Consider the following 72,089-nt stretch of genomic DNA (forward strand, 5'->3'; position numbering starts at 1 on the left):
GAGAGAGAAATTAGCTCCCTAATGATTTTCTGGTTCAGGAGACACAGTTAGATACCCTGCAATGTGTTTCCACTATATTCTCCTATTAATAATTCCTTTTTCACCTGAACTGCTTTGAGTGAGTTTCTCTGCTTTGTAGCCAGATGTGGGCCCTTCCTAACTCATCACCCATGGAATATAGAGTACTCAACTGTGAAACAATATGACAATAGTCAACTGATCAACCAGTGTTTTGAACACCTACTCTGTAGATGTGATAGGCGGGGGGCTGCAGAGAGAACTGAGCCATAGTCCTTGATCTCAAGGAGTTGGTGGCTTAGTGCATCACTCACATAGCAGTTTAGTTTGGGAAGTAAGATTGACACAGACAAAACCAGGAACAAGTTTTGGTTGTTCAAAAAACCAAAACCTGAGTGTTTTTTTGAACCCAAAATCAAGGGTTCAGCAGGGTGAGCTAATTCTAAGGGCAATGTGAGTCCAGAAGAGGGAATATAAAAATTCTTAAAGAAAGTGGAGCACTTAAATTTCATCTTGAAAGGACCATCAGGATTTGAATGGATTGAAATGAGTGGGAAGGCTTAGGGAGGAGGTGGTTTCCATATGCAGAGGACTGACAGCTGCTGGGAACTGTGGAGGCCCAGAGAGGAGAGCCAGGGGTGTGCAGAGCATGAGGAGAGGATTACAGGACTGTGGCTTGCCCAGACATTGGAGGGAGCCTCATCCAGGTTTTTTAAATTGCTCTTTTCACCCCCTCTCATCTGCGATTCCTTCTTTATCCAACATTCCTTAGCCCTAAAGACATTTCCTAATCCTCTTCTTTCTCCTCCTTTCTTTATGATTGTTAAATTTAAACCATTCTTTGTGGCTCTCTTTTGGGAGTATCATTACAAGAACAATGATGGTGCTCTGGGGAAATGACCCACCTCTGTAAACTTAGTGGTTCTTCTATGAGCTAAATGATTTCCCGGATGAGCCCAGATGGTTCCTCCCGCACTTGAACTTCACCCCTTGGCAGAGAATTGCATGCAGCTCATGTCCCTCCCCTTCCTGCATGCACTTCTCCTAGGCTCCCTTGCCCAAAAATTTCATCACCTCCTAGAATAGCCAAAAGATTCTTGGTATATTTCTGTTAGTGTTTAACAGATCATCCGTGTCTAACCCTGAACTAACAGAAGAAAGATTGAAGCCTGAGACTTAAAAAGACAACTTTTGCAGGGTGACTCCCTGGGTTCTGGAGGAGAGTGAGGGAAGGCAAGTGGACAGGAGGGAGCCACAATGGAATCTAGCTTCACCTCCAAGGACACTTATCTGAGACATTTTAACCCTCGGGATTACCTAGAAAAATACTACAACTTTGGGACCAGACACTCTGCAGAAAATGAGATTCTCAGGCATCTTCTGAAGAATCTTTTCAAGATATTTTGCCTTGGTAAGTTTGCGTGTTATCTGTGTGTCTCCCTGCCAAAATGTGAGGCATCCCAATAGTGTCTTAGTGCATGGCTGGGGTTGTGTGTAGTCATTGCTATGGGACAGCCCTTCTGGCGTTACTCGTTTATTTAAAGAGGATGAAAAACCACTGTTTTTTGGTATGCACATTTTACAATTTACAGAGCGCTTTTATATGCATGATCTCATTTGGGTGTGCAAAGGGAAACCAGAAGGCAAGAGTTCAGTCCTTGAGTCTACATCAGTGTGCTGGGTGACCAGAGCCAGCCATTCAACCATGATAGGCCACGTAAGAGAAGGAGATTGTAATACTAATTCCATTTCTAATGCAAAGGAATGTTGTGAATGTGCATGAGATTACAAAACAACAACAACAACAACAAAAACCCTCCCAACATATGAAGGTTTGGATGCTTTTTGGAAAGAGACATAACAATTCAATTTTGAAAACAATTTTAACTTTCCCCAGGAGTATTCCTTAATAGTTTTTTACATTTTCTGTGCAGCAGTCTTTCTGGATCAGGGGTCTGTACACCAGATGTAGACCTCCTCTTCCTTCTTCTACACCTAAAGTTACCCCAGCAACATGCCTCCAGCCCAGACTGTGGAATACAAAATGCAGACACGTTTAAAAAAAAGATTTTGAGGGAAGAGGAGTGAGTAGAGAGATGGGCTGTCTCAGGGGCTCTCTCACACAGTTCCAGCAAGGACAGTGCATCTCAGCTGTGCATTGGTATGATACCTTGTTCCCCCTCTAAACCAGATGGCGTGAAGGGGGACCTCCTGATCGACATTGGCTCTGGCCCCACCATCTACCAGCTCCTCTCTGCTTGTGAATCCTTCAAGGAGATCATTGCCACCGACTACACCGATCAGAACCTGCAGGAGCTGCAAAAGTGGCTGAAGAAGGAGCCAGGGGCCTTTGACTGGTCCCCAGTGGTGACCTACGTGTGCGAGCTCGAAGGGAACAGGTAGAGAAACTGGGGTCTGCTTCCTGGCTTTCTGACAGTACCTGAGTGACAGTTCATTTTTCTGAATCAAGAATTATCCTTAGAGTCCAAGTTAAAAAGCAGAGGGAACAGAGAGAGACCAAAGAGAAATCCAGATGGGGAATAAGAGGTAGAGAGAGAGAATGAGACAGAGAGGAGTGGGAGTGTGCACTTGCACATGCGCACACCAGAACAGCAGAAGACACAGAAGAGAACTAAGAGATGGCCATGGAGCCAACGGGAGGCAGAACCTTCCCAGGCCAGTGTGGGGGTGCAGTGTGCAGGCAGGTACCCTGGGATGGCGATGTTTAGGACAAGTTTAGGAAAGAAGTAAAATCGGCTCCTCACCAGCAGTTTTTGGGGGTCAGGTCTTGCACCCAGCACGGTCCTCCATCCAAGTGGGGTGGGGGGGGAGGGCTCTGCTGTGAGGGTAGCTAATGCTGACACCACCAGAGGCAATAAAAAGCTGACTAGGCTTTTGGACCTGGGATTAGCAGCATAAAGGAATGATCTGAAAAGAATGTGTTACTCACCAGCCACAAAATCAGCTTGACATACTCACAGCTAATGATCAGCATCTTAGCCTACCCTCATCTACAAGTCAATTTATGCAAATGAGCCTTGTTTCAATTATTAATTTCTCTCCGCATGAGAACTTGTCAGTAGCCTACTAGACAGAGGTGGCCGGTTCTGCACTTCACTTTCTCTTTCTCTTGTCCCCATGTCCCTCCATCCTCTGGAGATTGCCCCGCGATGGCTCAGCCCAGTGCCGCTGTCCCACGCAACTGACGGTCACTCCAGCAGTAGAATGTCTTTGCTGTCATGCATGTTGCTGAGGCCCCACAGGCTCCTTTGCAAACTGTATTAAAGGACCACATCCATATTCCTCTTCGGAGCCTGCTGGCCCGTCTGCTACTTCTTATATGCTCAGTTATTTCTTCCTTTCTTTTTTTCCCCTGCTCTTATTGTTTTTTGGTACATTTTCCCTATCTTTCTCCACCTTCTTGCCCATGCTTTACTTTTTACATAATTCTCCCTTCCCCAGCCCACTTCTTCCTGTATTTGCACCCCCACCTTTGCTCCTATATTGTACTTCTCTGTGTGGCACAGCATCCTCTGTCTTGCCTTGTCTTTTTGTTCACGATGGGAAAGCATACCTATTTTTTTTTTTAAGATTTATTTATTTTAGGGAGAGAGAGAGAGAGAGAGCACACATGGGAGGAGGGGCAGAGGGAGAAGGAAAGAGAAACTTAAGCAGACTTGCAGTGAACCCAGAGCCTGGTGCTGGGCCCTATCTCAGGACCCTGACATCACAACTGAGCTGAAACCAAGAGTCAGAATAAACAGACTGCGCCACCCAGGCACCCCCAAAGCATACCTATTTTTATTGAACATATTCCTTGCTTTGGCCAGGAAAGAGCTCTGACTTCCCAGCAACACAACCCCCCTTCAAGAAACAAGTGCTGATACTTTTTGGATCTTGGTTAAAGGAACCAGCATTTGTTCATTTATTTAATGAACCAAGATATAGCATGTATGATGTGCCACATGGTCCTAACTGCTGGGGTAGATTGGTAGACAAGCCTCGAGTCTCCTAGACCTCATATCAGGGAAGGCGGGCACATGTCAGATCATTTAGAGCTTTGAGGCCAGGCTAACGATCCGGTATTTCAAGTGTGATGAGAAGGCATTAGAGGTGTAACCAGGAAAGTGATGTGGCCCCATTTACATTTATGAAGATCTCTTTGGCTGTTGTGTGGAGAATGGGGGAGAATGAGAGATGCAGAAAGGAGACACTTTAATCCAGGTAAGATAAGATGGTGGCTGGAGGGTTGGTTGGTGATGGAGAGAGGAAGGTGATTTTAAGATGAATTATTGAGATAGACTGGATAAGAGTTGGTAATGATTGGTCATGGGGAATGATGAGAGAGAAGTCTCAGGGATGACGCCCATGTTTCTCAACTTGAACAACAGGAGGAGTGAAGTAATATTCTGGAATCCAAGGGATAAATATAAAATCTTGTGATCTTAACATGTCCCTAAGGAGTATGTCTACCTCCATACTCCATACTCTTCTTCTCAGGTGATGGTCAATTTATTTTTCTATAAATGCACTTAAATTCGATTCTCATTACTTCACCAAATATGCTTATTCTTAAGTCAGATTCTCTTCTGAAACTAATTCTACAGGCTGCTTTTATTTCTTTAACCCCTTCATTTTCTTTTCATGGTCTGCTGAATTCTAGCTTAGTTAGAGTATTCTAAACTCCATATTTGTTTTCTTACATGTTGTTGCCACACTGTCTTATTGATAGTCAACATGGGTTGTCCGATGCAAGTTATCAAGGTGACTTGTTCTTTATACAATTCCTTATACTATAGAGGTATGAACAATAGTAATTTTATATTTTGTTTCTCAATTAATGTTTTTGCTACGTGCAGAGTCGCTAAACTTCCACTGGGTTTCTGCTTTTATCCCTTTTACCAGGGAAAGGAAGTCTTGAAATCACATAGTGTAAATCCTCCAACTTTGTTCTTTTTCAAGATTATTCTGGCAATTTTAGTGTATACACACACACACACGCACATAATATATTTAATTGAAGTATAATTAACATACAGCATTATATTAGTTTCAGGCATATAATATAATGATTCAACAATTCTATACATTACTGAGTGCTCATCATGATAAGTGTGCTCTCAATCCCCTTTACCTGTTTCCCTCATCCCCCCCTCCCACTTTCCCTCTGGCAACCACCAATCTGTTCTTTGTATTTAAGAGTCTGTTTCTTTTATTTGTCTCCTTTTTCTTTGTTTGTTTTGTTTCTTAAATTCTGCATATGAGTGAAATCATATGGTATTTGTTTTCTTTGTCTGACTTATTTCACTTAGCATTATAACTTCTAGTTCCACCTATGTTGTTGCAGATGGAAAGATCACATTTTTTATGGCTGAGTAATAGTCCTCATAGTCCACATAATATATATGTGTGTGTATATACATATATATATACATATATATGTATATACACATACACACACACATATACCACATCTTCATTGTCTGTTCATCCATGGATGGACACTTAGATTGCCTCTCTATTTTGCTATTATAAATAATGGTGCAATAAACATAGGGATGCATATATCTTTTCAAATTAATGCTTTGTTTTCCCTAGGTAAATATCCGGTAGTGAAATGACTGGATCATATGATAATTCAATTTCAATATTTTGAAGTACCTCCATACTGTTTTCCACAGTGGATGTACCAACAGTGCATGAGGGTTCTTTCTTCTCTATATCCTCACCAACACTTGTTATTTCTTGTCTTTTTTATTTCAGCCATTCTGACAGGTATGAAGTGATATTTTATTGTGGTTTTGATTTGCATTTCCCTAATGATTAGTGATGTGGAACATGTGTTCATACGTCTACTGGTCATTTGATATATTCTTTGGAAAAATATCTGTTTAGGTCCTCTACCCATTTTAATTAGATTATTTGTTTCTTTGGTGTTGGGTTGTATAAGCTATTTATACATTTTGGTTATTAATCCCTTATCAGATATGTCATTTGCAAATAACTTCTTCCATTCAGTTAGCTGCCTTATTGTCTTGTCGATGTTTCTTTCATTGTATAAAAGTTTTTTTTACTGACACTTATATTTTGATATAAATTTTAGAATAAACTGGGGTGCCTGAGTGGCTCAGTCACTTAAGTGGTTAAATGTCTGTCTTGGGCTCAGGTCATGATCCCAGGGTACTGGGGTCGAGTCCCCTGCTCAGTGGGCAGTCTGCTTCTCCCTCTCCATCTTCCCCTCACCCATTCATGTGCACAGGCCCGCACGTGCATGTGCTCTCTCTCTTACAAAATAAATAGAAGCTTTAAATTTTAGAATAAACTTGTCAATTTCTTTCAAAAAAGACTGCTGAGACTTTGTTAGTGATCTCTGAATTTACAAATTAGTATAAGAGAATGGACATATGGAATCTGCAGTCAGCATGATTTCTATTTATTTAGAAATTCTTCAGTTTCTCTCAGTAATGTTTTGTGGTTCTCATATTTTGTATTTATTTTGTTAAATTTTTCTTATGTTTCATTTTTAAATTATTGTTAATTGAATTTTTAATTTCAAATTTCAAAAATTTGTTAGTATATAGATATACAATTGATTTTTATATACTTACCTTGTGTCTTGTAACCTTGCTGACTTCACTAATTAAGTTTAGTAGCGCTTTTTGTAGGTCCCATAGGTTTTCCTATGTATACTCTTATCTGCAAATAAAAATAGTTTTACTTCTTCTATTCAAACTATATGCCTTTTATTTATTTTTCTGGCCTTATTACACTGGCTAGAACCTCCGAAACAATGTTGAATTGAAAAGATGAGAGTGGACATACGTGCCTTTTTCTATATCACAAGAAAAAATGTTCAATGATTCATTGTTAAGTATAATATTAGCTATAGATTTTTCACAGATATTCATACTAATTTTTTTATCATACTATTTTTTTATATTTGTAGTTTCTTGGGAGATTTATTTATTTATTTATTTTTTATTTATGATAGTCACATAGAATGAGAGAGAGAGAGGCAGAGACACAGGCAGAGGGAGAAGCAGGCTCCATGCACCGAGACCCCGACATGGGATTCGATCCCGGGTCTCCAGGATCGCGCCCTGGGCCAAAGGCAGGCGCTAAACCGCTGCACCACCCAGGGATCCCATTTTCTTGGGAGTTTTAAATCAAATGTTGAATTTTGTCGATTTTTTGGAAATTAATCAAGATGGTCATATGATTTTTCTCCTTTATTCTGAAAGTGTGAATTGTATTGGAAGATTTTTGAATGTTTAAATCTAATGGCACACACCCAATTTTCATGAAGCAGTATATTTTTTATGTATGAGTGGTTATGATTTGCTAATATTTTGTTAGGGATTTTTCATCTACGTATATGAGGGATAATGAGCTATAATTTTCTTTTCTTATCATATGCTTAGCATATTTTAGTATCAGCATGATGCTATAGTCATGTAACAAGTCAAGATATGTTTCTTCTTCCTTTATTTTTTGAAAGTGTTTGTGTGTTAATAGTATTATTCCTTCCTTAAATGATTAATAGAATTCACCAGTGAAGATACCTGTATCTGAAGGTTTTTTTTCATGGGTATGAAGTTTTAAAAATTCAGAATAATATCTTTTATTGGTCATGGAGATTTTCCATTTTTTCTTTGTTTTGATAAGCAGTATTTTTCAAGGAATTTATCCTATTCATCTTGGTTGTCAATTTTATTGTCATAGTTTTTTAAAACAATATATCTATTATTTGGCACACCTGGGTGGCTCAGTGGTTGAGTGCCTGCCTTCAGCCCAGGGCATGATCCTGGAGTCCCGGGATCGGGTCCCACATCAGGCTCCCTGTATGGAGCCTGCTTCTTTCTCTGCCTGTCTCTCTCTCTCTCTCTCTCTCTCTCTCTCCCTTTCTCTCTCCCTCTCTCTCTCCCTCTCTCCCTTTCTCCCTCTGTCTCTCATGAATAAATAAATAAAATCTTAACCCCCCCACCCAAAACCGACATATCTTTATTACTCTTTTAGTGATCTTCCTTCTTTGATTCTTGATACTGGTAATTTGCCTTTTAAAAAATAACTTGATCATCTTGCTAGAGATTTACCAATTTTATTAATCTTTTTGAAGAACTAACTTTTTGTTTTGTTGATTTTTTCTATTGTCATTTCCAATAGTGTTGATTTCTGCTCTTACTTTTCTTATTTTCTCTCTTCCATTTACTTTAGTTTTTATATGCTCTTCTTTTTCCTGCTTCTGAAGCTAGAAGCTTAGATAATTATTTCACACATTTCTTTCTTCTAACTTAGCCATTTAAGGCTATAAATTTCCTTCAGAAATGTTTTAGTTGCATCTCATGATTTTTGATATGTCATATTTTTACTATTATCCACTTCAGCATATTTTCTTATTTTAAAAAATTATTTATTGTTTGAGGGAGAGAGAGAGAAAGAGAGAGAGAGCGAGCAAGCTAGGGGCAAGGAGGTGCAGAGGGAAAGGGAGAGAGAGAATCTTAGGTAGACTCTTCGCTGAGTGTGGAGTCCAGTGTGGGACTTGATCCCACAACCCTGAGATCATGACCTCAGCTTAAATCAAGAGTCCAATGCTTAATTGACTGAGCTACTCAGGTGTCTTACTTCAGCATATTTTCTAATTTTCTTTGTGGTTTCTTCTTTGACCTGAATTATTTAGCATTGTGTTCCTTAATTTCCAAAAATTTCAGGATTTTCTAGATATTGTTATTGGTTTCTATTTAAATTTTATTGTAGTCAGAGACTGATTTTATGGTCAGCATATAGTTTATTTTGATTATGCTTTCTACACTGAAAAGAATGTATATCACCCTGTTGTAGGTATAGTTTCTATAAATATCAATTATGTCAGGTAGATTGATAGTATTTTTCAAATTTTCCACATGATTTTTTGCTTATCAATTACTGATAGAAGGTACGAAAATCTCAAACTATGATTATGGATTTATCTCTTGTTCTCCATCTTTCTGTCAACACTTGCTTCATACATTTTGAAAAGCTTTGTTATTACCTGCATATCTTTTTAGGATTATTTTGTCTTCTTGATTTATTGACCATTTCATCATTAAGAAGTGCTTCCCTTTACTGCCAGTAATACACTTTGTCTTGAAGTCTACTTTGATATTAATATGGCCACATCAGCCTTCTTTTTTTCTTTTTCTTTTTTTTTGCCTTCTTTTTTTCTGTATTTTTTCTTTACTTAAATTCAATTTGCCAACATACAATATAATGCTGCTCATCAGTGCTCATCACATCATGTGCCCTCCTTAATGCCTGTCAGCCTTCTTATGCTTGGTGTTTGCATGTATGCTTGGTAGATAGCTTCAAAGATGGCTCCCAATAATCTTCACTTCAAATATTCATCTAATGTTTAATAGCCTTTCCTTGGCTGGCCATTGGATTTAGCGACTAGATTCTTTTTTTTTTTAAAGATATTATTTATTTATTCATAAGAAATGCAGAGAAAGAGAGAGAAAGGCAGAGGGAGAAGCAGCCTCCATGCAGGGAGCCCGATGCGGGACTCGATCCCACCATCCAGGGATCCCTAGCGAGTAGATTCTAACAAGTACAATGCAGCAGAGTACTGAGCATCAATTCTGAGATTAGCTTACAAAAAGATTATGGCTTCCCTATTAGATATTCCCTCTTACTCGCTTGTCTGGAGTGAGCTTGGAAGCGAATTACCTCCAGGTGAGACTGAAGACATGGCCAACACTCTACCTCATGAAGGACCTTGCACCAGAGGTACTCAAATAATCTGTGCCCAGATATCCGACCCAAAGAAACTGTGAGATAAATGCTTGTCATTTTAAATTGCTAAGTTTAATTTATAACATAGCAATAGATAACTAGTAGACAAGGTATATCTTTTTCACCTCTTTTTTTCAACCTATGTATTTTTATACTTAAGATGTTTTTCTTGCAAGTAGTACATAGTAGCTGTTGATTTTCAATCCAATGTGATGATTTCTGCCTTTTAACTGGATTCTTTAGTTCACTTACATTTAATGTAATTACTGATAATGTATGATTAAGCCTACTCAATCATCTTGGTATCTATTTTCTACTTGTCCCATATATTTTGTTGTTCATTTGTGCCTTTGTTCCTGCTTCTCCTGGGTGTAATAATGTTTGGTATTCCATTTGTATAAAGATTTTTAGTATTCCTTTTATCTTCTCTGTTGACTCTTATCTTTTCTATGGGTCTCTTTTGTGTTTTGGGTGAGTATATATATATGTGCATGCATGTGTAATTTTTCTAGAAATCTGAGTATGTATTTTTTAAAAAAACTTTATTTATTCATTCATTAGAGACACACATAGAGAGAAAGGGAGAGACACAGGCAGAGGGAGAAGCAGGCTCCATGCAGGGAGCCTGATGTGGGACTCAATCCTGGGACTCCAGGATCACACCCTGGGCCAAAGGCAGGCACTAAACCACTGAGCCACCCAGGGATCCCTGAGTATGTATTTTTAACATATCTATTACCTCATGAACAATGTAGGATTTTACAATGGTATAATTCTTTTAAACCACTCTAGCCCCTTATGCATCTGTCATATATTATACTTTATATATACTATAACATAATACATTGTTATTATTTTTGCTTTAAAAAGTCGGTAGTGCTTTTATTTTTATTGCTTTATTTTTTATTGTGGTTAAAAAACACATACCATAAAATTTAGCATCAGAATTATTTTTAAGTATGTAGTTCAGTAGTTTTAAGTATATTCACATCAGTCAGTAGTATTTTATTTATTTATTTTTTTAAAGATTTATTTATTTATTCATGAGAGACTCAGAGAGAGGCAGAGACATAGGCAGAGAGAGAAGCAGGCTCCATGTAGGGAACCCAAGGTGGGACTCTATCCCTGGACTCCAGGATCACGCCCTGGGCTAAAGGGAGATGCTCAACCGCTGAGCCACCCAGGCATCCCAGTCAGTACTATTTTAAACAAAATATATAAAACCTTTTATATTTATCCATATATCTGTCCTATCTCGTATTCCTCATTCCTTTCTGCAGATCTAGACTTCTATCTGACATCACTTCCCTTCACCTGAAGAACTTCTTCTTCTTCTTCTTCTTTTTTTTTTTTTGAAGAACTTCTTTTAGTATTTCTTAAAATTCAGGTCTGCTGGAGATAAATTCTCTCGGTTTACCAATGCCAGGCAAGAATCAGTAATTTTTATCTTTCTCATAATATGAGGAACTTAACAATTTTTGACACCCAAAGTCCTTCTGGCATCTCTTGCCAGTGTTTCTTGTTAAAATTGGAGATTTTAATTCCAAATATTGTAACTTAAAGCATCATTCTCATATTTTCTTTCAAGATAAGTTTGGATATTTGCTTTCTGTTTGTAATCATATTTGCAATTATGTGAACATTTTAATTTTATGTTCATTTTAGATGATTTTTCAAGTTGCTAAGTTTTTAATTCTGATTAATTTTTGGTCCATTGAATAGGCCTTCAAATGTTTCAAGAAGGACACATAAGTGATATTTTCTAAGCCCATGTATATTGGGAATGTGTTTTTGTTGCCTTTACACGTGAACAACATCGTAAAATTGTTTAATATTGCCTAAATACTTCTCCATTTTTCCTCCCGGCATTTAGTAAGAAGTTGAGAGGCTACTTTCATATGCCATTGTAACCTATAAACCTTTACTTAGAATTTTATGCTTGCTATAACCTTCATACTGAAAATAATGTTCTTCAAAATAAATGTAATTTCAAACCTCTTTTTTTTCTATTGACTATGTGATTCTACAGAATGAAACTGGTATTAACTAGGGGGAAAAAACCCTGTAACTGTGAGGATTTGGGCAATAATATTTATTATTAAATAAATAAGGAGTTTCCCAGGATTAATAAAATTTCTGGGAAAGTTTATAAAAGAGTTTTCAGTCAGCCAGACAAAATACCTTTCTGAGGTCCAAATCATATGTCAAGAAGGCTTTTAGAACTTTCTTCTCAATTTCCCTAGCTATCACAAGCCTTTCCATCTCATTCAAAATGAGCCCTTAAAATCTAGCAGGATACTAAAAGCATTGCTTATCTCAAGCCAGAATCGTCAGCTTGTAACACTTGGCTCCTGAGAACCTGTCCCTTCCCAATAGCTGTTAGAGTAAGGAACTGTATTTTTGGCAGTAAAATTCTACATTTTCACTCTTATCCTTGTGCTAGATCCTGTGGCTTCAACTATTTTGAGAATGATAGCGATCCCATTCAACTTATGTCTTTCTTGCATCTTCAAGTACCTCTATCAGCCCATAACCTATTTCCTCTGAGATTATTTCTTCTTTATCTGAAGCTATTTCTTGTGCTGACTGCTGCCAAAGACAATTTGAGCCATCTCCTGTTTCTCTGCCTTTGGAGTGTGACTCATACATTTAGATACCACTCATTTTTAAAACTATCCAAGAAGTTGTAAGACATTGGTACCAAATTCTGGCTTGACATTATTTATTTATCAAGTGAGAGAGTCAAATGCTAAAATATAAATTACTATACCATGAGCCAAGGGAAATGAGCTTTTACCTTAAGAAATCCTAGGAACAGCACTGATTTACCTCTGGCAGCACATGGCCTGCCTTGCAGTCCTCAGACCAAGCAGCTTCCATATCACCTGGGAGTCTGTTAGAGAATGCAGGCTCTTGGGCCCCGCTCCCCACCTACACAACCAGAGAATCTGCATTTGAATGAGATTTGCAGGGGATTGTATGCATTTTACAGTTTGAGAAATACTGGTGTCTAGAACAGAGCTTCCCAACAGATACACCAAGACATGCTAGTGAGTGGGAATGAGTTACAGGGATGCTCTGCAAATTCTCCTCAGCCCCCAGAGCAGCCAGGAGGGGTTTGGAGATGCTGGAGCCCCTCCTGGATGCCTCTATGGAGAGCAGCTCCTCCACTTGCCGCCTCCTGTCTGACATAAGGAGGCTTAAGCACCTGTAGAGGTGAAGTAAATGTTCTCCATACAAAGATTCTCATGTCTATTTTGAAAAATATTATATATATATATATATATATATATATATATATATATATAACCTTTATATTGTTGCCCAATATAGACACACTTGTGCCACATTTGTCCCATGAAGCTATTGAACTTCCCCTAATCGGAAGCATCTCTGTATTTTCCTGTCTTGTAAAAGATTGATATTCCTTCTGACATCAGGATCTTGATGGTCTTGGTGATTGTTTCAATGATGCCTGGGAACGTTTCTGCCTTTTAAAAGCATGACTTTCTCGTAGATGTTCTCCTTGCACTATCCCTTGGGGAAAATGCATAGGGTGGGCTGAGGAAACTTCACCTGGCCATTTCCTTCAAATTGTAACCATTTCTACTAGTGTGTCTAAAAGTGCCCCAAATAGAGCTATGATCCTCCCCAATTTGCTCCATTTCTGGTATTCTCATCTCCCTGGGGGTTGCCATCATATAATTACTTGAACAAGCCAGAAGCCTAGAAGCCTACCTTCTTCCTCTCTGTCATAGTCCATGACCAGCACTAAGTTCTATCCATTTTACTTCTGAGTTTCTCTCAAACCAGTATGTCTTCAGTATTTTCTGATCAGGATATTTTCCTGGTCCAAGCCACTATCCTCTTCTTCCTAACTGGCTTTCCATCTCCATTCTTGTCCCAAAGTGATAGCTTCAAAATGTAGATCCAATTGCACCACTCCCTTCCTTAGCACCCCTTCATAACTTCCCATGGCTTTTAGGATAAAAAGCAAAATTCTCAACATGGTCCCCAAAGCCCTGTCTAATCTGGCACCTGCTGATCCCTATTGCCTCATTTTCTACCATGCTCTGCTTTTTCCTGAGATACAGCCTCATTTGGCCTTCTCTCCATCTTTCATCCTACCACATGGCCTTTACACCTGCTGTTTCCCCTTACTGGAATATCATTCTCCCCTTCCTACTCTCCGTGGGCTAGTGAACTTTTGTTTATTTTCTCTCTGCCTACCTGACTCCATTTTGGAGCTTTCCTTGATACTCTAGACCAAGTCAAGCTGCCAACATTCCTTTGTTGGTGCTATGTCCCTTTCCTTCCAAGAGTTTATCGCAATATTGATTTGTCATTTTTGTGGACGATCATTGGATTAATTCTTTCTCCCCTCCGCCCCAGCCTGTAATCACCATGGAGAGAGGATCTGTTTCTCATTTGTTCTATCTTGGGTCCTTATTGCTCAACACTCTTCCTGCCACATCACAGAGGTTCAAAAAAATTATAAAATAAATAACTGCATGCATTTTGCTTCCTAGCCTGTCCCTCCTGAAATGTCTGTCTTTTACCTGATTCGGCTGTGGCCAAAGGTTTACTAATTATTATTCCTGGCTTGTACAGTTCTTACATTGAAATCTAAGCTTATGTAGCTTTCTGTATCCTTTATACATTTTGCTAGTTCTCCCTCAGGAGGGCCTGCTGGAACCTCTGGGGATGGGGCTTTAGGGGGTGAGTGTCATTGAAAGATCTCATTCAGGGACTTCTGGTCCACTGCTGCCCTGCAGAAAGGGGGCGGGAGGAGCCTCTTCTGAACCTCGGGGTATTGTCTTGGGGTGTGGGAGTACGCTCTCACCAAGTGCTCTTCCCAGGAGCCCTACTCTATATCCCTTCTCCCCTTACCTCCTCACCTCCCTCAGGCTTTTGTGGATTGCATATTTACAGAGGAAATAGCTGCCCTTTTTTTACATACTGATGTGTTGGAAAGAGTAGATCTTCAGAACTAGAGAAACAGTCATATTGCTATTATCTTCCCGTAGAACCGCCTAACACTTTTCTGGTGTATGTTTATGCCCTACCCCTTGAGCTGACCGTGTAGCTGAGCAGTAATTGCCTGTGTCTCCAGGCCAGTCCATTTCCCTGCAGGCAGGGGGCATGGTGCAGGTGCTGAGAAGCTCTGATGTGGCATCTTTGCACAGCTACTTGGGCTACTGAGTTCCCCAGCATTTGCTGTGCACCCAAGGATCAGCAGGTCTCCATCGCAGTGGGTCTTTCCAGCCAATTTCCTTCTCAAATTGGCACATTCTTTGTGAGCTTTCTAGATTTCACAGTGTGTCTCCCTATTTGGGAACAATTTACAACATCAACTGACTGGCAAGGACTAGTTCTGTGGTAAGGCATGTCTTTCAAACAGTTTAACACACAATAGGGCACAGAGGTCCAACCTGCTTCTGACATCATCACTTAAATACACATGCCCACGGTGTTCCCAAAATAGAGGATCATCTTGAAATGTGTTCAAAAAAAAAAAAAATACCATGTTATCACTCCTTCAGCTTTTTGTCTACATTTCTCAGTTATCCATATGTGCAGATAGGTCATTTGAATTTTTCTATTCTATATTAATTTACTTACTCAAATCTGTGTTTCACAGACTTCCATAATGTTCCATTGTTATTTTTTTATTCTTAAAATATTCTGTCAAATCATCCTTGTTCCAGGAGGCTGAAAGGTAGCTTTGTAACTGACTTTCCTGTTTTTAGAATGACTAACCTTCCCTGTTTGCCCAGGACCAAGAGGGGTTTCCAGGACCTGAGATTTTCAGTGGGAAAACCGGGGAAGTCCAGACCAATCAGGACAAATTGGTCACCCTACTACCATTTTACCCTAGATAGAGAAAAATAGTAAACCCAACCAAAGGTAATTATCATTCCTTGTCTATACTGGTCTACTGGCTGGTAGGAATTCCCTGAAGCCAATACCTTGCTAAGCTACTTTTCTTTCTCTCCTTCGTACAATAGCTTCCCCAAAATAAAATTACCATCACATATGATTCGCCCATCTGAAGTGTGCAGTTTGATAGTTCCTAGTATACTCATGTAGTTGTGCAATCTTCACTCCAGTTTTGGAACATTTTCATCACTACCCAAACAAACCCTGTACCCATTGGTAGTCATTCCCATTTTCTAGATCCTGTCACTGCTGGCAACCACTGATCTGCTTCTGGTCTCCAAAGCTTCGCTTTTTCTGGACATTTCATGTAAGTGGAACCATATGATATGTGGCCTTTTGTTTCTGGTTCCTCTCACTTAGCATCATGTTTTCAAGGTTCTTCCATGTTGTAGCGTGAATCAGCACTTCATTCCCTTTTATGACTGAGTATGATTCCATTGCCCAGGTATACCATCCTTTATTTATCTCTTCATAGGTTGATGGACATTTGGGTAATCACCATCTTTTGGCAATTCTGAATAATTACTCATGTACAAGTTTTTTTAAAAACAGATTTTATTTATTTATTTGGCAGAAAGAGAACATAAGCAGGATGAGCTGCAGGCAGAGGGAGAGGGAAAAGCAGACTCCTCACTGAGCAAGGAGCCTGACTCGGGTCTTGATCCCAGGACCCCAAGATCATTACCTGAGCTGAAGGCAGATGCTTAACCCACTGAGCCACAGCTCATATATAAGTATTTGTGTGGATATATGCTTTCATTTCTCTTGGAATTCCTGAGTCGTCTGGTAACTCTATGTTTAACCTTTTGAGGAACTTCCAGACTGTTTTCCAAAGTAGCTGGACCATTTTACATTCTCACCAGCAGTGTGTGGAGGTTCCCATTTCTCCGCATCCTTGCCAACACTTGTGACTGTCTGTCTTTTTTATTATAGCCATCCAAGTGGATGTGAAGTGGTTATCTCATGGTTTGATTTGCATTTCTCTGATGGCCAAAAATTTTGAGTTTTTTTTATGTGCTTATTGCTAAACTTCTTTTTTTTTCTTTTTAAAGATTTTATTTATTTATTCATGAGAGACCCAGAGAAAGAGAGAGGCAGAGATACAGGCAGAGGGAGAAGCAGGCTCCATGCAGGGAGCCTGACGTGGGACTTGATCCCTGGACTCCAGGATCGTGCCCTGGACCAAAGGCAGGCACTAAACCGCTGAGCCACCCAGGGATCCCCCTTAAGTGGAAAATTATACCGTAAAGGATATTTATAAATAGCTGATTATGTGCGCTGGGCTCAAGATTTTAACTAAATATTTAAATAGGATGTTCACAACTAATTGCTGTCATCTCAAATCATTCTATGTGGAGGTAAATCTCCAAGTTTTATGTAAACCATTGACTTTTCCTCATGACCAGAAGTGGTCCCAGGGCAAGTCCCTCTCTCATCTGCTTTGATATTGGGCCAGCCTCTGCTTTCTCCATCAAGCCTTGCTGCCCAAGAGGCTGCCTTCTTCTGGAGCCAATGGACAGTGTAAGCCTGGATTTGCACCGCTGGTGCTCTGTTGGTCGACTTCCTCAAAGCATTGGATATCCAGTCATCACTCCTATCATTGGGCTCTGTGGCCTTCTGGGCACTTTACATACTCAGCCTTGCTTTTCTCTTACCTCTCTGGTTTTCGGCTATTGTTGCTCCTTTTTTCTTTCTCCAGTTTCTCCTGTGCACTCTATCTGCTTATTTAAGTTCGCTCACCTGTCAGCTTGTTCCTTCATGCCTCCCTACCACATTCTAAGGCACTCTATTCCACCTCCGGCCCTCGCCTTCTGTGCCTCTTCCATGCACTGGTTTTCTTCCAGGGAACCCCACTGATTTTGCAGAAAAGGTTAGTCTTCTGAGCAAGACTACCAGGAACATGATCTCCTTGAGAAAACACACTCTCCATCTGGAATGTGTTTCTGGATTCAAGAATGGCAACTAGTGGTTCCCTTCTTTCTAGAGGGGCCCTGGCCACGGTTCTGTTGTGGTTTATCCACTGCTTCTGTAAAATGTCTACAGATGACCCCACTCCCATCCCTGATCAGCAGCTATACAAGAATACTATTTCCACATTTTAAAGTCATCATTGCCTAATATGTATCAGTCAAATGGCTGCTAATGTTACAGTTCGGAAGAGGAGACAAGTATCATAATTAATAAACAAGTAGCAGCAGCAGTAGTAATAATAGTAATAATAATAAATGAGCCAGGCACTATTCCAAACAGTGGAGGAAGAACCATTTCGGTCCATGGGAGAAGCGGGCAGTTTGGTACTCTCATTATCATTTTCACGTTGTCACTCACTTCGTGAAGGGATTTAGCCCCACACACGGTAACATGGTCACATCCATATGCCAAAGTGGTCCTTCATTTCTTCTTTCTCCGTGTTTACCATAGGGGTGTCCCCAAGGACATAACATTTGGGACAGCACTGCCATTTTCAGCCCTGACCAGAGAGATCCTGGTTTTCACGAGTGTAGGGTGGCAAGTGGTATTTGTCGGTTTGTGTCTTTCAGAGGCAAGGGGCTGGAGAAGGAGGAGAAGTTGAGGCGCATGGTCAAGCAGGTCCTGAAGTGCGACGTGACTCAGAGCCGGCCTCTGGGTGCCGTGTCCCTGCCCCCGGCCGACTGTCTGCTCAGCACCCTGTGCCTGGACGCTGCCTGCCCAGACCTCCCTGCCTACTGCGCGGCCCTCAGGAACCTCGGCAGCCTGCTAAAGCCGGGGGGCTTCCTGGTGGTGGTGGACGCCCTGAAGAGCAGCTACTATATGATCGGGGAGCAGAGGTTCTCCAGCCTCTGCCTGGGCCGGGAGGCAGTAGAGGCTGCGGTGAGAGAGGCCGGCTACTCAGTGGAGCGGTTTGAGGTGATCTGCCAGGGTTATTCTTCCACCATGTCCGACAACGAAGGGCTTTTCTCCCTGGTGGGGAGGAAGCTAAGCAAATCTGTATGATGCTTTATGGTTGCCATTAAAGCAATTCCTCTGCCTGGCTAACTTCAGCCCTTGGTTCTATCTGCCACAGTCATTGTGCTGAGTCCACTGGCCGGGCCCAACGGCTCATCGAGGTCAGGGTGGGCGCAGTCAGGCGGAGGAGGACACTTGGGTGACCCCTCCTCGGGGCTTCCTATGGGTGCCGGTGCTGGGAGGACACAAATTGGGCAAATGGCACATCCAGTCTTCACTGCCCATGATTGGAAAAGAAGACCTCGCTCTCCTTAAGCTTCCCGGTGATGGCGGCTCACACATGCCCACAGAGCAGTGTCTGCAGTGATTAGCTCTCTTTCCTGGGGGGCCCACTGCCTCCTTCTCTCTTGGGAACCACATTTCTCCTGTTCCTCAACAATTGCCTTCTCTGTGGGCCCCATCCTCTCCTGGGATCCACAGGTGCCACCACCACGTCTGGGGTCAGGGAAGGGCCATCCCCTTGGCTCCTGGATCCCAAGTAAGGGGCAGGCCCTCTTGTACTTCCTTTCACACACCAGGCCAAGACTGTGACTTCTCCCTGTGAGAAGTTTAGCAGTTAGAAAGAGAGGTAATAGGCACTGTCTTACAGCTGCTATTAGAAACAGGTATCTGCAGAGCTCACGAGGGTTCTGGAAGGTGGCCTTTTGGTCTAGGTCTTGGGGAAGCATCTACTTGGAGTTAGGTTTACTTGCCCATGGCACGTCTGCCTTCCCTGGTTCCTAGGCCCCATTGCTCTGATGTTCCAAAACAGAGGTAGACAAACTATGGCCCGTGAGCCAAACCCAGCTGCTCAAGTCTGTCTCATGAGGTTTTACTGGAACACAGCCATGGCCTTTCATTTATGTATTGTCTATGGTGGTTTTTGTGCTCTGATGGCAGAGTTGACTAATTGTGACAGTAACCGTAGGTATGGCCTGCAAAACCTAAAACATCTGTTATTTGGATATTTACAGAAGAAGCTTGCCTAGCTCTTCCCCAGAGAGAGGAGTGTCCTCATTCCTCAGGTCTGAGGCCTATCTCTCTGGTCTCTCATCCCAAGATCTCCCACTCCCCAGAGTTATAGACAGTGGACATCCCTACTTCCTGCAGTGAGATTCCTTCCTTCCCATTGCCCTCCCACATGCCAATCTGACAATCACATCAGAGCCTGAGAGTCTATTATCACACACGTTTGTTCATCTGGTTGTGTAGGACCATCATGTCACAATACAGTTTCTGTCCATTTTCAGGATATTTTCAGGTGTTCAACCTCATAGGATGTTCACATTACAATTTCTAGAGATTCCATCCTGAAGGAACCTGACAGGCCAGTCCAGGCTGGATGGAGAAAGCCAAGCCCAACTCCATTCCTATAAGCAGGTGGGGATGACCAGGCCTGCACATCCTTTCTGCAGACAACTGCTCTTGAGAAGAGTTCACTTAACTTCCTAGGAGCCACTAAGGCCACAAAGAAGCAAACCAGTTTGTAGAGACAAGACTCTCTCAAACTCAAGTGCCCAGAACAAAGGCCACAAATTATTCTGAAACTTCAAGCATAACTGGATTGCCCGGTTTAAAGGGATGCTTTGCAATCTCCTTTAAAGGCAAGCTTTAAAATAATAGGGCTTCTACTTTTATCTATGAAAATTTGGCAAGGGTGGGCCGGGGAGGGAATGTCTGAGATCAGACTGGCAACAACGGTTTTACAAGGCATAGCCCCTTAGCAGACACTCTTCTGTGATTTTTCCCTCTAAGGTGACATTTATTATATTGCATTATAACTGTCTTATTTTCTGTTTCCCCACTGAACTGTGAGCCTCCTGGGTTTACATTTGGATTCCCCAGTACTCTGGCCAGACATGGTCTGGACCCTGGGGACAGAGCAGCGAGTGGCAGTTGTGAGAGCCCTGTTCTTGGGAGTTTATGTTCTAGGAGAGAAAGTGGGGGATAAAGAAACAAGTCAATAAATAAGGTACTTTCTGATCAGGACAGAGCTGTGAAGGAAATAGAATAGCATAATGGAATGGAGACTAAGTAACAGAATATCTGTTTTAAATGTTAGAACATTTAAAAATGTTCTAAACAGTACGGGTTTCCCAACAAGAAATCCAGAGGTAGGTTCTTTCAGGACATGATGGTGACTCTACAGCACCATCCAGCAGCTGGCTTCCATCCGTCTTTCGCTCACCTTTGCCTGTGAGTGGGGTTTTCATGAGAGGAGATCTTTTTCAGAAGTGCCCAGCAGGCTTCTTACATCTTATTAACCCAAATGGAGTAACATGCCCACCTCTAGACCAATTACAGATAAAACCAGAAAGAACAAAGGGCATATTCCTTGATATCTTTAAATGAAGGAATTCTTAGATGGCAGCAAAGAGGAAAAAAAGGAAACCTACTGGATTCAATGAATGAGGCAACATCTTAGCAATCTATTATCTGTCTTTCAACGACAAAGATCATCCTGTTTTCAAATTCTGGCTCTGCCACCTAGTAGCTGATTCTCCTTGGGCAAGTTACATAACCCCTCTGTGCTTTAGTTTTCTCAATTGTAAAATGAGATTCAAGTAGAATTTCTTGTCAAGAGAATACGAATGAACTGCTACATATAAAGGACCTAGAATAATGCTGAGTAGTTGATAAGCATGTAATATTTATTTATCAGAAGCTATAATTCTTTTCTTCATCTTTGATACTAGTTGCCAAAGGTGTGGAGAAAAGACATTTTGATCTCTATGCAGGAGAGAAAATTCTAGTCCTGGGCTGCAGGCATGCAGGCTCTTTTCTGGCACTGCCTTCAGAGGAGGTGTGATAATACTCTGTTTCCATGCCACATGCCAATTCCTTTCTCATTTAAGTCATGCATTTATTATTTATTTACAACCAGGCAGTGGGAATGCAAATGAACCCCCAGTGTCAGCTGGCTCAAGGGTCCCCATCTTTGCAATCACAATACAAACACCCTCAGTGCTTCCAGATACTTCCAAAGGTAGTACTGCAAACTGCAGCAGCAGTCCCCACCCAGAATCTGCCCTGGTCAGCCTCTCCTGCACAGGCTCTGCTGCTGCTGGCACACGTCCCCAGCCTGTGAGTGCTGCGGCGGGGATAAGATGGTCTGTTTAGAAAAAGAAGCTGCTCCTTGGATGCCTCAGAGCCAGGCTGGTGTCCTCCCAGAGGCTTGGGGAACACTGTTCCCCAAGGTAGGCAAACTTTTCCTGCAAAGGGCCAAATAGTACATATTTTTGGCTTTATAGGTCATGCTGCCTTGATCCCAACTACCCTGATCTGAAGTTATCACAAAAGCAGCCACACACACACACACAAAGCCAGCCATGCACAATATGCAAATTAATGGGTGCGGCTGTGTTCCACTAAAACTTGATTTATAAAAACAGACAGCTGGATGGGTATGGCCCAAAGGTGGTAGTTTACTCATTCCTGATCTAAACCCTGAAGCATTCGTGTTTGTGTGCACAGTTTTACAGGGTTTCTTGCAAACATTCTAGTTCTAACACTCAGTCTTACTGATAGGAGTTCAGACTCAAGCCAAGAGGCTAAAAAGGGAATAGGAAGATTTTCTCCATTCTCTATCCGCTCATTCCTCTCTTCCCTGTTGCATCCCGCAGTTAGGACTCCTTCCTCCTGCCCTAGGTTGAAGGCATCCAGTAGCTGCAGCCAGATGAAGTCAGTCACCCCAGTATTTTTCAAACTGCAGGTTGTCAGTCATGAGTGGAACACAAATTTCATCAACAAACATTTGAAAAAATAATAGAGACTAAACCAGAAAACAAAATCCCAGATAGTAGCAGTTCATATTAGTATTATTTTGTGAGGTTTTCTTTTCAGTCTTGTAAGACAATCATGTACGTATATATCGCCATAAATATTTGTTTACTGGATTATGATATAAAGTGTATTTATTACTGTAGGTTGTGATCAAAGAAGTTTGGAAGCCCCTGACTGTACTCCCTGGGCTTCTGGGGCTCGTCTCTGGAGGTCAACATTTGTCTTTCATACAGAGGTGAAAGGTGTGCTCTCTTTTCTTAGAGAACTGCAAGTCATAGGGGAAATCGACACGAAAACAGTTAAAATTCATTACAATAAGAGCTCTGAGAAGAGTAAGCACCGGGTGTTTTGGAGGAGGGATGTCAAGAAAGGTGGCATTTACTCTGGGTCGTGCAGGCTGAGTCGGGGTATGTTTGGCAGATGGGAAAGACAAGGCAATCTGAGGAACATCGTGTACAGGAGGCATGAAATGACTCCTACTATCATGTTCCTCACAGATTTGTTCTCCAAGTGAAGTCAGGACCTAAGCAAACATTTGGCTGCTGAGTTTTATTTGCTTTCCCTGAAATCAAACAGACCAACCGAGTCACTAGCAAACACTGAGTAGGGGTCACTCTGGTACTAACTTATAAATCTCTTTGACTACTGACCCAGCGCAAGTTTTTTTTTTGGTCCACTTTCTGGGAAGTGTTCAACAGTCTCCCCCTGAGCCAACTTTTCTGATGCAGGAAGACGCAAGTCTGTGTGTAATGTCCTGGTCAATGACCGGGGAAGAGAAAGCTATTAAAAAGGTTGTTCATCCATTTGGTGTCGTGCAGCCTGACCAGCCCGGCTTTCGTAATTCCCATCATCTGGCTGTCAAGAGTAATAAGAGGAGATGCCCATGATATGACTTACTAGGCTGATCTTTAAAAGCTGTGACTGTCCCCTCTAATTTTAGCCTCAGCCACACTGAGACTACGAGGAGACCATTAAATCTTATGGAGTCTTGGAGGAGGTGGGAATAGCTCAGAGCCGGGAGACAGAGTACCTGTGTGAATCTTAGCTTATCACTTGATTGCCATGAAAGCATCATTCCACCTTTCTCAGGCTCAAGGCCCTTCTGTAAAATAGGGGTGATAATCATTTCTCAGGGTTATTGAGAACCAATAAGATACCTGTGAAGACACTTTGTAACCTGTTAAGGGATATATAGCTACTAGATTAACTTTGATACCCCTTCTAAGGAAAGCTGCTCAGTCACATGTTGCTAAGTTCATTAAGATTCCCTTCATGAACTGAGTATGGCCTTCAAAAGCTCTTTAAAAAGCTCTTCAAAAGCTCTTCAAAAGCTCTTCATCATGTCATTGGGAGACTCCAGCTATGGCTAGGGAATCCTGTCTTGCATATGCATTGTACCTAAGTCAGCACCATGAATCCAGTCTTCTTCACAGCTGTTTATTCATTCCGTAGACATTTTATTGTGTCCCTGTTATGTGCCAGGCATTGGGCTTGGGAGCTAGGGATGCTATGCTGATGGTGACACAGATTCTGGCCTCATGGGACTTGGATCCCATGAAGGAGACCAGAAAGTCGACCACTCTTAGCTTTAGGATAAGTACTAGATATTCTGGACCTTTATGGAAATCATCACAAAGAAAAACACCACCGTGAGCAAAATCACTGAAGCGTTTTACATCACATTTTCCAACAGAAGCAGTGACTTGGCCTTCCCAAGGCTCTCCACCATCCCCTCTTCTGCTTGGTGGCCAGTTTGGCCCTGATGGGAGATGCTTTCCTTGGCTGCGTGGTCGCCAGCAGAGGGCGCACGTGGCTCTTCTCAGAGACCTTCATTTCTGAATTTGCTCATTGATAGAGCAAGGAATTTAAATTGAGTTAAACCTTCCCAAACAGGAAGCCTCTCCAGAGTATTACCTTTTGTATGCTCCACGTATGAGGCTGCTAGGGAAAGGCGAAGGGAGAAGTCAGCCTATTTTTCTTTAACAAAAAATATGTATAATTATTTTTATAGATACATATATTTAAAACTTTCCTTTTCAGGTCTATACACAAAATGCTAATTTTAATAAAACCGCACAGAGGCTTTTGGAAAGATTAGCATAAAAATGTTAAATATTCGGTTATGCGGTTAACTCACCATCATCTTCTGTTTCCTGTTTATTCAAAAAAAGGAAAAAGAAGTTTTTGTGCTTTTTCAAAACCCAGTTTTTTAATATTTAAAATGAAGAAATCTTTCCACAATTGCTGGCCAAACCACAATACTTAAAACTTTAATTTTTACGTTGGTAGTGTCTGATGAATTCAGGGGACCAGTTAGAGTTGAATTTTGAACCGTCCCCATATAATTGAGAGTTAATATTGCCTTTGTTCTGACCTGAGTGTTAAAGATCAGAAAATGATTTTGACCCTGTTTGGTTATTAGGTCTTTCTCTATTTAATACAGAAAAGCTTTGGTTTTTTTTTTTTTCCTTTTTTTTTCCCTGCAAAGAGCTGTACTGTTTCACTTGGTTCACAGCGTGGGCGAGGGCTAAAAGGCTGCCTAGGGGCTGCAGGGAGAGGCTCACGCAGAAGCCCCCAGAACCGGGGGGGGGCGCAGAGGGGCCCCTCCAAGGCTCCGGAGGCTGCCGGTTCTGCTGCAGGGGGAGCCCCTGGAAGGGATGCTGCGCGGCCCAGCCCGCCGAGCTCAGGCAGGTGCGCCCCATCTTCCCGAGGAGCCTCACCTGCTCCTCTAGGTTCTCCGGCAGGTCCCGAGTCTACGCGGACACCGCCCGGGGCTTGCAGAGCCACGAGGGCCTGCTTCTGGTTCTCCCCGGGGTTCAGGGGTTTGCAGGGCCCGTCCCGGGAGGCCTCTGCTCGTCCTGCGGGAGGGCGCGGCCGCGGGGCCGGGTTTGCACCCGAGGGCTCCCGGCGACCCGGCGCTGGTCCCCGGCCCGCTCGCGGAGGAAGTGGCCTCGGCGTGCAGAGCCACAGCGTCGCGGTGGAAGTAGAGGCCCCGGCGGAGGAGGGCAGGAGGCCCGCAGGTGCAGGCGGACCGGGCGGCGGGCCGCGGCCTCCACGTGGGCGGAAGGATCCCGGCAAATCCGGGCTGGTAGCGGGTGGGCAGTAGCGGCTAAGCTCGGGAGCTGCTGCGGCCTGGTCCCCGGGGCAGGGGGGTTGGGGCTGGTCAGAGGCTGGAAGAAGGGGCGCCCCTCCGTCCCTCCGTCCCTCCGTCCCTCCGCCTCTTCCCTCCCAACACTGTTGCAGCAAGAGACGGGCTTGAGGGACCGCGGGGCGCATTGACCAGAGAAGAGCTTTCCAACATTTAAACAGACAGGAGTTAGGAACCGTAAACAGTTTGTCTTCTGAAAAATCAGCAGTGCCGGGACCAACTCACTTGGAAGCCTACCATGCGGATGACGGTGTTCTTAAGAGCAGGGGTGTGGGATCCCCGGGTGGCTCAGCGGTTTAGCCCCTGCCTTCAGCCCAGGGCCTGATCCTGGAGGCCCGAGATCGAGTCCCACACTGAGCTCCCTGCATGGAGCCTGCTTCTCCCTCTGCCTGTGTCTCTGCCTGTTCTCTCTCTCTCTCTGTCTCTGTCTCTCATGAATAAATAAAATCTTAAAAAAAAAAAAAAAGAGCAGGGATGTAAGCCCCCATGTGTAACTAGAGGAAGAAGATGCCTCCAGGAGGAGGTAAGCTGTTAGTTTACGGCCTCCTTCCTTCTCAAGGGTCAATTGGTGTCCTCTTCTCATGGCCCTATAATATCAGTTCAATGCCATGGAAGTTCTGCTTATTCGATGTGACCCTTAAAACCTCGTGGAATTTATCATCTTACTTGTGAGTTAAGATTTACAAAAGTAAAAGTCAAAACCTCCCATTTTATGGGTGATGAAATGATGATGGTGATCAGGGGCCAAGACCGTCACCTTCCAGAACACCCTATGGCTCTGCTGTAACATGAGAGGTTGAGTTGAGGAGCTGTGAGGGTCCAACATTGTGTGATTTCTGAATCAGAGAATATGACTTGTTAAAATAGAGTTCTAACACACGTGCCGCGTAAATTGATCCCATTGTTTAAGATTCAAGTGAAGTTGGCTCAGACCCCTGTACCCACAATCAGTGATTCCTCTGGGGGGGGGGGGTCCGGGGGGCAGTGACTTGTGTTTCTTCAGAGGACCCCTGAGTCCGCACCCCTGCTGGTGCTCAGTTCCAGTTTACGAATCCTCTTACCTCACGCAGCTGCCAATCCTTTTCTGCACCACATGATCCCCTGACCAGACCTATCCTGATCCCTTCATTCTCTGAAATTCTACTGCCCTTGACATATATGAATAGCAGACTGTCCTGAAGCTTCAGGGCAACGGAAGGGATTCACTTGATAGGACACCAGCTGCTTAAAATACTCAGGCCTTTGTGCTCCACCCCATAGGGAGTTTCTTAGTGACTCACTTTCTCCATTTGCCTCCTACCAGGGAGTTCTGTTGTCCCTTCCCTGGTCTCCAGGCCCCTCCTCACTGGCTTATTGCCTCCTCTTCCACATACCTGTACCCTTTTCTTCATTTCACTTTCTCAAGTCTAGACCACACTCCTGGGACTTTAGCTTCCCTCCACCCACCAGCGTGTTTTCCTTAAAATGAATTTTAGTGTCCATATTTAGAGTTAGAAAATTCACCCCCTTTGCTTAATCAGGGGCTTGGGCTGTGAGCTTCCTAGCACCCAAAGCAAAGAGGGAAAATATCAGTGACAAGGTTTACTATGCTTTTTCAGTTCAAGGCAAACCAGCATAAGCTTGATGTTTTCTGGCCCGAAAGCTCTCCCGCAGTTCCTGATGATGGGAGAATGGTGCAGGTGTCACTCTCACCCACCTGCCTCTATTGTGGTGTACGTGGCTTGACTACGGAGTGCAGCTTGGTTTTTTTTTTTTTTTCCAAGTTTAAATCTCTAAAAGACTAGCATTAATTCCTGCACACACAAAAAAGCATTTATTGAGTGCCAGGAGTGGTTCTAAGTGCCTGACCTCCTGGAACTTACAGTCAAGGTCAGCGTGGGCTAACAGGGGGTCAGCTTTATGACATAATGAGGTGTAGATAGAAAAGCAGAGGAGAATCTTGACAAGTCTCGAAGAGCTCGCAAGGGCTTTCTGGAGGAGGTGATGTGTAAGATGAGGCTGAAAGGGGAAATAAGGTGTATCTGAGCAGAAGGGAGGGAGGGAAACAAATTCCTGGCAGAGAGAAGAACCCTAAAAACTGCCTGGAGATGAGGGACAACACACAGGTTGAGGGACAGTAGCGGAGGCTGCAGCACCCCACCCAGGCAGCGCCAGGTCAGCACACCCAGCCCCCTGCTGCCAGGAGCTCACAGCTGCCCCCTGGCAGAAGAATTGCTCTTAACCAACAGAAGCCACTGCATCTGGGGAGCTAGAGGCCCCTGCACCCTGCTCCCACCCCGGGCATCCCCCAGCCAGGGACTGCTACAGGCTTCCAAAAGCTGGTCCTCCGGCTACAGGGTTTGGGGTGGGGATGCTGTGGATGCTTGTCAATCCAGTTCATGCTCCAGCACCTGCACCCTGTGGACCAGGCTGAGGCTAGGTCGTCCTGAGACCAAGTCTTGCTCAGCTCTCTCCTCCTTTCACAACTAATTTTCCCTGAAGAGCACACCCCACCCCCCTACCATAAATCACACATTCCCAAGCCCCTGACTTGGGCTCTGCTTCTAGAAAAACTGAGCTAAGGCAGTGACAAGGGAAAATTGCTGTGACTGAATCTTCATATGCACCTGGTTCAAATCTGAGCCCCATCCATGAGCAGGTTAAGGCTTTACTGACTTAAATTACTACGGCTTTCAATAAATATTCGTTTGTGATATATCCATTTAGATTTCTAATTGTTAGGGTCACAGTTAATAAAATGTAGCCCAGCACCTAAATTTGTCAAAAGGACACCAAGAACCAGAAAATCATGACATTTGGGTAAGACCTCTCTGAGCCTTAGTCTTTTTGAAAAGTGGAATAATCATATGAGCTCTCTGCTTTATCAGGGTACAACTAGAATAAAACACACTTCAAAAAACACCTAAAGTCTTTTGGCCTTGGATATGAGAATAGGAATGCTCTTGGACCATATCGACCAATATTCCAAGTTCTGGCAATGCATCCTCTCACCAAGTGAAAACAGTTTGCTTTCTGGTTATGACTCAGTCTCTTATAAGTCTAATTACTGTGAATCAGTGACCAGCCATGGGGACAGTGACAAATTAAGTTTCAGAACCTAGAAGACCAGACATTGACTTAAGATACACTCTCAAAAACTAACCTGAAATTGTCCCATTTTTTTTTTTTAACTTAGGATAGTCACAGAGAGAGAGAGAGGCAGAGACATAGGCAGAGGGAGAAGCAGGCTCCATGCACCGGGAGCCCGATGTGGGATTCGATCCTGGGTCTCCAGGATCACGCCCTGGGCCAAAGGCAGGTGCCAAACCGCTGCACCACCCAGGGATCCCTGTCCCATGTTTTCTTTTCTCCCTTTATCCCCTAGAGATCAGGGTGAGTGACCTATCCTAGTAGAGCAGGTTGGGAGCTTCAAGGGTGAGTGAAAGAAGTCCAACAAAACCCACTACAAAGCAAAGCAGCAGAGCACTTCCCCACCAGTGCAATGTGTTTTTTCATTTCTTGCTCCCAGGCAATAAGTATAATCCATGAATTAAAGATAATTAGTGTCCTTCTAGAAAATGCAACTGTAATTATAGACATTTAAGTGTACTTAGTGCATTGGAGAAGAATCAATTGTTTCACAGTTCACAGAGGGTCCTGCTGGCTGGGGGGCAAGCACTACCCTCAGTGACTTAATAATGTGGGGTTTAAAAAGCCCTACCCCAGGGACCATGCAGTCCCTGTAGCACATGGAACATTCAGCCTTCAATGTAATGGAAAACCCCACCAATAGACGAGGTGAGCTGGAGGCCCGAGTCCCCTGGGTGTACATGTTCTTTCCCTGCCTTTGGACTTACAGGCCAGGGACCTTCAGAGTACCAGCAACCAGGAATACAGTAAATCTGACCCCATGGTCCTGCCCTCTCAGAGCTTATGGTCTATTTGGCAGGAACAGACCAGAAATCAAACACAGCAATTTAGTGTGAAAAGTGTCCCATAGACGTGCATGGGTATGGTTTCCTGGAGGAAGTGACTTTCAATCCGAGACCTAGAGAATTGGGTGAGGGTAAGCAAAGCCTGTGTTGCAGGTAGAGGGCTGGGGTGGGAAGGGCCACCATAGTCCAGACCCAACAGAGCCAGGACCAAAGGCAAGACAAAGCATGGCTCACTGAGGAACTGAGAGAAGTGCCTGTGGCTGGTGTGCAGGGTGTAAGTACACTAGTGGTGAGATGCTCTGGGTCAGAAAGGCTGGAGCATCTCTTTCATCCTCAGCACAGGAGACCCTTGAAGGTGTTGGTAAGGAAATCGCAAAACCTAGTATTGAAAGACCTAGAGACTTCTACTGTCCTTCAACATTTCTGGGGAAGGAGTTGCCGTAGCTTCTTTGGGTTTCTTAGTCGACCGTGTAACTACATGACAATGTTTGGTTTTGCCTAAGCCTTTTGCTCGCTGGCTGCCCTGGGTCACACGAGCCTTTGAAGAGCCTCCAGTTGTTCATGGATTAATTCCAGACCCCTCAGCGTGGCATCGGGAACTTTCTCAATGGCTCCACGGACCTCTGCCCCCACTCTCAGCCCCCGTCCATGCATGCCTGGCTCAGGATGTGTTCAGTAGTTATTCATCAAATGAAAGAATGATGGATTACCTTTGGACTTTTATCTCAGTGGTTCACAGATTTGCCTCCAGGCTCTGGCACCTGGAGTGGTGTGTTGACCCAGCTCCCTCTGTGGCCCTAGCCCTCTGGCCCACCAGGAAGCTCTCAGTGTTCTTTGCCAAGTCAGTTCAGTGGTCTCTCCTCAGACAAGCGTGTTCCCTTAGCTGACCTGAAGGATCCTCCTCTGGGTTCCCTGGGCTCCCTCCACATATGGTTGATTCTTTGTGAACACCGAGTCAGCAAATACTGAACCACTGCTCCTGGGGTGGGGTGGGGGGGTAGGTGGGGGAACACAGTGTCCTAAAGGCCTCTGGTCCCGGTATCTATACCAACCAGTCAATATGTAACTTTGTTTTAGGGATGTTTCTATTTAAAGGCACCTTATTTAACATATATTGTTGATTCGTACATTGACCTCATGGCCAACAGCCCTATAACTCATGCCCAAATGAAGCTTCTGTCACATGTATTTTCCCCATAAGGCACATCACAGCCTCCTGTGCTGAAGGACAAGACAGCACTTCACTATGCTTTGGGGCCATTTTAAGCAGTGAAATCACCAACAAAAAGCACAAAAATGCGAAAAACGTAGCACTAAATAGACCGTGAAGAGGACACTTATTTACAGAAGGATTGCTGAAACAAGAAGGCAGAGTATTGGTTAACCTGAGCCAGGAATGTGCATGCCAGGCAACTCCAATGTTTCGGTACTCTGTGCGCTTCCAAGGGTGACCCCCAAAACACTGCAAGTATTGATTTGGGGGTTATACATACATTTTAGTGACTAGGCAAATCCGCAAATACAGAATCCGTGAGTAATGAGCACTGATTGTGTTTTTATGATAGCATTTATGCCTCTGAATTGAAGTTCATCGTGCATGTGTCTGTTTCTTCCACTGGAGTCCCTGATGGCACAGGGAGCCTCTTGAGTAGCCCACAGTGAGACATAACGACAACAATCAGCACGGGGATCTCTTTGGAAGGCGTTCCATACGCATCTTCTCCGAATTCTCTGGATTGTGTACTATTATCATCCTCACTACACAGATGGGAGGCTAACCAAGGCTTAGATGGGATTGTAATACTTGCCCGTGGAATCGTAGTAAGTAGTGGAGGCAGGATTTACACGCAGGCTCTCTGACTCAAGAGCTCACATGCTTAATAGGTGGGCTGTCCTACTGTGAATTTGAGCCCTTGTGCAGAAATGTCTGGAAAGGAAAGACCTTCAGCATCAGCAGCCGGCCAACCTGTGAGAGTGGCAGGAGACCCCCCCCTGGAGAGAGGGAAAGAGGAGCTGCTCTAGGAGGAAGTTGAGGTGATGGCTGGAGCTCTATGTGTGGCCCCAGGACAAGTGAATTCACTCACTGGTTTGAGAGGCAAATGGTCAAGACTATCATTGTCCAAAAGGAAAGGTTTTGGGGATCCCTGGGTGGCTCAGCGGCTTAGCGCCTGCCTTTGGCCCAGGGCGTGACCCCCGAGTCCTGGGATCGAGTCCTGCATTGGGCTCCCTGCATGGAGCCTGCTTCTCTCTCTGCCGGTGTCTCTGCCTCTGTGTGTGTGTGTGTCTCTCATGAATAAATAAATAAAATCCTTAAAAAAAAAAAAAAGGAAGGGTTTTGTGCTTATGAGTAAGACAAGAAAGGCCAGCTGTGGCAGGTGGACTGTCTGAGCTATTTGCTCGAAGGCAGTGGCATAGGCACTGCAGGGGCTTTGGTAGGGGCTTGACAGCGTCTGAGTGACAAGGCTGGTGGTGAGACAGCAAAGTTTGGGCCCAGCGGGGACATGACCCTGCAGCACAAGGGTCTTTTAGGAAGCAGCCTGACACCTGCTTATGCGAGAGGTGGTAAGGTCATCCTTAGGCCTCCCAGGATCTAGAAGGCCACGTGTAGCATGAGGGAAGCTCCCAGAGGGGAGTCCTCTCCAGTGCATAATCATCCCCCTCACTCCCTGGGGTCTCAGTGGGTCCTTGGACCAGGTCAGAGCTCTAGAGGTCAAGTTGTCTGCCACCACCTGGCTGACAGTGTGCCCCCGCTGCTGACCCTTGAAGATCTGTCCTTTGTGCTCAGGGAATAAATGGATATAAAAAGAAGTGTCACCTTGGGGACAGGGGCAACTTAACTCCTCCTCCAGCCTGAGGGGAGCTCCTTCCCACTCTCAGGGAACTGAGACTCTGAGCCCTATTTGTGGCCTAGATGTTCTAATTCTGAACATAACTTCACTCCGTTCCCAGAAATGCTGTCACCATTCTCATCACGAGCTGTTGCCAGGCCTCACTGAGTCCTTCCAGTGGTCACAGGAGACGAGGGGAGCCAGCCTGGAATGTTTGTGGCTGGAAGGAGACTCTGGAATGTCTCCAGTGAGAGCAATTTCCATACTTCAGAGCAAGTTGTCAGATCTTTTCAGGAACAGAAAGGCCAGGATCTCTGAGGAGGGATGACTGCTGTCTATGCACATTTTCTTCCTGCCGGAGGGAGTGCTTGGCATTTGTCTCAATCCCCCCACGTAAGATGAATAGAAGCCCCACTCTGCACAGGGCTGGCGTTTCCCTCATGGCCCACCTGCCTGGCGCTGCTGCTCTGATGCTCTGATGAGTTCATTCTGGGAGGAACCGAGCTCCTCCCCCACCTCCTCCCTCCACCCCCAGTTTTCTAAAATAACTGACCATCCCCAAGGACCATCGCTCTGTTCCCCACCTCATTCTGAGGGGGCATCTGAGGACAGTGACAGCCTTAGTACAGCCCTGGCCCTGTGTGTAGTGTTTTCACCTCTTAACAAATTCTCCCTTGACTGTAATTTATATTATTCAGATCCAATATAATTTCTCTGAGGCCTTGGCCTATGGACTTGGGATCATTTGTACAATGAGAATGGATGTGGTCAAAATGACAAAGTGGATGAAATTTGTCTCCATTAACCCCGCACCACCCAGCTCTCCTCCTTCTCTAGAAACTTCCTGCTCATGAGAGGCTGCTGACTGCCCTGTCTCCCACAGGTTCCTTTGACTGTGATGGGGACCATACCCTTGGGACTTTCACTGTTAGGGAAATGTGTATGAATATGTAACCTAAATAAAATTTGTGGCCAAGCTCTCCCAATGTCCTCTTAAAATGGAAGCAAAAACAAAAAAAGAACATGACTCCAAAAGCATTGAAAAGTAGCACAGGTCTTTTGTGAGACATCCTAGAAATTCTCTTTAAATCTCTTTCTGCAGCCCTACAGGAATTTTCTCCTCTTTCCTCCTTTCTCTCCCCTAAACCTTTCTGCCCAGAGCACCTAGCTGTCACATATGCCTCATGGCCCATCCACCCCACTGATTCTCCTTCTTCCCGCCTCCTGGATAGTCTTCCCTCTGCAGCCCCATACGCTGACCCATCTTCTGGGGCCTCTTCTGTTTTGCATTTTCTCCTTTTTTCCCACTTGTCACAAAAGCCTGGTGGTAGAGCAACTGTGTGTGTCGGCGGTGGGGGGGGGGTGGGGGGGGAGGTATGCCAGATGTTTTGTACCAGTCAAAATCTGTGGCTACTGGGATCCCTGGATGGCTCAGCAGTTTAGCACCTGCCTTTGGCTCAGGGTGTGATCCTGGAGACCCAGGATCGAGTCCACATTGGGCTCCCTGCATGGAGCCTGCTTCTCTCTCTGCCTGTGTCTCTGCCTCTCTCTCGTTCTGTGTGTCTCTCATGAATAAATAAATAAAGTTAAAAAAAATCTGTGGCTACTTTGAGCGGCACTGGCATTTCAGGTAGGTGAGTGGAGCAGGGATATTTTTAGGAAAACCTTTCCCATTCTTAAAATTATCCTGTAAGCATGTTCCTTGTAGGGTTTCCAGCTATTCTGCAAATGTGTTAGTTCAGAATCTGGCTCCTGACTACTGTTCTAGTATTATCTCTAGCTACTTGCTCACATGTTTCCTTTATTCAAGCCTTACTTGGTTACTAGCAGCTTTTTAAATGTATCATACCATTTTATGTCCGAATGCCCTCAGTTCCTCTCTTCCCTACAGTACACCCTGTGTAGTAACTGCCAGCTACTTCTCTGATTTCCCATTATTTATTTATTTATTTTGATTTTTTTTTTCTTGATTTTTTTTTGTTTTTGTTTTTTGATTTCCCATTAGATGATAAAATCCCAGCTCCTTACAAGGAATCTGACAGGTAATGGGTTCTTGATATTTCTTATATGGATGAATGGATGAATGAATGGATGAAGAGTTATAAATAGATTACAGTATATTTCTAAGCATTGGCCAAAAAGTTTTAAAATCATTATTGCAAAAATTATTACTGCAAATAACCCAGTACTCTGAATGACTTCTTTTAAAACAAAACAAAACAATACATTTTATTTATTTATTCATGAGAGACACAGAGACAGAGGTAGAGACATAGGCAGAGGGAGAAGCAGGCTCCTTGCAAGGAGCCTGATGTGGGACTCGATCCCGGATTCCAGGATCAGGACCTGAGCCAAAGGCAGACGTTCAACCTCTGAGCCATCCAGGCTTCCCTGAATGATTTCTTTTTGTTCTAAGGATTTATCCCTGTATTTCTGGCAAATTCATAGTTGCTTATCTCTTGTAATATTTTCTCTCCCCCATGTGACCAATTCTTGCTACCCGGAACACATATGTTTCATATTATACATATGTTGGGGCTTTGTGGTCTATCCTATAATTTTATTTTCACTTTTTTATGTATTTGTCTAGTTTTATTGCATTCAGCATGGTTTGCTATATATTCAGGATGAGCTGTCCTGTGCTGCACAACAAATAAGCTCAGAGAGCAGATCAAAGGTTTATTTCTTGCCTATGTGACAGTTCAAGGCAGGTTGGAGGCTCTTTTGACAGGTGTCCGCCCATGTCTGACCTACATCTTGTAATGCTGCTGTCATCAGCATGCTCTTCAAGATCTCTGAGGAAGGAAATGATCATCCAGGACGTTTTGTGGCCAGGCCTAAAAGTGATAAACTCTATTTTCACTCATGTTCCCATTATGTGGCCCTGATCTCACAGTAAGGGCATTCAGGAAATATGGTTTTCTTAGGTGCCAAGGAAGAGGAAACGGGATTAAGGAGAATCTAGATATTCTCTCTTTGCCAGTAAATGGATTCCACTTTAGCTTATCTAGTCTACTACTCAGTTTTTTATTCTATTTTAAATTTTTCAATAATTTTTGGTTCAGAGTCATGATGCCTTTTCCAATTTTTTAAAAGATTTTATTTATTCATGACAGATACACAGAGACAGGCAGAGACATAGGCAGAGGGAGAAGCAGGCTCCCCAGGGGGAACCTGATAAAGGACTCAGTCCCAGGACTCCAGGATCATGCCCTGAGCCAAAGTCTCAACTACCAAGCAACCAGGCGTCTGATGCCTTTTCCAAATAATAACCTATTTTCCTTTTAAGTAAGCTATTTCTTTCTTTATCTCTTTGAGGACTCTAAACAAACTTGTAAATGCCTTGGCGGGTTGTACCACTATTTCTATCTGTAGGTGTGATTTGTCCTAATGTTGGGTCAGCCAACCAGTTCTCATTATTACATGTGTCATTATGTGCTTTGTAATTTTTGTATGAGAGCTGATTGTGCATGGGAATTTTTTCTCACCTTGTTCCACCCTGTTGATTTCATTGATGCCTCAGCCTGGTCCCCTGAGATGCACGGTTCTGAGGCAGATCTTTGTGTAAGGTTTTGTGCATTTGATCCATTGTGTATAGTATATCCACTTGATTGCATATTTGATCCATTCCATATAGCACTATTTTTGGATGCCACACATAGGCCCAATTCCTGTTTTTAACCAGAATCACTGCTTTCCACCACTCCCCAGAACAGTTCTAAAAATGTAGTTGGAATTACCTTAGTCCCAGTTCACTGGTGGATGCGTGGCCCCAGGCTTCAGGCAGGGAGCTGGATTCTGATTCCTATCCACTTCTAGGATGCTCTTGGGCACTTTTCTCAGAGTGATTGAAGACCTGGCCTCCACATCTTCCATCTGGCCCCTGCTTTGCTTATACTGTATGGCTTCAGTTCCTGCTTACCGTTTGGTAAAGCCTTCTCCTATCTTTTCAAACAGAATTAATGTGCCCTGTTCTATGCTACCCAGCACCTATTATATTATGGTTATTTTGTATAGCTAGACCATAAGCACTTTGAGGGTAGAGACTATGCCCTATTTATCTTGCTGCCCTAGTACCTAGCACAATGGTTGCATATTAGAGGTATTAAATGTTGGTGAAATTGAATCTGTGATGTTTTAGGGCCTCTTGAGAAACCCAGTTTCATGTAGCCCAGAAATGAGTCTTCAGTGATATAACATGATGTTTGTGGAAGATAATTTACAGACATAACCAAAAGGCATGTATTTGGACTCTAAATGATGTCTGATCTGCCTGTTTGTGTGCTAACTTGTGCAAGGCCTTCTATTTGCTTTCATTTTGTTCCTTTGAAGATATAATTGCATCTTGGTTCCATATTTCTATTGCTCATTACACTGTTCCATACCATTTCATTCTGAAAATAAAACAAAATAGGATATTTAAAATTAATGATGTGGGGCACAGCTTTTTCCTTCCCTCTACCTCTAGGCAGAATTAGCAAATGACTTGAACACCAGCCATTCCTTTTATCGGAAGCATCTGGGTTTCATTAGAGTGAGAAAAATTGCTGATTGCAAGGGGAGAGGACCCAGACCTCCTTTAGAAAGGATCACTGGCACGTTTATCTATTCTTGCCCCCTCTTTCCAAAACGAGCAGGCTGGTGGCGGCTACTTCTGTTTCAAAGCAAGCTGAAAAGTCATCCTCATTGGTTTTAGAACTTGGAGAGTCTGGGATGCCTGGGTGGCTCTGCGATTGAGTGTCTGCCTTCCGCTCGAGGCATGATCTTGGTCCAGGGATTGAGTCCCACATCAGGCTCCGTGAGAGGAGCCTGCTTCTCCCTTGGCCTGTGTCACTACCTCTCTGTGTCTCTCATGAATAAATAAATAAAACCTTAAAAAAAAAAAAGAACTTGGAGAATCCGAGTATAAGGTTTTCCTCACTGGCTTCATTTTAGAAGATTAGGAATATGAGCACTTTCTGGGAATGACACCAGATACGATGTGACAGAGTGCTGTGTCTTTTACAACTGTTGTTGTCTTTGAAGAAACTAGTATGAGTGAGTTCTAGTGGCCAGGTTTTCTAACACATGATGATGGCTGAAAATTTGTCCTTTCCCACCAGCACCGTAGCTAGATATGCAGACACACAGTGGAGCCACCATGGTAGGGGATTAGACCATTCAGTTAGGAGTAATAATAATATTAGTGTTTGGTTTTGATTGTCAGCTCATATACCAGACTCTTACTTCATTTGAAAATGTCTGTGTTGAAGGAATGCTATCAAAATTCTGTTTTCTAAGCTTGGTTCCCTCTCCCATCCCATTTGATTGATACAGGAAAATATGACTTCCTACTCTGGTGATCGGCTTATCCTTGGAAACTCTAGCAGGAATTGGGGAAACAGTGGAACAGACTCTCTAAACTCATAGGCTTATGCATTGCAGTACATGTTAATTATAATCCTGCAGTTACCGAAAATGCAACTCAAATTGGGTTAAACACTAAAGGGAATTTATTGGCTCACATGTCTGAAAAGACTAGAAATACCAGGCTTTTGTCAAGGCTTTATCCAACAACTTGGCGTTGACCCCAGGACCCAGATGGTTTCTGTTCCTCCTTTCTGCCTTCCACCACATGTATTTCTCTTGGTGGCCACAAGATGGCTGCAAGTAGCTTTGAGGGGCTAAGTATTGCCTTGTTCACATCCAAAAGAAAGAGAATGTTCCTCAGGTAGTTTCTAAGAAAAAGTGAAGTCGTTCTGCCTAGAATCCTCCAAGAAATGTGTCTTTGTCTTTGGTTGGTCCAAATTAGGCCATACAGCCATTCCTGCACTAGTGGTGGTGGTCCGGGAGAGATGGGACCCCCTGATGGTCCTCTGTGGGTCCAGGCCCCTCCTTGGGACTGCGTATGCTTCCCTGCAATGAAGGGCTCTGTGAGGGAGGATGGACACCTAAATGGAAATCAGGGTACTGAGTCAGAGGGCCCAGATGGCATGTGCTCCAAAATAGTGTATCTCAAGACTCAGGAGAGAAGCATCTTTACTTTCCCTTCTCTGGTCTTGGGTGGCGGGGGGAAATGGGGGCTCAGGCAGGACAAGGATGAGACCCCTCGGTTACTAGAGAGGAAAGACAGCGTGGAGTGGGCCATCCTCTATTCCAGTCTTGGAATTGAAGAGACAAACAGGCCCATACCTGTCCTCCTAGCTCACCTGGTCATAAGACCAGATTGAGAGCAAGACTGTGTGCCTCAGCCAGAATTTCTTGTCTATGTATGGCTTTGGGAATTCCACAGACAGGTAGCAGTGGGAAGATGATGAGCCGGTAGTGTTACTGGAATTAGAAATTCAGGATGCTGGCTATCACTGGCCTTTAGCATCAGCATCAGCAGACCAGTCTCAACATTTACCAGCTTGGTGAGCATCATTAAATCATTTACCTATCCTGTTCCTTCATTTCTTCATCTATAAAATGGGGGTAATAGGATCACAATAACCCCCTTGCCTATTTTGTGAAGAAAGAGGGAATGTTTCTGTTCTTTGGTTTGTGTTTTAGTCTTGGCCCAGAAAAGTGGGAACTTCCAACCCCCCTTCCACCCTCTCTGGACTCACTTTCTTCCTAGCTCCTCCCAAAGGAAGGAGGAATGACAGTTGATTGGTTGGCCATGTAGCATTACTCAAGTTACACAGGAGCGTGGGGTTCCGGGTGAAAGAGCTAAAGGACAAAGCTCAGCCTGGCACACCCCCTGCATCTTCTTCTTCCTCTGTGGCCTTGAGCAGGGCAGGATCTGTTTTGTACAGCCAAACATCCTTCCCCATCACTTCTTGTAGTGAAATTGGTAACCAGCACCCTTGTGGAATCTGGTCAACTCTCTAGCCACAGGTACCCCTGAGAGCAGCCCTGAACTTTGGATAGGAGTTTGGAGAGAGGAGCCTCTCCCCTCCCCCCCACTTTGACTTGGGTTTATCCCTCCCAGTTCAGTTTTCCCAGACCTTTACATTAAAATACTGGGCTCTTGTCCTGCCAACTTTAATAACCAGTGCTCTTTCCAGGCGGCTCTTGACCTTTGTGTATGGATTCCTTTGGCAGGAACCCTGGTAAGGACTTGGGAGGAGGGAGGATGGCGGAGCTGGGAGAAAAGGTAGAAATAGACACCAACTGCTGAGTTGTGGAGATGAAATGAAATTATATACATGAAAGTACCTTGGGCACTAAAGCGGAGCACAAATGTAAAACTGATCATGTGAGGAGTGGTGCTCCCTCCCGGGAACTGGTCTTGCACAGATGTCAGTTCTCTAGGGAACATCCCCACTCCAGACACCAGAACCGAGATTGTTGGCCGGAAGATCTTCTCCAAGATGTGGCTTGAATTAAAGTGTGTAATGGCATAAGACGAGTCAACTACTCACAAGTTCACTCATTTTCCCAACTTGGAGGAACAGTGAGTAATAAATCCTCTCTTTTTTCTCCTCTACGAGAAACCTATCTCCTGGCTAAGTGCGTTTCCTTGCAATGTGCTTTGAATTTCAGAATCTCCTGGGACTTTGGTCTCTCTACAAAGGGCTCTTCTACCTTGAAAGATATCCTAACTCTACCTTTCCCTTGAGGTACTGCTCTCTCCTCTTACTTCCCTTTCCTATTTAACCACAGAAAGATTTTCATGCCTATGGCTATACTAAGTACAGCTAAGCTTTCTTTAAGGTCACCGATGATGTCATAATCATTGCATTCAAATTCAAATGTCTGTTCTTGGTTCTCACCTTTCTTGATGCTTTTGTCATTGTTGTAATTATTTCACTAGCTTATTTTTAAAGCCATGTCTCCAATTTCTCCACCACATCACTGAATCCGACTCTCTGTGATGGAACATATACATTTGTAACCTTAATAAGTACCCAGGTGATTCCTAAGTGTATTAAAATTCAAGAACCACTGTTTTGGGGAGCTGACATCACAGAAAAGACACTGACAAAAGTTCAGCGCTACCAACTTGGGCTTTGGAGCTACCCTGGACCACCACAGACTTTGCCAAGATGAGAAGCTGAACGGGCAGCCAGATCCTTGTCAGCCAATAATACCTTCAGGCCTGTGCGACCACAACCAAAGTAGTAGAACTAAGTGCGTTTGATTGTGTGACTTTTTTCTAAGTCGTGTAGTTTTTGAGTTCTAGGGGAGAAGAGGGAAGGAGGGACTAGCCTAACAAAGTTTCAAGATGCTCTTTAGTACCATCTGACAGAGAAGTTACACAGCTGCATTAAAAATCACTATTCTGGGGGCACCTGGGTGGGTCAGTCGGTTAAGCATCTGCCTTCAGCTCAGGTCATGATCTCAGAGTCCTGGGATTGAGCCCTATGTAGGGCTCTCTGCTCATCAAAGAGTCTGCTTCTCTCTCTGCCCCTCCTTTGCTCATGTTCTCTCTCTCTCACTCAAATAAATAAATAAAATCTTTTTTTTTAAAATCACTATTCTTCCTGACATCTATGCCCTTATACCTAGTGGGGTATAAAATTTGCATGCCTACTACAGTTCCTGCCATCTATGGCTCCACTTTGACCACGACCATTAGTAGAGCTCTCTTTGGGTGTGCTGCTTATGTGAGTGTGGTTGTGGGAGGGTGCAGATATTGGAGTGAAACCAGGGAGAAGGGGTGGCAGTAAACTTTGAGCACTCTTGTAAATTAGACTGGAGTTTTATGAACTGCCGGTTGTGATATATTAGTGGGTTTGAAGTAGATTTAGTGACCAGCATTTTAAAATGGATTGGAAAGGAATGAAGTGGACAATAGAATGGAATAGACTGCCATGTGTTGCCAATAGTGTGTGTGTGTGTGTGTGTGTGTGTGTGTGTGTGTGTAGTGGATGAGAATATGAGATTTAAAATTTTGATAGTGGTGAAAACGTTTGAAAACTGTTGGCTTAGAGGGAACCTGCATTGGCAGAAAACCAACTTGAGGAAATTTCAATCCTTAGCGGAAAGTCACTTAATTTCAGGTCTTCTCACTCGAAAACCAGTACTTTCCACCCTAATGTTTCAATGCAGTGTACACTTCCTTCAGTGTGCAGAGTCTTCAAATGGTTTCATTTCTAATGAATGAATATTAGGTTCATATAACATTATTTGTTTTTACTATTTCCCTACTATGAGTATTTCAATAATTTCATTCATTAGTTATTATAAATAATTCTGCTATAAATATTTTATAATTTTAAGTTTGCTCTTCTTATGAATTACTTATATGGGATACATTTTCTGGTGTGATCACTTTTATGACTCTTACTAAAAAAAAAAAAAAAAAAAAAGAAAAAATCCAAAATGGAACAAAACACAATTTACACTTGTACCAGTAATCAATTCCCACCAGACACACTGGTGCTGCATTTTATCATTTATCCTTATACATGTTTATCTGATATGTGTTAAATGGCCCCTTATAATTGTTTTCATTTGGATTTCTTTAATTACTTTTGAGGTTTAGTGCTCCAAATGTGGGTTTATGTTGGCTTTCCTGGTGTATGAACTGCCTGTGTGTGTCCCAGGCTATGTCTCCACTGGGAATCTGGTTTGAATGACTCAATATATTTTGGACATTAAACTTTAAATATGCAGCTGTATTTATAGCAAACATTTTTCTTATTCTGTTACATCTCTTTTTGTCTTGGTTTTGTGGAATTTCATTATTTCAGTAGTTTTACATTTTTATGTAATTCTACACATCATTATTTTTTACTTTGAATTTCTCCCATGATTTAGGTCATAAAGAGAAATAATCTCCTTATCATTGGAAAAAGCATTCTATTTCTTTTTTTTTTTGGTAATATGATTTTTAATTCTGATATTCATGCACAACATAAAAAGTCCTTTACTTTCACAGAATGTGAGGGTGTAACTCAGGGACAGGGTTGTTACAAGCCTTTCTGCCATTCTTCCAAATCAGTTGTTCTTAGTGATGGTCCTAGACCAGCAGCATCACATCACCTAGGAACTTGTTAGAAACATAAATTCTCAGACCCCAGCCCCCACCTCCTGAGTCAGAAACTCTGGTTGTGGAGTTTCCTAGTAATATATGTTAAATAAACCCTCTAGGTGATTCTGACACACTCTGGAGTTTGAGAACCACGGTTCTAAATCACTCCTATTGCATTTTAATTTGGGTACAAACTCAACCACAATTACACTCCTTCCTACTTTTAATTAATTGGTAGTAGAAATCATCTCCCTTTACTGGGTAATTCCCTTGGAGCCCACAGAGCATCAATTATTCGGTTTATCAAAATGTCTAACGACAATGTCCCCTCCATCCCCACCCCTTATTAGTGTAGCCAATTATATGCGCATGCTTTCAATTTGCAGTTTTGCTTGTAACCACCCTCCACTCAACACTTCACTACTACTTTATACTCTTCAAGGTTTGCATGAAGCTATTCTTCCAGTTACCCTCCTGGGTTATTAGCTTTGAGACATTATGTGTATTTTTATCTTTGCTTATGGAGAATTTCTCAGCTATGCTTTCTGATTATTTCCAGCTCTCCTGGGTCTATACCTAGTGGCTTCATTGCTGATCTTTTTCTTTCTCCCAAGGTCAGTTTTGAAGCACCCTTCAATAACAAATAGAAGATAGGCAAAATACAATATTCTTAAAGTCCTGAATTTTAAAATATCAGGAGAAAAATCTCAGAAATTTTCAAGGGAAAAAAAAAGGAAATATCGATGTTGCTGACGAGGAAGGCCATTAGCTGTACATGAGGATTTTCTAAAGTCGGCATGTTAATGGTGTCACAGGAAATAATCCAGGTTATGTCCCTAGCTCTAGTTAGCCACAAATGAATTTCACCAGTTTGTCTGGAGTTTATCAGGCTCCCAAAAAGCTTACCAATAAGAGTCAAACTGCCAACACTCTTTGGGACACTCTTCTAGGACCTTCCTTTCTTTGATCTATTGCATTTCCTATTCTTCCCATCCATGAAGTCATGCTTCTTCTAGTAAATCATTCTTGCTATGCCTGGCCTAAGTGGATGTCACTCTCTATAACTCAACCAGCCTCTGTCATCTGAGATGGATGCACTGGGATAGGAGCAATAGTCCTCCAAGAGCCAGCACCAGCTCTATCATCTGATGCAGGGGAGAAAGCTTTTTCCAAAGAGTGGTCCTGGGAACCAAAACTACTCTAAGAATGTTCCACAGTGCACCACAGGCTTTTACTGGGACAGCTTGATGATATTGCAAAACTACCTTGCTGGGCAGAGGTGTTCGAGAATGTTCAACCCAACTTGGATCTCTAAGTGGGAAAAATGCACTTCTATTCCATGCCTCTAGCAACCAATAAAGTTAAGTTGTAAACATATCAATGCGTTTTATAGCAATGACCCAGGCGTCTCATCATCTTTTTCCAACTTGCTGCTCTTCCTATCCCCTCAATGGTAATGGCTCGGACTGTACCCCCAGATGTTCCCTTTCTAAACCTCTTCAGGTAGAACTTCACTCTCAGATGGTCCCTTGAGATGCAACCCCCACAACAAATGTCTTCCCAGGAGAGCTCCAGAAGATTGTAGATATTTACTACACAGATACATTCTAGAGCCATACCTACACGGAGGCATGAAAAGACTTAGGTGTTCTGTAGTCCCTGAACCTGAAAACCAGGGTGCAGTAGAGAAAGCCAACTCTGTGGGCAGGTGGCCACCTTTACTAGGTCATTAAACAGAAGTGAAGACAGAGCCACTGCACTCATTTGTGGAGGCTTTGGGAAAATTTTAATTCCCCAAACACTTTAACATAATTTAAAACAATTTCCTATCTTCCAAATAGCTACAAATCATAAATATTTATAGCCAGGACCTATGATTATGGGGGAAAGTGAAGAAATCTCATTTCATGTTTGAGATGTACAAATTCCATGGATGGGTTACTTGGAATGTCTGGACTTCATCAAGTCTGAGGGTCCTGCAAAGGAGAATTTAGTTGACTTGTCAGCCAGAGCTCACTCAGGGTAGTCCAGGTAGCTGGAGCCACCAGATCACCTGCAGGGAGCAGTTCTGACACAGATACAAGGGGTTCTGGGATCTGGATAGGGGGGGAGCCATTCTGACCATGATAGCTCCCTTCTGAACTAGTACCACAGGCCTCCTCTGGCTCTCCCCCCAGAAGTAGAGATTTAGGCATCACAGAATGATATTAGATATCACTCTTTGGGGGTGACTACCCCAGGTTTGAGGTCATCTATACATGGATCTCACTTGTAGAAAGAAATGTAGTTTATTTTGGTAATGGCCACTAATATCAGACATTAACAGCATTTTCTAGTTAAATATTTTGCTTTGGTAGCAAACAGCAGTCTATAAACAAGACATGATCAATAACATAAGGGCTAATGTGGCAAAATTCATGACCAGCCTGGTTTTGTTGTTTTGTTATTCTGGGTTTTTAAAAAAGATTTTATTTATTTATTCATGAGAGATACAGAGAGAGAGGCAGAAACACAGGCAGAGAGAGAAGTAGGCTCCATGCAGGGAGCCCAACGTGGGACTCGATCCCGGGTCTCCAGGATCACGACCTGGGCTGAGGGTGGCGCTAAACCACTGAGCCACTGGGGCTGCCCCTGGTTTTTGTTTTTTATTTTTTATGTTTTATTTTTTTTTTAGTGACAGGTAGGAAGCACAGTACTTAATTTCAAAGGAACCTCTGAATTTTTAAATGCAGTGTGACAGTGTTTGGAGATTATTCCCCAAAAATGCTTATTCTTGAAATAACCACACATCTCACCTGACATATTTTAATGAACATGGGAAAAAAAGATCCCATAATTTCATGCAAAACCCAGTATATTTTCCTTCAGTACCTGATTGCTATTCATATTTGTTAACACATGCGTTCCCTCTGTAATCGTATCATTTTTGCATCACTCGTGTGGCAGCCATTGTTGGTTCCCTACCCAACAGCATTCCTTTTTTTCTGCATTGCTAACAGAATCATTCCTTTCCTTGTGTGGTTCTTTCTGAGCCTAGAAGATAAATCATGATTAGCCTATGATCTCATCCTCCTTGTCTCCTCCATGCATCCTTGGTTTAAGCAGTGGGAATATTTGCTGTAATCTGGTCAATGAGAGATGAGGAGAAATTGACATGGAGGCTTCTGGGAGGGATTTCTGCACTTGCAAAAGAAATGGAGAAGGAGAAACCAGTTTCTTTTCTACCTTTGAATATTATGGGATGAGGATGGGATGCTATCCAGAGACCCTGGAGACAGAAGTGGGAATTCTACAAACCAAAATGATGCTTCCCTCAGTTTTTTGGTTTGCATTCAGCATATTGTAACAAATTACAATTTATATGTGCCAAGTTAGGTGGATTCAAGGATTATATTATCCTAAAATAATTTTTTCAAAACTTTGAGAGAATATTTTTAAAGTCTATCTTTGAAAATGCTTTCATTATTACTTATTTTGTTGCTAAAAATTATGTCACTGTGTCATCACCCAAAAGAACATAAAGTTATCCAACTTTTATTTATTTATTTTAGAGAGAGAGACTGAGCAAGCAAGTGTGCATGTGAATAGGGAAAGGGGCAGAGGGAGAGAATCTTCAAGCAGACTCCCCTCTGAGCACTGAGCACCTGGGCTTGATCCTACTACCTATTAGATAATGACCTGAGCTGAAACTAAGTTTTGATGCTTAGCTGACTAAGCCACCCAAGTGCTCCTAAAGTTATCCAACTTTAAAAAGATAAAAGCACTGGGTGTTATATTAAAGGCTGGCAAATTGAATTTAAAGTAAAGAAAAAAATTATTTTGTATAAAAAAATTTTTAAAGAAACATTTTGGTAGATTTTTGGACCCATCATTAAAAATAAAAACTAAAATTTGAATTAGTATTCAAGAACAAAGATTTTCATTAGGAAAGTTTGTAATATATTGTCCAGTTTCACAATTTAGGTATGGATTGAAATAGGGCATCATGCTTTAGAAAGCAGAGTCATTTATGAACTTCTGTGAATATTCGTGAGGGATCACCTTCTACTCCAACAACCACTAAAATCTAGGATAAAGACAAAAAAATTTAAAATGAGACCTCCAAATTGAGTTTTGCAAAAATTTCAAAATAATATCTTACAAGTTTTGAAAATAATAAGAGTACTCTGCTCAAAATACCAGCAATAAAATATAATAATTTTTAAAAAGATTGTTTTTCTACTTATATTGTTAAAATTCTATTTTTGTATATAGTTTCAGAATATACAGGTATATTAGTACAGTTCTATATATACTTTATATATAAATACATTTATCATATAAATTGTTGAGTGCATTCTCAAACATTTTTACTGTTTGGCATGTACAATACAAAAATATCTGAAACCACTGGTTTAAGTTATTTTTAATGGGTCTTCTGTTACTTGCAAACACATTATCCTCATGTAGTGCTTTACTTAGAAATGGCTTTCATGCATACTTTTTTTTTTAACAATAGACTTTATTTTTGAGAACAGTGTTAGGTTTACAGAAAATTGAACAGAAAGCACAGTTCCCATGTGCCCCTACATACCCCACACTCCTGCAGTTTTCCCTATTACAATATCTTGCAGAGTGTGATATATTTATTACACATGAACCAATACTGATGCATTATTATTAAATTAAAAGACAGAATTTACATGAAGTTCAATCTTTGTGTAGTACCCTTGTATTGGAAAAACCCACAGTTCCCTTCCTCCTGCCTTTACTGTCTCCTTTCACACAGGATACTTCACTACTGACACTTCTGGTCACCAAGTGGGTTGGGGTTTCTCCCCACATCAAGCAATTCTCCATGACACCAGCTGGATATCCTACAATTTCACTCAATTCTGATACTTATCTACCTGGAGACTGCATCAGGTCCCCCAGGGCAAGGGCTCAGTCCCAAGAGATTGCTCAGATGCCACTGCAACTAGTAGATCCCCAGGTTATTCACAACTTCTGTCTGGCTTGGCTACAGATTTGTGATTCCCATAACCCCCTTCTCAGGTACAATATTTCTGCTAAAATGGCCCACAGAACTCAGGGAAACACTTAAATTTACCAGTTTATTAAAGGATATGATAAAGGAAACAGATCAAGATTCAAATGAAGAGATACATAGGGCAAGGTCTGAGAGGGTCCTGAGCATAGCAGCTTCTGTTTCTGTGGAGCTGGGGTGCCTCACCCTCCTGGGGTATGGATGGATCACTGACCTGGAAGCTTCTCGAACTCTGAATTGGGATTTGTACAGAGGCTTCCTCATACAGTCCAGATCAACTGTAACTCCATTTTCAGTATCTCTCCCCTCTCTGGAGGGTCAGGGTAGAGTTGGGGCTGAAAGTTCCAAGCTTCTAATCATGGCTTGGTCTTTCTGGTGACTAGCCTCCGTCCAGGAGCCCTCCAGCAGCCCACCCAGAGTAGCCTCAAGAGGACAAAAGATGTTCCTAGCGCTCTTACTACTTGGGAAATTACAAAGGTTTTGGAAATTCTATGCCAGAAACAGGAGGCAGAAACAAAGGTATATTTTTCTATTATCTTATCTCACACTAGTCTATGGATTTTTGACAAATGTGTAATCATATGTATCCACCATTACAGCAACATAATAGTTTCACTGGCCTAAAAATCCCCTGTGTTCTACCTATAAATCTCTCTCCCTCTTAACTACTGATAACCACTGATCTTTTTACTTTCTCTAATTTTTCCTTTTCCAGAATGTCATATAGTTGGAATTTAAAAGTATGCAGCCTTTTCAGACTGGCTTCTTTCACTTACCAATATGCATTCGAGTTTCTTCATATCATTTCATGGCTTGATAGCTCATTTTTTAAAGCTAATTTCTTTTCATCACTGAATAATACTCCATTTTCTGGAGATAACACAGTTTGCTTGTCCATCTACCTAATTAAAGACCTTTTGGTTGCTTTCAAGTTTTGACAATTATAAATAAAGCTTCTATACACTTATGTGCAAGTTTTTGTGTGGACATATGTTTTCAATGCTTTTGAAGGAGCACGATTGCTGGATTATATGATGTTTAATTTTGTAAGAAACTGCCAAAATGTCTTCCAATGTGGCTGTACCATTTTGCATTCCTGCCAGCAATAAATGAGAGTTCCTATCACTCCACATCTTCACCAGCATTTGACGTTGTCAGTGTTTTGGATTTTGGCCATTCTAATAAGTGTGTTGTGGTATCTCCTTATTGTTTCAATTTGCAAATTCTTACTGAAATATGATGTTGAGCACCTTTTCAGATGCTTATGGCCATTCTGTGTATCTCCTCTGGTGAGGTGTCTGTTTAGATCTTTTACCATTTTTAAATTGAGTTGTTTTCTTATTATTGAGTTTTAGCAGTTCTTTGTATATTTTAGATTAGGTTATAGTCCTTCATTAGATTTGTGTATTGCAAATATTTTCTCCCAGTCTGAAGCTTGTCTTTTCATTTTCTTAGAAGTGTCTTTCATAGAGCAGAAGTTTTAAATTTTTTAAAGTTTTGTTTATTTGAGAGAGAGAGCAGAAGCACAGAGGGAGGGGCAGAGGGGCAGGGAGAAGCAGACTCCCCACTGAGCAGGGAGCCCTACTCGGGGCTGGATCCCAGGACCCTGGGATCATGACCTGCACAGAAGGCAGATGCTTAACCAACTGAGCCACCCAGGCACCCCAGAAGTTTTACATTTTAATAAAGTATAACATACCAATTTATTTTCATGCATTATTCTTTTGTTGTTCTATCTAAAAAGTCATTGCCAAACCTAAGGTCATCTGGATTTTATCCTAAGGTATCTTCTAGGAGCTATAATTTATAGTTTTGCGTTTTACGTTTACATTACAACTATGATCCATTTTGAGTTACGTTTTGTGAAAGATGTGAGGTCTGTGTTAGAATTCTTTTATTTTTCTGCATGTGGATGTCCAGTTGTTCCAGCACCATTTGTTGAAAAAACTGTCCTTTCTCCATTTTATTACCTTTGCTCCTTTGTCAAAGAGTAGTTGACTATATTGTATGAGTGTGTTTGTGGGTTCTCTATCCTGTTCCATTGATTCATTTGTCTATTCTTTTGCCAATACTATGCAATCTTGATGACTTAGGTTTGTTTTTTAAGATTTCTATTTATTTGTTCATGAGAGACACACAGAGAGAGAGGCAAAGACACAGACAGAGGGAGCGATGAGGGACTTGATCCCCAGACCCTGGGATCACACCCTGAGCAGAAGGCAGACGCTCAACCCTGCTGAGCCACCCAGGCATCCCAATCACTTAGTTTTTTAGGAAGCCTTGAAATGGGGTAGTGTCGGTCTTCTATGTTCTTCTCTTTCAATATTGCATTGGCTATTCTGTTTTGTTTTGTTTTGCCTTTCTGTATAAAATTTAGGATCAGTTTTTGATAACACACATATGCTTTTTGACATTCACAATAGTTCTGACACACAGGCAGGGAAAATGTCATTTACTCATTCACTGATGAATGAGTGAGTCCTGGGCAGTTAGAGATTTGCCCAGTGTCATGCAAAGACTCAAATCCAGGCTTCTATCGCCAAGCCCTCCTTGTGTTTTTCTCACTACTGTGTGTCTAGATAGCAGGATCAATTATGTATATTTGCTGACTTCAGAATGAATTGATTGTCTAGTGCATACCTGGCCTGTGTGCAAACCAGTACCCAGCATTTATCGGGGACATAGGTCTACTGCACAGCATCCTGCTTACAAAGCTACCAACACAGTGGCACAGCTGGGAAACTTACAGCTCGTGGTGTTCAGAGGACTGGAAGTGAGGAAGCTGGCAGCCTGATGTGCCAGAAATGAGAGTGGTCAACCTGTTAGGATGTGGCTGCCTGAACCCAACTCGGCTCATGGGAACTATCGCCAAAATACTAAGAGGCCATGTAAATTTTCTGTAGTGAGATAGGGCTATCCTTTTATTTTAATCCCTGGCAATTTCGCAAGTACATCTCTAGAGCTGAGTGGAAAATTATTCTCTTATATCCTGTATGACATGTGACACACTTCCCAAAGCAAGTTCTTAAAAAAATCTATTTTTCTATATTTGTTCTGCTTAGAAAATAATGTGGGTTTTAAGGAAGAATTCAAAAGCACAGAAAACTAGAAGAAGAGAAACCGAATCGAATATGTTCTTACACAGAGATAATCCCATTGCCAGTTTAATAACTTTATTCCAGTGTTTGTTCTGTGCATTTATCTAGTGTCTGAAGATTGTTCTCTTTCAATACTTTTAATTCATTGTTTTTTCCATGAGCCCACCATAATTGGATGTATGTGTATCTGTGTATTTTAGTTACATCTTACCGTGGGTATTTCCTATGACAGGGCATATCGTATATCTCATGAACAAGACTTCCAGTGGTTGCCTTGTGTTCTATTGCATAGCTCTGTACATATACAGTTCTGCTACTGGTAGACAATTTTCCATTATAATAATATTCTCAAACCACAGCCTTGTACTCATGTATTCATCCATAGCTCTGATTTCAAAATTGTCCTTACAAGGATGCTTTTTGTCTTGGAAGGCAATGCCCTCTTCAGAGGTTTTGTGTCGATTTTGTCAAATGTGTGTGTTTTAACACATTAATGCCATATTCTTCCCACTGTGTTCACATCTGAAAATAATATGAGACACTTATCTTGTCTCTTTTTCACCCATTTGTTTGTTCTTATTCTTCTGGTAGTTCTCAGCCAGATATAAGTATTTTTTCCCAGTTAAAATAGCGGTCTAGGATAGTGACCTTTAAAAGAATGTCCTCAAATGAGAGCTAAGCCAAAGAACTGTCAAGAAACAAAACAAAACAAAGCAAAACCCCATCCAGACTTGTTATTAGTGAGGACCTGCCAGCCAGAATTTGCCAATAGTTTAGGTGCTTCTCTGCATAAAGATTAAATGAGATGACCCCAAAACTTTCTCTTCCAATACCAAGAAATTGGATTTCCTCATCTTGAAATTTATAAATCTAAATGCAAGGAAATGGTAATGAAATGGTAAAAAAAAAAAACCCCAAGCCTCCCCCACCGGTATATATATTTAAAAATGTATGTGGGTGAATCCTTTCTTTTGCCAATTTAGTGACATTTGTATGCCCAGTTTATCAAATCTGTGCACTCAATTGCGCTGAGCCACTGAAATAATCTATACCAACTATATTTTTATGGCAATGTTTAAATAAATCCTACACACGTATATATCATGTCTTAGAATAGAGTAGGCAATTGGTCTACTGGTGTAATGTGAGAATCACCAAAAAGGACACCAATCTCAATATACTTCCCCACAGGCTCAGCCACTCCCATATTACTGATCCATAAAAAACATAGCCCTTATTATAAGAAAACTATAGACTAAAACTAAAATTCCTCATGCATAAATGCAAAAATGCTAAAAATGTTAACACATCAAACCCAGCAATATAAAAGATAATATATAATGACAAAGTGGGGTTCATTCTAGGAATACAGGTTAGTTTAACATTTGAAATCATTGTGCTCCATCATGCTAACAGAATAAAAGAGAAACACAAATGATTATCTCAGTAGATGAGGAAAAAGCAGTTAACGCGCAGCCCAGGTGGCTCAGCGGTTTAGCGCCACCTTCAGCCCAGGGCGTGATCCTGGAGACCTGGAATCAAGTCCCATTTCAGGCTCTCTGCATGGAGCCTGCTTCTCCCTCTGCCTGCGTCTCTGCCTTTCTCTCTCTCTCTCTCTCTCTCTCTCTCTCTCTCTGTGTGTGTCTTTCATGAATAAATGAATAAAATCTTTAAAGAAAGAAAAGAAAAAGCAGTTAGCAAAATTCAACATCATTTGTGATAAAAAAATTCCCTGAAAACTGGGAATAGAAGGGAATTTCATCAATCTGATGAATGACGTCTCTGAAAAACCTACAGCTAACGTCAAATCAGCTGAACTCTGAACACTGTCACTAAGGTGGGAACAAGGCAGAGATATCTGCTCCTACCACTTGTATTGAGCATTGTAGCAGGGCCCTAAACAGTGCAAAAGGACAAGAGGAAGAAAGAAAAGACACAAACACCGGAAAAGGACAAGTAAAGCATCTCTATTTGCAGGCAACATGATTATTCATGTAGAAAGCTCTAAGGAATGGAAACAAACAAAAACTACTACAGTTGAAACATAAGTGTAGCAAAGTCTCAACATACAAGGTCAACATGGTAAAAAAATCAATTATATTTCTATATGCTAGCAGCAAATAACTGGGAAAATTTTCAATCCATTTGCAGTCGTGTTAAAAATAAACAAAATACTCAGGAATAAATTTAATAAAAGATGCACAGAATCCACGTTGAGAGTTATAAAACACGACTTGGAGAAGTTAAAGAAATTCTAAACATTAGAGAGATATATCATGTTCATGGAGCAGAAACTCAATAGCATTAAGATGTCACTTCTTCCCATACTGATTTATAGAGCCAATGCAGACTCAGTGATAATACCAGCAGGCTGTTTTTTAAAAACAGAAAATGACAGGTCCACTCTAAAATTTATATGAAAATGCAAGAGAGCTAGGGTGCCAAAACAATCTTAGAAAAGAAGAACAAATCTAGAAGACTTATACTATCTGACTTCAAGACTCACAAAGCCACACTAATCACACCCAAGCGTAGACAAAGAGATCAATGGAACAGAGTCCACAGAGAGATGTGTACTTATATAGCCAGCTGATTTTAAACAAAGATGCCAAGTAAATTCAACAGAAAAAGGAAAGTTTGTTCAGCAAATGATGCCGGCACAACTAGATATCCATATAGAAGAAAAAAAGAGTAACTTTTTTTTTTAAGATTTTATTTATTTATTTGACAGAGCAAGTGAGCCCAAGCAGGGTGAGCTGCAGGCAGAGGGAGAGGGAGAAACAGGCTCCCCATTGATCAGGGAGCCTGGATGTGGGGCTCGATCCTAAGACCCTGGGATCATGGCCTGAGCTGAAGGCAGATGCTTAACCGACTGAGCCAGCCAGGTGCCCAAAAAAGATTAACTTTGAATTATGCTTTTTGCTATACCCAAAAGTTTAATTGAAGTTGATTGTAAACCTAAATATAAGAACTAAAACAATGATATTTTTAGTAGGGAATACAGGATAATATCTTCATGACCGGAAAGTAAGTATGTAGACAGGACACAGCAATAACCATAAAAAAAATACTGGTGGTTAAGACTTCATCAGATTGAAACAATTATGGTCATCAAAAGGTTAAGAAAATGAAAAGACAAGCTACGGACTGGGGAATATGTTTCAAAGGACTTATATCTAGCATACCTATAGTGGAATAAAGTGTCAAACAAGAAAGACAAATACTATGTGATCTCAGTTATATGTGGAATCTAAAAAAACAAAAACAAAAACCAAACCTCAAACTTACAGAAAAAAAGATCAGATTTGTGGTTACTGGAGGCAGAGGGTGGAGAGGAAGGAGAATTGGAGCAAGGTGGTCAAAAGGCACAAACTTCCACTCCTTACAGTTAATATAAGTCCTGGGGATGGAATTATAACATGATTTCTATAGTTCACACTGCTGTTGGGTATATTTGAAGTTGCTACGAGAATACATCCTAAGAATTCTTATCATAAGTAAAAAACATTTTTTTCTTTTTTCCTTTTGTATCTATATGAGATGATGGATGCTAACTAAACTTATTGTGGTTATCACTTCATAGTTATCTAAGTTAAGTCATGATGCTGTATACTTTACACTTACACCGTGCTGATCATACCTCATTAAAACGGGGTGGGGGGGAGGGCAGCAAACAGCCCAATTTTTTAAATGGACAAAAGACTAAAACAGACACTTTGTAAAGAAAGATATATGGACCAATAAATACATGAAAATGTGCCTAACATCATTTGTCATTTGGGATTGGCAGATTAAAACCACAATTAGAAAAGCCTACATACCTACTGGAAGGCTATGAAAGAGAATGACGATACCAAATGTGGGGAAGAAATGGCACTCTCACACACTGCTAGTGGGGATGGACAATGGTATAACTACTTTGGAAAAGTTTTGATGTATATAAATATATGTAAACATATGTTTATATATGCAAAGTTACATATCTTCACCCAGCACTCCTCCTATTTATTCAAAAGAAATGAAATATATACGATCAAAATGACTTGGTCATAGCAACCTAGTTTACAATAGTCAGTCAGTGGGGCATCTGGGTGGCTCAGTCAGTGAAGTGTCTGCCTTCAGCTCAGGTCATGATTTCAGGGTCCTGGGATCAAGCCCTGCGTCGTGGTTGTGGGGCTCTCTGCTCAGCGGGGAGCCTGCTTCTCCCTCTCCCTCTGCCTGCCCCCCCACTTGTGCTCCCTCTATTTCTCTCTCTGTGTCAAATAAACAAAATCTTAAAAAAAAAAAAAAAACAACCAATAGTCAGTTAGTGCAAACAACCCAAATGCCCACCAGCAATGAATGGATAAGTAAACTGGGCTATATTCTACAACGGAGTCCCACTTAGCAATAAAACGAGGTGAGCTGATAAGTGTGTGAATGAATGTTATGGATATTATTGAGTGAAAGACATCAGTCACAGAAGAGATCATATAGTATGAATCCATTTACATAATACTCTATAACAGGCAAAATATACTGGGCTAAGGAGGAAAAAACCATCACAGTGGTTCTCTGATATTAAAAGGTCATTGAGGGACTGAGGAGGGACATATAGAACTTCTGGAGAGATGGAGATCATGACAGAGATCCTGGGGGATGGTTGAGACCAACCCCTTATGATTTGATAAAGGACCTCTGCAAGAAGCTACACAGCTTCACACTGAACAAGCATCTTTCTCCCTGGTCTATTAACCAACCAGGTCCTGGGGCCTTACCTTACCTTAAATCCTGACCTGCAGTGTGAGTTTTTGGCTCTCCTGAGTCCTCTTAAGAAGCAGACAGAGATCCTCCTTCAGTTTGGTATCTAATCCAAGTGTCCTAAGACCTAACTATCTGATTCCAGGTCCTCTTGATAATTTCTCCCAGTCTGCAGTGGGTCCTTATCCAAATAGGCCTCCAAGTGGCCCATCCTGGAATTTCAGCATTTCTTAACTAAATATGTAAATAAGGCTTCCCCTGATAGAATTACAGATCTGGGGAAAACACAGCGGACTTCTCCCCAGCCAGCAGACTTTGTCAGACAGGTTGGATGACTTGTAAGGATCTACAAGCAGGAAGGAGCACACCAGAACTAGGATTTCAATGTCGTAACTCCCCGTTCAGAATGAACAGGATTATCTATGAAGACATTTGATTAAAAGGCTTATCTTGAGTATGTGTTTGAAAGACAGGAAAAGAAACCCAATGCAAACTAGTTAAAGCCCCAAATGGCATTTATTGAAAGGCTACTGAGTAGTTCACAGAATCAAGAAAAGATCTCTGGAATCAAGGACATATTGGACACCACAGGGACTGGAGTTCTGGGCTCAAATTCTCCTGACAGGCTGTCTCTTATCTCATTTTCCCCCCTTCTCTTTCAGGGATAGACCCCCAGCTAAAGTTATTATTATTATTATTTTTTAGTTATAAAGCTCTTGAGGTTGCAGATGTGTTTGAAGACTAGAGAGGGTTTACAATTATTCTTATAAACTCATCAAAATTGCTTATACTTAGTGCATGGATTTTTTTCCTTATGAGTATTATCTTCAGAAAATTGACTGTTAAAAATCACTATAAAAAAAGGGGACTTCTTAATAATTGTACATCTTTCCTGATAGCAGTGACTGTACTGATCTCAACCTGTCTTACCCTGGTTTATTTATTAGATTCTTGCACAAGACAATCTCCCAGCTTTAAATAGACTGCCACCCTTGAGCACCACTGCATTTGGTTTATGTCCTCACCAGCTAAGAAACTTACACTGAGCTTAATTTTCTGTTGTTCATATTATGAATACAACAGATAGTCTTTCACATATATCCTGCTTCAGCAACTTACCACTCTGGAGTGTGGGGGATGTCAGGAAGGCAATCACACTCAGCTTACTCAACCCTTGCTGGCTGTGTAAGGGTGCTGGGGCCTAGAACATTCCCTTACATGGAAATAAGGAGACTCCATTGCCTCTGCTGAGCTTATTATCTTGTTTGGGAGAATCTTATCCTGTTCCGGGTTTGATGTGTACCCCTCTGTTCTGCTTAAGTGTGTGCATCGTACGGCAGTGTGCCAACCCCGCTGCTACATCTGTTCCTGGTGGGAAAAAATGAGGTCCTTTGCCTGCAGCACAAGAAGGGTACATATAGATCATCTCTCTGCCTTGGCTGTAGGGTGAGATTCACATGGGGGACCAGTACTCATGACTGAACCTGATCTTGGTCTGTCTGTCCTCTGTGTGAAAAAATGACTGTGTGAATCATGTCTCTCTTGGTGACCCCCAAACCTGCAAACCATGCAGTGGGCTGCCACCAGGACTGCTGCTCCTGGTGGCGGGCATATGTTATGTTCTTTGCTATCCTCCGCTCAGTGCAGCACCTACCCTGATAGTGCTAACAGGTTTTGATTGCTCAGCAAGGTTGCATGTTGAGAGTGTGTGGTATATGCCTTCCTCCCTCATAAGAAGCACTATCTTAAAACATATTTATTGTTATAATCCTTTAGTGGCCCTAGCCTGTAAGAGATGCTTATATATGTTTGTCAAACTGCACTGGCCTGCAATGAACACTACCTCTATGGTCCTGTTGTGCAACTCTGAGGAGCAGCTGCACTCCCAGAGAGGTTTCTATGGCACCTCTATAGGGACAGAAGAGCTTTCTCTCTCACCACAGCCCTGCATCTCCAGCAACAAGGGTGGCTCACCTAAGGCAGCTAGGGCTAACCTAACCACCACTGATGCTCCTGGAGATGGAGCCACTGACCTACAGAGGACAACAGCTGAGGCTCCCAAGCCCCTCACCTCCACTTGCACAGAGAGAAGGTGCCTGCCTTTCCCTTCTTAACTCCTTGGGTTTGGTTATGAAGACAGCTATGTTTGTGCCCATACATCCTCCATTTCTAGCTCCATGCTGTCTTCCTTCTGCCTAGCACACATGCATGACTTACTCGCTAGGACAAATCACGGAGTCCGTACATAAATGCATTGCTAGAGGTTTCCACGGGAAGACCCAAAAAGCTGTTTTCCTTGCTCAGTGCAGATGCCAGTCAGCACCCAAGCATTTGGAGAATGCGATGGGAATTGCATATATGCAAAATTATGCTGTCAGTGTGTTAGCTAGGGTGACCTGTTCTTTTAGGCTGTTCAGAAACATAATTGTCATTTGTGGTGGTTTCAGTCAAAGGCTCTCTCCATCATTTTGTGTGATTAGGGACATTTTCCTGAGGGTGGCAAAATATGCAGACACGCGGACTGTTCTCTCCCGCCTCCCTATCCCCCCATAGAGCAGCATCATTTCTGTAGCCCTCAGAACGCTAATGGGCTTTGGGCAGAGTCAGGCACTGAAGCAGAAGCTGCAACACGGAATATGAGGGTAACCAAGCAGAGAGACGGGCACAGATGACAAGTGCAATCAGCTCTATGGATGGAGGAAAGATGAGTGACGGAGCTGTTTGCGGAATGTCCTACCTGTCCATCACCTGGTGCCAGATGTCCTCTTGGATATCCAGCCTCTTAATTTTTTTTTCACCAAACAGAGGCCCTCACAAAACAAAAGCTTATGAATTTTGACATATCAGAAGAGAAAGTGATAAAATAAAAATTTCCTGCCACATGGGGTAAAGGGATTTTTAAATATGTAATTGTTTTCAGCAGTTGCCTTGCTCTAGTGCTACCCTTTTATCTACTGCTCCTGGAAATGACTTCATTTAGCCGACTCTTCCCCTCGCGCCCCGCCACAGGCATTTTCAAAGCATGAGCCACATGGCTTCGCTTCATTAGCGTCTTTGTTTGTGTACCAGCATCATTGATGATATCAGTTATAGCTCTGGGAGTTTGGTTTGTTCATACATTAACCATCATTAGGAACAAACAGCAAACAGCTTTTCTCAGGAGCAAAGCCCATTTCTGCAATGACAGAGCCTAAGAAATGGAGCTCCTTCTATGTACTGCTTATGTCTGATATTTAGGCTTGCTCTTACTCTAGCTCTGGTATATTTTCCAAATTTGAGACAATGAATCCCTACATCAGTGGACAAAGAGTTGTTTATAAGATTCACAAGCAGTATCCTTCTCACTACCAGGACCTAGGGGGTCTCAGGGTTATCATTTTGTGAATCTTAGCTGTATCAGGTTTTGTTATGTCATAGACCATCTAATCTGTGGCATCCTGAGGCTAAGTGAAGTCTTGGTTGCCAACATTTCAATTTATATATCTAAATTTTTTAGGTATATATATTATAAAAGAGATCTGTAGTAGATCTGCTATCTAATCAATGATGGATTTTACCAATAAAGATCAAACCAGAGGCACCTGGGTGGCTCAGTTGGCTAAGTATCTGACTTCATTTCGTGATCTCGGGGGCCCTGGAATTGAGCCCTACGTTGAGCCCCATGTTGGACTCTGTGCTCATCGGGGCATCTGCTTGTCCATCTCCCTCTGCTCCTCTCCCCACTCATGTGGACTCCTTCTCTCATATAAATAAAATCTTAAAAAAAATTAAACCACTCTATTGCTAATATTTGAGAGACAAAATTAAGAATAGTTCCAAGTAGTGGTTACTTTCTCAAGTGAATTTCCTGTGATTTTATTTGAGTGCTGAGAGAGCAACTTCTGAGGAATTGCAGACTGTGGATTCGGCATCACCGAGTGGAGTCCTGCAGCTCATTCATTTTCCCAGTTGCCTAAAGGTCACATTGCCAAGCAACGCATCGATTACTGAACTGTCAATCCTTTTTACCAACCAACTCATATTTGCTTTGTGTTTGATTGGTTTCTTAGGTCAAGATCATTGATAAACCAAAAATGTCTCCAAAACAGTGGATTCCATAAAACACACAGAGACATGGCCAAACATCTTATTTCCTATCTTTCCAGTTTATCTTTGATCATCTGTAAGTGGTGGTGGAACACTTTATCTGTGATCTGAACTGTCCTATTAATAAGTGACCCAAAGGATCAGCCATGCTTTCTGAGTCTGATTCCTTCTATACCATAATAATGACAGGCACAAGTCTTCCTTCTACCAAAAGACCAGATCTGTTTGAATTCTTCCTGTTATGTGGCCCAGCAGATCACTGTACTGTGGCTGAAAGCCTGCGGGCCATATGTAAATGTGGTCCTTAAGGAAGGAGCAGGTTTCCAGCACCAGGGGAAAGCCCTGTGTGGTGCAGAACTCTCTTTGCAATTTACCAGTTGCTGGGGTAGCTCTCCTCCCCACAGAGAAGCTGGTACTTGGGGACAAGTTCTCTGCCACAATATCACAGCTTAACCTCTGGTGGGTGTGATGTCTGCCACAAATTTTCAGATTTGTTCTTGCAAGGCTTGACTTTCTGAGGTTATCTGATGTATCCTAGATTTGATGTCTATAATTCAGCTAAGCTACCATCAGGCAAAAGGGGTCCAGACCAAGACTTAGCTAACTTTGTCTGCAAAGGGGGATAGTAAATATTTTCAGCTTTGTGGCATAGATGGTTTCTGTTGCAACTACTGAGTTCTGCTATTGTAAAGCAAAGGTGTCTATAGACAGTGAACGTAGCTGTGTTGCACTTTTGTTTTATTACATAATAAAATTTTGTAATTTTATTTACAAAAATTGGGAGTGGGCTGAATTTGGCCCGTGGAATATAGTGTGTCAACCCTTCCCTGCTCTGCAGGAGTTGTCTCTAATTTTGATTGTGTATACTATCAGTTAAAACAAAGCACTTTTAAATGTATATCCCCAACAGCATACATATGAATAGAACTTTTTAAAAAATGAGATATGGGGGCAACTGGGTGGCTCCATTGGTTAAGATTCTTGATCTCAGTTCAGGTCTTGATCTCAGGGTTGTGAATCCAAGCCCTGGGCTGGGCTCCAAGCTGGGTGTGGAACCTACTTTAAAAAAAAAAAAAGAGAGAGAGAGAGAGAGAGTGAGAGAGAGAGACGTAATAATGCTTTCAAGTGTAATTTTAATTGAAATAACTTCTTACTGTCACTACCTAAGATTTCAGAAATAAAAGATTTAAGATTTAAAAATGCGAAGTATACTGACGTCTAGATTTATAGTTAATTACATAATTCAAATAGTCTTCTTGATAATTTCAAAACTTTCTGGCTAGCTTACTAAACTCAAATGCATCTTAGTTTTATTTTATAATATTGCTGGCAAATAATCCAAAATATTTTTTTACTTTAACAAACTCATATTGTTTGCTCTGTGCTAGGCACTATCCTAAGTGTTTAAAAAATATTAACATGTAATTTTCATAAAATCCCTGTGGGGTGGGTACTATAGTTATCTCCTTTTTACACGCTTAAAAACTATAGCATAGAGAGGTTAGGTAGCTTGCTCAAAGTGACACAGTTGCTAGGTGGATGGTTCCAGAATCTTTCTTCCTATCTACTGGACTAAGCTTCCTCTCTCACTTTCTGCTCTTCCCTTCTAATTTTACTATTGCAATTAAAGTTCAGTGCACACTTTCTTTTCAGGAGGATTGTAAGTTACTTGTCTATTAGGGTACAGTGACTTTAGGGAAAACTAGGGAATGTAGTCACTGTTACAGGTTGCACTGAGCTCCCCCAAACAATATGTTGAAGTCCTAACCACCAGCATGTGTAAATGTAAACTTCTTCGGAAATAGGGTCATTATGCCTGGGTGGCTCAGTGGTTGAGCATCAGCCTTTGGCTCAGGTTGTGATCACAAGGTCCTGGGATGAAGTCCTGCATCAGGCTTCCTGGAGGGAGCCTGCTTCTCCCTGCTTCTGCCTCTCTCTCTGTGTCTCTCATGAATAAATAAATAAAATCTAAAAAAAAAAAATGAAGAAGAAAATAGGGTCATTATAGACATAGTTAGGGTAAGATCATACAGGGATAGGGTAGGTCCCTAATCCAAGAGTCTGATGTCCTTAGAAGAAAAGAGACATGGGTACAGGAGATATGGTAGATGGAAGACAGCCAGTGACAAAGTGGGTGGAGATTGGAGCAGTGAAGCTACCAGCCAAAGTACGGACGGGTTGCCAACAAAGAAGAGAATCTAGAAGAAGCAAAGAGGAGTTCTCACCAACAGGTGTCAGAGGGAGCATGAGCCTGCTGACATTTTGATTTGGGATTCTAGCCTCCAGAACTATCAGATGATAAATATCTGCTGTGCTAAGCCACCTTGTTTGTGGTACTTTGTTACGGCAGCTCCAGGAAATGAATACTCTCTGTCATCATGTCCAAAACTAACTGAATGCCCCCTTTGTGCACCAGTAACCCTAATGTTCCTCTTCTACTAAGTTCTGTTTTCAAATAATAACATTTTAGTCTATAGTCTTCTCAATCATAGAAGCTAGAAACTTGGATTTATCTTATACTCGCCTTCACCCTTCACACTGTATAAGCCACCAAATTGTGTTAACTCTATCCTCCCTTCAACTTTCCTTTTAACATTTTAGCCATTATGACAACTTCCAAAGCAATTCTTTTTCTTCACCTTTCTTATATTTCCAATGAATTCTTGTATCTGCTATAACAATCTACCTTATTAAAGCACTTCTACCCTTTACTGAAAGATTCCCTTGCAACTGGAAACGTGCTAAGTTCTTTCACATGTATTTGATCTTCACATTAGGTGGTAAGTACTATCATGTTCATTTTAGGAATGCAAAAAGTGGCGCCCAAGTTTGCAAAGCTATCAAATATCAGAGTTGGAATTTGAAGTCTTAATCACTCTGCTATACTGCTTGTAGCACACCATGGCACCTCCTTAAAATAGAAAATAGTAGAATGGCACTCAGGCCAACCCTAAGCCTTGTTTCCCTACACTTTCCTCTATAACCATCTGCTTCAGGCACACCAGGCTTCTCATCATTCCTGGAACATGTGGATTCACTTTCCACCCTTACGGCTTTGATTATGCAGTTCCCTCAACTTAAACACCCAGCAATCTTCACTACCCATAACCCTGTGCATACCTCAATGCCAGTCTTACCAATTACTTCTTTCCTCAATATCCCAAGTCAGAATTACCTGCTCCTTCCTCCGGATTGCCTGCTTAGAACTTAAGCTATTTCGCCTTTCTAGCCATGTATATGTGTCTTTCTCCTGTGGTCTGGCCTGCTTCAAATCAAGGATGATGTCATTTAATTGTCATTTTTTTCTGCTCCCATCTTTATAATAGTGCCTCAGGATCTATTGGTTTATTTTATTTTTAAGATTTCATTTATTTACCCATGAGAGACAGAGAGACAGAGAGAGAGAGAGAGAGAGAGAGAGAGAGAGAGAGGCAGAGACACAGGCAGAGGGAGAAGCAGGCTCCATGCAGGGAGCCCGACATGGGACTCGATCCCAGGTCCCCAGGATCAGGCCCTGGGCTGAAGGCGGTGCTAAACCGCTGAGCCACCCGGGGTGCCCGGATCTATTGGTTTAAATTGTTAGTAACAAAAAAATAAATAAATAAATAAATAAATTGTTAGTAACAGCGATAGTAATCATGCCAGCAATGTTGGCAAGGCTTTGCTAGGTATTAATACTCAAGTTTCAATAACAATTGAAAAATAAGGTTTTTAAAATTAAAAATGTCGTAACAGTTTTTCTCTTCATACGACTGAAATGTCTTAATCTGTAATGAGATATGGGAAGCTTCACATGAAATACCTGTCCATTTCTGTTCAGTCTGCTGCTGTGTGTGATAGATAGATGTATTTATTATGTGCTAACATCAAAATCTGTCCAGTATCCTGTAGAAATAAAATGTTCCTGGAGTTTTGGGGGGAGGGAGGATGGACGTCTATTTTGTTGCCTACTCTCCAGGAGATATTCCCTTTGTTCCTGGATCTTGAAGCAGATCTACTCTTTGAGTGATTTTAGGTTATGTCCCAGCTGGTTTGGACCTAACCTAGGACTCAGTTGAAAACATACATGTACTTCACTGCCTTCACCATCCTGCTAGTTTAAACACAGCCTTCAATTATTTTGGAGTCTCAGAGAACTGACATAAGATCAGATTCTATGCTTCTGGGCAAGCAGAAGGAACCCAAAGAGAAAAACAGAGAAGAAACTAAATGAGCCCCATAGGAGATCACCCAAGAGTGGACATGCTGGCCAAGTGACAAAATAACTTTCTGCTTAAATAAGAAACTATTTAGAAATCAGTTATGTGTGAATGATTAACCAAAATGGTTGTCAGTGTGGGTGCCTTCATAAAGAACAGACTGAAGAAAATGATTAGGAAGTAATTAAAACAGCATACCACACAGAGAAATGTGATGCAAAATAAAGTGATCACTCCTCCCTCTTGGGCTTTTTAATTTTTTTCCGAGCCCGTGTTTCTGCCCATAATTTGAAATATCTAGAATGTTGAATTTATTGACAGAGAGTGTACTTACCATCTAATCAGAGAAACCTTAAAGGGAAAAGAGCGCTGTACACATCAGAGGTCCCCTAGAGACTCAACTGCTCATAACTCTGCATGAATGGGGAGAAAGTGCCATATTCCCATTAAAGAGCAACACAGTTGGTTAAAGAATGAACAAAAAGCAGCATTTCTTCATTAGTGTCATTGCAGGAAGCTGATGCTGTGAAAGCTGGAGGCCATCAAATGGGATATTGCAGCAATAAAACAGAATGAAAAAATGAAATGCTCCATTCTCTTGTCAATCTCATATGCTTGTCTCTTTCTTTTTAATATACCAGGCACTACCCTGGTAAGCTAATGCATATTTGCAGTTTCGTTTTGTGCTTGGTAATTGTGCTATGGGCACTTATTCATTTGACAGAATTTGCTTTAAATGAAGGAAACTGGCAGGTTGGAAGAAAAGAACCCAATGTTGCCAAATCACCAATTAAGGAAACTGCCAGAGGGCAAACCGGTCCTGAGACTGGTATCCGTAAAAATGTTATAATGATGCTGCACTTCAAAAGACATTTTGAAGAGACACTTAATGAAGGACAGGAGAGAGGTGGATTATAGGGTGGCTAGGATATATGACTGCCAAATTCAAACCGCAAAGATAGATCCAATGGGGGTACAGTCATTTTTGCAAGATTTTGGACATCTAAACAGCAAATACATCCAATTGTGTTGCAGTTGACAGGAAGCCTGATTGTTCCTCTGTACATGGGGCAAAGTCAGCCTCATAATCAATTCTGTTCAAAACTCCTTATTCTGAAGGCATGTCACCTTGGTAGACAGTAGGGATATGAAAACAAAGAAGCCGTAATCCTGGCCCACCCTCTCGGGTCTCAGTATGGGACAAAGGAATAGGCACACAGGCTAACTGAACGAAGCTCCAAAGGATGAAGCAAAATCTTCCTCTAGTTTTCCATCGAGTCACCCGTTGGCCGCCCATCAGTATCAGGGTGATCTTTCTGTCTCTGTCTCCCTCACTCTTCTTTCCTACAGTATCCTTGATTCGGTTCCATTTCCCCAATCCTCCCCTTCTCGCCCCCCTGCCAGACCCGGCATCCATTCAGGAACGAACGTTTGGAATTACTAAGAGGCTTTCGTTCCTTCACATATATTCAGTTTTTGTTTGGGGATTTTTTTTTCCTTCTCAAAGATAAACTTCAAAGAATTCTTATATTAGCCATATCCTTGTTTCTTTACTCTGTTTTACTGAAGACCCTGTCCCAAGGAAGTATACAGGAGGCGGGCATCTGGGTGGCTCAGTTGGTTAAGTGTCAGGCTCTTGGTTTTGGCTCATGTCATGATCTCGTGGGTCGTGGGATCAAGCCCTGTGTTGGGCTCTACGCTCAGCAGGGACTCTGCTTGAGATTCTCTCCTTCTGCCCCCCCCTTTCTTATGCATCCCCCCCCCCAAATAAGTAAATCTTTTTTTAAAAAAAAAAGTATACAGAAGGAAAGGATGAGGGAAGAAATCCCCGGCTTGCCACAGATGATCTGCATCAAAATAGTGGTGTGAACAAAGTCCTGTGAAATTCCCGAGAACTTGGGGTTGATTTCTGAGGAATCACTAAGAACCCTAGCTTTGTGTGATCGGCAGTCTAAAGCTCTTATGTCATTAACTCTGCACTCTCCTGCTTTGCAAGACCTGCCCCAAATCATCTGGCCCTGGTCCTAAAATACCAAGAGATATTGCTAAGACTATCAAAATGGTACTCTCCTTAATTTCAGTGAGCTTAATAAACTTAGCTTTGCTTGATTAAAAGTGTCTTCTGGTGGTCATTTTGGGGATTGACAGAACAATTCAAAAATTTTCCATAAATACAGATGTCTTGGCTACAGACAAACAGTCTGTACATAAACACGTTCTTTTTCTCTTAATGTATCTGAGGCTAGGGCCCAGAAATACAGCAATAGCCATGATTCAAAAGTCACGCATCTTAACACACTAATAAAGCATTAGATTAAAGGGAGGCATTCATTTGAGTGCCATCTGAGCAGAAGGCATGCCATCTGAGTGGTGCCCAGAGACCCGTGGGGGTGGCACTAATACTGTACAGACTGGAGCAGAGATTTGGATATAGCTTGGAGTAAAGTTTTGTGACCTCACCTTAGTTCCTGGGCTCTATAAGCCAAGGTTCCTCCTAGAAAAAGCTTAAATCATGTTAGTGCCTGGGGATCAGATACGCACTGAATCATCTGGCAAACTGGGAGCAGAAAGACATTCTAAGGAAGCAAAACTACGAGGAGGGCACAGAAGTTCATTGTGAGGTGAGAGGACATAGTGAATGAGCATCCGTGTCTAGGGTATGCAGGTGTATGCAGCCCTCGGTTCTTGGAATCATCATGCCCACTCATCCTTGGGGCACACCACACTCTGGGAGGTATACATAACTGAAAGAGCCATCTCACTGGATCTTAGCAACACTTGGGGTCCCAAGAAACCCTGCTGTGGCTGCTCTTCCAGTGAGAGAAACACATGGAAAGATGTTTCTCTGGTCCAACTCTTGCCAGATTAGGGGGTTGAGGCACAGAAGACTGGAGCAACAGGGGCCAAGTATCTTTTTTTTTTTTAATTTTTTTTTAATTTCTATTTATTTATGATAGGCACACAGTGAGAGAGAGAGAGGCAGAGACACAGGCAGAGGGAGAAGCAGGCTCCATGCACCGGAAGCCCGACGTGGGATTCGATCCCGGGTCTCCAGGATCGCGCCCTGGGCCAAAGGCAGGCGCCAAACCGCTGCACCACCCAGGGATCCCCCGGGGCCAAGTATCTTAACCCTGCAGAGCAGAGGCCCATGGCAGGGGGTCGGGGCCTGAAACATGAACATATGTAACCCCTTCCCCCATCCCCAGAGACTCCCAGAAGGGCTTTGGAGCTGCACTTTTACAAGGAACCTGAATTACTTTTATGAGTTGTCAAAACCAAGAATTAACCAGAATTTGGTATGAATCTTAAGGAACCCCAAGCTTGAGCCCACAGGCTGGTGATGCTTGGAGAGATCTGAATCACATCACACAAAGTTACTGACTTCCTGTAGGAGTCTTGGTGGGAGGGAGGTGGCTGGGGTGGTGGCTGTGCATGCCAGTGCTGGAGACGATTGAACATGATTGTCTCAGTCTGGATCTCTTTTGTCCATTGAATTCACTGATAATACTGGGGGGGGGGGCAAGCAGTCAGAAGCATAAGGAGCTCTAGAATAATAGAAGCCAGTGGGAACTGGAATGGGCCCAGAGACACATTTGTGGCAGAGATATGTAACCTGAAAAGGCTAGTTAAAAGAGTGTTATCACGGTCTTGGATTCTATATGTCTGCGCACATCCACTCTCCATGGGCTAGGATGGCAGCAGGCAAGGCAGTTGTGACCTCTGTCTTTGTGCCTGAACGTAGGGAAGAGGAGTTGAACATAGTTCTGTCCTATCTAGCACTTACCTCTGTTGGCTTCACATACTGATGTTAATTATACATCCTCACTCTACCAGGGCACTGCTCATTTCAAATGATATGTCCCACTGTCCTGGGAGGATGGTAGGATAAAGAACTGAGGTGCTATCCCCTAGCCAGCTGTGTGCCTTTGAATGAGTTCATTTATCTGCCTTTTCTTTTTCCTCCTCTGTAGAAAGAGGAGCTAATACTGACACTGTAAGTGGGACACACTGCTGGCTTTCAGTCTGCCCTTCTTCCATAGTAACAGACATGTAGCAAGGCACAGGGCTGACAGGCTGTCCGACCCTTCACCACCTTCTCTGAAGATGTGACAAAGTTCTCTCCACTGAAGCATGAAAGGAGCTGTGTGTCCAATTCCCAGCCCGGTGTCTTGAGACCAGACCAGGAGGGGTCATATGCTTTCCCCTTTCCACTTGGTGCAACCCGGATGAGATGCCCTCATCTGGGTTGCAAGGCGGAGGGATGCCTAGCTGGCTCAGTTGGTGGAACATGCACCTCTCGATCTCAGGGTCATGAGTTAAAGCTCCACATTGGGTGTAGAGCTTACTTAAAAAAAAAGAAGAAAGAGAGAAAAGAAAGAAGGAAGGAGAGAAAAAAGGAAGGAAAGTAGGAAGGAAAGAAGGAAGGAAGGAAGGATAAGAAGGAAGGAGGAAGGAAGGAGAGAAGAAAGAAAGAAAGAAGAAAGAAAGAAAGAAAGAAAGAAAGACTGAGAGGACCTAGATCTGTGAATAATTGTGGGGAAACACGCTGAGCCAGTCTGTTTACCTAGGATAAAATAAAGTATCTTGTGTGAGCTATTGCATTTTACAAGTCCCTAAAGTTTAACCTTATCCAAACTGGGTGTATTTCACTGAACTGTTAGAAGCCCAAGAAAATAGAGGAGATGACATCCCCTTATAAACTAAAGTGTTTTACAAATAGATTATGACTGCCACATAATTGAATGAGCCATCAGTGGAAGCAACAGCTCTGAGAAACTAAATACACCCTACTGTCAAGCGGATTACCCAGGCTGATTTCACTGCAGTGAGCAAATCAAGCAAGGGTGACAGACATGCATGGCTCTTTGAGTGTTTTGTCAACCCTCTTCCTGTGAACAGCCCTTCTTCTCTTTGGGGAGTCTTGGGAGGTAGTGGACACAGAGCCTGAGAGGCCTCGTCCCTTCTCCCTTCTTCTGCAAGTAACCAGCCTAGCATGAGGACGGCTGGAGGTCATGTCCATCATGCTGCAGAGTGGCGAGGTGGACCCAACCGTGCCTGGGGCCCACCCTTTGCTGCCAAGAACCTTGGCTGATGCCCCAGGCAGTTGTCAGCTCCCCGCATCTGAGTTTACTCACAGACGCAACTTAAGCAATTAAACAATATCTGTCTCCAGAATCTCCCTGTTCCCTTCATTACAGCGCTTCACGAATCCTCTCAACATCCCTGAGAAAGTGGAAAGCAGGTGCGTCTTTCCTAACTTGACAGCAAGCAGATGTTTGGGGAAGGAATTAGCCAGACCACAGGGGGCTCCGGGAACAGAACAGAACCTGGCACAGCTGCCCTGGGCACCTGCCTCTGCCCGCGGCTGCCCCGCCCACCCTCTACCTAAAGTGAGTGTCCCTCCTGCCCCAGCTGGGCCAAGGTCCTTGGCATTCCCACTGTAGGAGATTGGAGACTCATTCCGTTGCATTTCCTAGGAATTCTCTTCCTTCAGGATGGAGCAAGTCCTGGGGGAGAGGCTCACATGTTTATTACTTAAGCCACAGAGTCACAATGTGGGTTCCCAGGCCCTGGGGGAGGGTCGACAAATGACAGAAGCCATTCCCGCCCCTCCCCCCATCCCTCCTCACCCCCCAGTAAAGCCTGGGGTCGTTCTTTCCATTTGCCACACTTGGTCCCCAGAGCAGAGGAGGACACACATCTAAAAAGTTAATTGGGTCCAATTTCTACAATCCCCTCTGTTTACTGCAATGTAACCTCCCCCAGAAACAGATTTTTGCTTCAGGTATTTTACTGCCAGTCTCATCTTCCCCATTTTATTGTGCCCTCACTGGGACGTCCTGTTTGTCACTAAGAGTCTGTGCAAATGACAGAGTCTTTCCCAGTAGCCCCAGAAATGTGAGGTGCAAAAGGGAAGAGTGCACACCCCCCGCGGCAGTAAAAGACAAGCAGGTTTCTGATCTGGGCGCTCTGCTCTTGCTGTTTTCTGCAAAAAGGTTGTACACAAGGTTTACCTTTGATTTGCTCGGAAACCCACAAACTTGACAAGCTTATACCCGACAAGGTACCGTCTGAAGGCCTTCGACCGGTTTCGGAAGCAGAGAGCTTTTTCTTTCTCCCCATCTTGCTGACACACTTTTGTCACCTTCTGATCTTCCAATTCTCCCCCTGCCTTCGACACTGATCCTCTGGATGATGCTCTCCTCCCTGCCCGCCACCACCTGACCTTTCTTTGAGGTGAATGTCACTTACTTCTTTGGATGGGAAAGGAAGATCTAAGCGTGGGTTTCTGACTCCTGCTTTCCCTTTATTCTATACCAAGACAGAAAGTGCCTTATCAAAGGACCACACCAAGCAGACACATGTCTGCTGAAGAGGAATTCTGGGAAGGCAGGACCTGAACTGAGCCTTGTGGGGGGGTAGACTTGGGTCCGGGGCTCTAGCTTAGCCACCTGCTGCCTGTGACAGCATGGACTGATGACTTCATGACTCAGTTTCTGGCTCTGTCACATGGAGATCAAAACTCCTTTCTCATGGGCTTCATAAAGCCACCACCTTGGCCCCTCTGGCCAACTTGGTAGTCTTTAAGTTTAAGCAAGCACTGTTAGCCCTCCTGATTGATGGGCTGGACTTTTCTTTGTAGATTTACAGATCATGCAGTGTTTCCTAGAAAGACACAGAAGCAAACCCTCTGGCACTACCTCCCCCTCCCCAATATGCAACCTCCAAACACTGAGATAAGGTCTCTAGCTGGCACCATTGAGTCTGCATGTGATCGAGAAGTGTTACAGACCACTGTGCTCCCCTTTTACTGATTAACTGCCCTAAAGTTCTTTAAAAAAATTGTTTGGGCCACGCAGAAACCTCAGAGTTGATTTTTGGACAAGAATCTGTCTTCTCTCCAGGTGGCTGGCCTCCTGAATGAAGCTCATATTCCTTCCCAATCAAAGCTCACCTCTTGGGTATTGGCTTTTCAAGCCACGGGCAGCCAAACTTGGTTTTTTTGGTAACATTGAGGTAATAATTAAAAGCTATAGTACATATTAAGCACGTGGCATCATACCGATCAGTTCCCTCATTTTTCAAACATTCTACAGATAAAGAATTTTGGAGGGGCTAGTAACATTCTGACAAATAACACGACAGCTTCTTGAGGGATGGTCCAAGGCTGCTTCCACTGCAAAATATAAAGCAGAGTTACAGAAGGGATCTCACACTCACCCTCAGATCTTGGCCTCCATGCAGTGAGAGGCTGTAGTCTTAGTGGGATCTCATCGATGAGAGCATCAGAGGGACAGCCTGCTGCTAATCAAGTTACTCCCATACTTACCGAATGGAATGTGATAATTTGTTTATTTAAAAAAAAATGAAATAAAGAATAAATACATTTAAAAGAATTTTTAAGGAGTTCTAAACACTATTGGAACTTTCTTAAATTTGAGTGTACATGAATTTTCATTAGGTCTGGTCTTTAAAATAAACTATGTGATTCTCTGCAGGCCAATATTTGGCACTAATTAGGGCCACTTCACTACATTTTTCAATTAAGGAAGATAGCAATATCAAAAGAAGGGACAAAGTGTGAGCAGGAGTACATGTGTGAGATAGGATCTGTCTTAGTCTGTAAACTATACCTCCAAAATATATAATCTTTTGAAAGAGAAAGCTTTATTAAATTTTTAAAATAAAGTTTTAATTAAGTATTATGAGCAAATCCTGAAATAGTCATATGTATCACATAGTAATTCCCTCTCCAACACCTGTTTGTTGTAAAATAACCTTTGAATTTGATCATTAGGGAAGGGGCTCTGTATTTGAAGCAGGAACTCTTATATGATTCCCAGATTCCCTGAAATTACTTGCCAAATTTTGCATTCATACAACTATGTGTTGTTGTTGTTTTTCTGGGTAGATTGTCAATCTCTTCCAGCAGATTCTCCTCTGTAAATCTTAAAGTGTGCGGTTTGGAGATTGTGCATGGCCATGAGATTTTTAAGCGCCTTGTTACCACATCCAGGCCAGGCCACCAACTCTGCCTGTTCCTATGGTTACATTCTCATGTCTGCTCTACTACCCACCCCAGGAGACAGTGACTGAGAATCATTCATTGTTTCTCTTACCATGGCACTTATCTCTTATCACAGAAGGTACAGGTCACCAAACCTCCTCAACCAATTGAACTAACTCCCTCCTCTCAGAAAGATGTCTCCTCCAGATGCCATCAAAACAGAACAGTAGGTGTCAACCAGAGGCATTGTAGTTGTCAACAGACAGCACTGGTTCTCTTCCAGGTAGTTTTCTACGATCACAGGCTTTGTCTCATTTGATCCATGGGGTGGTTATTTTTATAACCATTTTACAGAGGAAGCATCTAAGTCTAAACACGGTTGTTAACTTGACCAGATTTATACAACTGGTTCATTCAACAGGAAGTGATTGAAGGAGTATTTATATGTTGAGATCTATATTCTTAAAAGATGGCTGATATCTTGTGGAAAATGGTTGGAGAGGCACAAGAGTAGGACTACAGAGGACAGCTTAGAGGTTATTGTACTACAGATAAGAGGGAATGTGGCTTGGACTAGAGGGTAGGCAAAGTCAAAGCAGAGATGAGGTAGACTAGACTTGGTATTAATT

General features: G+C 42.5%; 1 protein-coding gene across 1 annotated transcript; it reads left to right on the forward strand.

The window, feature by feature from the left end:
* The first annotated feature begins 1,116 nt into the window (after positions 1–1,116).
* Positions 1,117–18,741, forward strand: LOC129496635 (nicotinamide N-methyltransferase). The gene is made up of 3 exons (XM_055304782.1): positions 1,117–1,429; positions 2,210–2,417; positions 18,267–18,741. The coding sequence occupies exons 1-3, from the start codon at positions 1,276–1,278 to the stop codon at positions 18,697–18,699; spliced, it is 795 nt and encodes a 264-aa protein (XP_055160757.1). The 5' UTR covers positions 1,117–1,275; the 3' UTR covers positions 18,700–18,741.
* Positions 18,742–72,089: the final 53,348 nt, after the last annotated feature.

This window comes from Nyctereutes procyonoides, unplaced genomic scaffold (assembly GCF_905146905.1).
Source record: "Nyctereutes procyonoides isolate TBG_1078 unplaced genomic scaffold, NYPRO_anot_genome, whole genome shotgun sequence".
In the NCBI taxonomy this organism is placed as follows: Eukaryota; Metazoa; Chordata; class Mammalia; order Carnivora; family Canidae; genus Nyctereutes; species Nyctereutes procyonoides.

What these genes read in the sequence shown, in the direction of transcription:
- LOC129496635 (XM_055304782.1), top strand. Translation starts at nt 1,276, where the DNA reads ATGGAATCTAGCTTCACCTCCAAGGACACTTATCTGAGACATTTTAAC. An exon ending in TTTCAAGATATTTTGCCTTG is followed by an intron (nt 1,430 to 2,209) that starts GTAAGTTTGCGT and finishes CCTCTAAACCAG; the next exon opens with ATGGCGTGAAGGGGGACCTC. An exon ending in TGCGAGCTCGAAGGGAACAG is followed by an intron (nt 2,418 to 18,266) that starts GTAGAGAAACTG and finishes TGTGTCTTTCAG; the next exon opens with AGGCAAGGGGCTGGAGAAGG.